Source organism: Triticum aestivum, chromosome 4D (genome assembly GCF_018294505.1).
Source record: "Triticum aestivum cultivar Chinese Spring chromosome 4D, IWGSC CS RefSeq v2.1, whole genome shotgun sequence".
NCBI lineage: Eukaryota > Viridiplantae > Streptophyta > Magnoliopsida > Poales > Poaceae > Triticum > Triticum aestivum.
This window is the reverse complement of record NC_057805.1, coordinates 369,807,717-369,862,515: the sequence shown is the minus strand read 5'-3', so window position 1 is coordinate 369,862,515 and position 54,799 is coordinate 369,807,717. Positions and strand designations below refer to the sequence as shown.

General features: G+C 45.9%; 2 protein-coding genes and 1 long non-coding RNA gene across 3 annotated transcripts; 1 reads left to right on the top strand and 2 right to left on the bottom strand.

Moving 5' to 3' along the window:
- Positions 1–5,713: 5,713 nt before the first annotated feature.
- LOC123100055 (uncharacterized) lies at positions 5,714–6,578 on the bottom strand. Its single transcript, XR_006448341.1, has 3 exons — positions 6,439–6,578; positions 6,016–6,355; positions 5,714–5,920 (listed from the first exon to the last, which is right to left on the bottom strand). It is a non-coding gene; the product is annotated as an uncharacterized lncRNA (long non-coding RNA).
- An 8,965-nt stretch (positions 6,579–15,543) lies between these two features.
- On the bottom strand, positions 15,544–17,440 carry LOC123096971 (uncharacterized). The gene is made up of 2 exons (XM_044518758.1): positions 16,509–17,440; positions 15,544–16,378 (listed from the first exon to the last, which is right to left on the bottom strand). The coding sequence occupies exons 1-2, from the start codon at positions 17,438–17,440 to the stop codon at positions 15,796–15,798; spliced, it is 1,515 nt and encodes a 504-aa protein (XP_044374693.1). The 3' UTR covers positions 15,544–15,795.
- Positions 17,441–28,534: 11,094 nt separating this feature from the next.
- Positions 28,535–30,512, top strand: LOC123100054 (uncharacterized). Its single transcript, XM_044522046.1, has 2 exons — positions 28,535–29,547; positions 29,678–30,512. Exons 1-2 carry the CDS (start codon positions 28,616–28,618, stop codon positions 30,258–30,260), a joined length of 1,515 nt encoding a protein of 504 aa, XP_044377981.1. The 5' UTR covers positions 28,535–28,615; the 3' UTR covers positions 30,261–30,512.
- The last annotated feature ends 24,287 nt before the right edge of the window (positions 30,513–54,799 follow it).

Sequence of the window (54,799 nt, the reverse complement as noted above, 5' to 3'; positions counted from 1 at the left end):
TTTTTAAAAATATTGAAATTATGAACATTTTTTGAAAATTTAAACAATTTTGAAATCCTAAATTTTTTCAAAAATTTAAAGAAATTTCGTAATTCTAAACTTTTCGAAAATTTAAACAAATTTTAAAATTCTAAACATTTTTTTGAAAATATAAACATATCTGGACGTGGTCTGGTGGGTGGGGACGAGTGTCAGGACCAGCATGGCTGCCTTCATGCACCCTGTCTGGGGTGCATGAGACGAGCATAGCCGAGGGCCCTTTTATGCATCAGATGAGCATAGCCCATGTGAGCTCATGCACCCTACCAAACAAGCAAAAGTGGGTCGGATTGGGAACTTTTACCCTCATGCACCCTACCAAACACACCCGAAGACGCTGCCGCAAGCGCCTGTTGCGTTCCGTGTCAGAGAAGGCGCGGCTTAGGAGCTCCCTAAGGCCTTGTACAATGCAAAACGCTTAGGAAAAATGCTTAGAGAAATAAAACAGTCTTTTTTTAGTATCGGCGCTTATTTATATTATATAATATAGACGCTTAATTAGGCGTCTTTTCTGTAAAAATAGATAATGATGCTTCAGAAAACTCGGTTTATTTTTCTAAACACCCCCTTAAACACCTAGTAGCATTGTACAAGTCCTAAGCACCGTTTAGGAATTGACCTGCCAGCCGGTGGCCGATTTTGATCACGGTCTGCCCCGGCCCGCTTTAGATCGGATCGGCTGGTAACCTGGCCTAGATGGCCCACCTGTAGATCTCCCCGCAGCAGTTTTTCCTTTTTTTCTCCGAACAAAACCCAACACTAGTAGGGCTAATTTTTTTAAAATAATACATTTTTTAAAAAAAATTACAGAAATAATACGCAAAAAAAAGATTTTTCAAAAATAATACACCATCGGCCTACTGCAGGCCGACAGAGCCCAGTCGGCCCACAGCAGGCCGACTGGAGGCCCATCAGTTTGCTGCTGGCCGATTGGGCTGTCGGCCAGCAGATTCAAGCCCAGTCGGCCTGCAGTTGGCCGACAGGGCCCAGTCGGCCTGCAGTACACCGATAGGCCTGTAGTGGGCCGACTATGCTCAGTTGGCCTGCTGTGGGCCGACTGGTGCATGCCTATTTTTAAAAATACACGCGAATATTTTTTAAAAGTATATATTTAACACGTTATGAATACATGGTAACATTTCTTCAAATACATTTTTAATGGAAATACCATTTTTTTAAACCACACAACATTTTTTAAAATGCTTTTCTGAAATTTTCACAAACTTTTTTTAGAAACACGCGAATATTTTCTTAAAATGTCATGATCCATCTAAACATTTGTTAACCCACGTGATATGTGAGTATATTGATTGTAATATCATCTTATATTATGGGATGAAGGGAGTACCATTTGTAGAATGTCATGGATATTTTTTGGAAACACGAGAATATTTCCAGCAAAGGTGACGTACATTCATTTAGTGGCACGAACCATTTCTTATCATATTTTCCAAAAAAATTGCATGCATTTTTTGAAAGGCGGGAACCTTTTTCCATTGTGATGAACATTTGTTTTGAAAGTTATCGACATTTCCAAACTGCGCTTTTCCCGCCACCCATTTCCCGCCACCCATTTCCCGCCATTCATTTCCCGCCACCCATTTCCCGCCACCCATTTCCCGCCAAACAATTTCCCGCCACCCGTTTCCCGCCACCCTTTCCCGCCATACCGCAGTCGTTCTTTCCCGCCATTTTCTCGTCTCTATCTATAAAACCCCCTTCAGACGGAGCTGGATAAGCATTGCAGTGTAGTGCAGTTGAGATGTCCCATTATCCTTTCGATCGTAGTTTTCACCCTGGGATGAGCAGGACTCTTCTGAGGCTAGCTACCGATTTCAGGATGGATAATAGGATAGTTCCATGGGACGAACTCACCGGTAGTGACACCATAATGAATGAGTTGGCTCACCAATTACGTAGTTCTGGGTGGCCTGAAAGGACCTATGAGGAGGTACGTAAAGAACTTCTTAGGTTGCATGACAGGTGGAAGAAGGTAGTGGTGCCGAAGAGTGAAACTTTCAGAAGGATTGCAGCAAATAATCCATGTTTATGGACTGAGGAGAGCGAGGACGAAGATGATATCTTCATGCCGCCGCTTTCGGATTCTGCATCGTCGATGGGCAAGAGTTCTTCATGATCGAAGGGCAAGGTTTCTGCATCGTCGAAGGGCAAGAGTTCTTCATCATCGAAGGGCAAGGTTTCTGCATCGTCGAAGGGCAAGCGTTCTTCATCGTCGAAGGGCAAGAGTTCTGCATCGATCGAGGATGACGATGATGACTTCATGTAGTTTTTATGCTGTATGTTGTGAGTTCAGTTACGTGCCATTTAATTTGGATGTAGTTCTATCTAGTTATTTGTAATGTCTCGTTGTATGAATATTATGTTCTATCTAAATATGATCTTGTAGAGTAGGCATATGTCTCGTACATAAGTACATAGTCATTTGTCTCATACATAGAATAGACATAAGTTCTCACACAGAAATAGATGGTAATGTCTCTACTGATAAATAGGAGCGGCAATGACGACGTCTGGCCTGCCGGGGAGGCGGATCTCGAATGACAAATGCATCACATATAACTCGGTTTCCTGTAGCAATGCAACTGAACAACCCTTTTCCATTCCCATTCGCTCAACATTTCTTGAATCTTGCCATCATCAGTTATGTCAATCAATTTTCTTTCCCCAGGGCCATCTGAATGCTTCCTGCTGACGTAGTACACAAAATCGTCTTCCTTCAACCCCTTCTTCAACATGAATTTAGTCTTCAACCAATCAAAAGTGAGGTCCACTTCACTAACTTGCACAACACTTGGAAACAAGCCTTGGACATGAACAATAGGGCTAAGCACCCACTGAGTACTCTCAGCCATCTGCAACACACAAATCGCATTGAGTACGTACCCTACCCCTTAATATCCCCACTAACAAATATTAGACATGTCTATATATTACGAAGCTATATATTACAGAATATTAACGGAGCAACTAATACAATTCACCCTCCTACAATTATATTACGAATATTTGCCGTAGCAACTACAAATATTGACAGATTAATTAGTTGACATCTAAATATATTAACAAAAACTACCGGAGCATGTACGAAAAATAAAATGTGGGCTTAAATATACCCTTGAAGCATGCGTGCGAAGGATGAAGGACGAACGGCGGCCACCAAACTGCCGGTGCTCCGGCTCGAACGAAGAACGACGAACAACAGCTTCACCTCCACCACAGTGCTCCAATTTACCACCAGCACACTGCAATGCTTATGCAGCTCCGTTTTTTAGGGGGTTTTATAGGTAGAGAGGAGAAAATGGCGGGAAAGAACGGCTGCGATATGGCGGGAAAGGGTTGGCGGGAAACGGGTGGCGGGAAACGGGTGGCGGGAAACGGGTGGAGGGAAACGGGTGGCGGGAAACGGGTGGCGGGAAACGGGTGGCGGGAAAAAGTTGGCGCGAACATATGACGATGATGACTTCATGTAGTTTTTATGCTGTATGTTGTGAGTTCAGTTACGTACCATTTAATTTAGATGTAGTTCTATCTATTTGCTTGCAATGTCTCGTTGTATGAATATTATGTTCTATCTAGATATGATCTTGTAGTTCCGATAACAGAGTACTAAAATAGAGTAGGCATATGTCTCGTACATAAGTACATAGTCATTTGTCTCATACATAGAATAGACATAAGTCTTACACAGAAATAGATGGTAATGTCTCTACTGATACAGATACATAGAAGCGTCAGTGACGACGTCTGGCCTGGCGGGGAGGTGGATCTAGAATCGGGGACCATCCCAACCTGTCGGGTGCCCTAACGTGACGAGGAGGAATCTCAGACTCTCCCTGGTCATGCTGTGTATCCTGTGTGGGGCCTGGTGGAGGAGTCGAAAACATGTTCATCCACTGGGTGTGCTGCGACATCTGAGCCTGTATGTTGTCCTCGGGATGTTGATCACTCCCCCACGTATCATGTGATGCTGACATAGACGCCTGATATCCATAGGCCCCTACGCAATGGAACGGTTCATCATGAAGAATGAGGTCGCGTCAATTAATATTGAAAACAATAAATATGAAGACACATACCTGCTGGGTGTGACGTCTGCTCTGGCTGAAACACGAAACTGGACGAGGGACCCTGCTGCTGTGGCTGTGGAGAAAACACGAAGCTCGACGAGGGACCGTGTTGCTGTGGCTGTGGAGAAAACACGAAGCTCAACGTGGGACCATAGTGCTGCGGGTGCCACGTAGAATTGCCAGGTTGGTCAGGACGGGGTGGCCTGGACCGTGTTGCTGTGGCTGTGGAGAAAACACGAAGCTCGACGTGGGACCATAGTGCTGCGGGTGCCACGTAGAACTGCCAGGTTGGTCAGGACGGGGTGGCCTGGTTGTCGGCTGCTGTGCTAGGCGTGGACGTGGTTGATGTCGTTGCATGGAGTGACGCGGCTGCTCCTGCTCGTGCTGAACAACATCGGTTCTCCGGGTGCACGTGATAGCCTCGTACACAGTCTGTATCTTATTCTGAATTCTTTCCAAGAAGGGCTGTACCACTGGACGATGTTGAAGAAGAGGTCCAGACGATAGTGATCGTCCAAAGGTGGTCACGTCGTCGTACAGTTCGCGTGTCAAGGTAGCCTGCAAATTTCCATGACGATTAATAATGTCTGTCTTTTGCACGTCAAAGTATGTGACAACATTACGTAAAGAAAAAATATCTTACCGCGTACTGCCTAGAGCCCGAAGTATCATAGCTCGGGTACATATCCGACGGAGTAGGATCCGGTAACTCCTCTGGGTGGGAGTACTCAACAATGCGTAACCGTGTTCCGGTCATGTAGCGCCGCAAATAGAGATTGAATTGATCGAGATCGAAATTGTGATTCTCGTGCCATAGATTTGTGTTTGCTGTCTCCCATTCTATAACATACGGCTCTAGTCTAACTAGCCAGTCAGCAGTTGTCCTGTTCATGCCCTTCCTTGTCGTCCTAAAATTGTGGTGTGTGTTCAACAATTACCTAAAGCTTCGAATGGAGTACTATGAAAGAAAATGCAACATTGAAAAACTGGTTAATACCTGTGGATGTGTGCTGGCACCGGGTTCTCTATAGGGGGAGGTAGCTCCAACTGCAGAAGACCAAATTGCCTCATAACCCTCTGTTGTGCCATCTCCTCGACGAAGACATCGAAGATGATCTTCGATTTTGTCATCCAGTAATCTCGGTCCCTTGTGCATAGCACAGACATACCAGCAGGGTATCTCGCTTGTATGGCTGCTTCCGTGTAGGGCTGCGAGATGACCCCGGTGTACGCATCGAACTGCTCGTTCAATGCTGTGTACGCCTTCCTGGTCTGATCACTAGCAAAGCGTCTCTGCAGAGAATAAAAGTTAGTAGCCGCTCGCATCGATCGATCTCTTGTGCAGAAAAAGTTGCATTAAACTACAACACGGTGCATACCTTGCGACGAGTCCAACACAGACCGAAAGTAGGCATGTCGATGCCCTCAACATCAAACATGGCGTCTATAGGCTCATGAACCCGTACATCTGGTCGCCCTATAGAGAACCTCTCCCACGACCACAGCTGTAGGAATAGAGGGCATCCAAGAAGGGCTGGCTTTCTCGATGTAAGCTGGCAACCGTTGCACATACCTCGGTATGTAGCCGCTAACACCGCCGAACCCCAACTCCTCCGTCTGATCTGATCCGCCGTCTGAGCGCTCGCTATCTCGAGTGCCATAGGGATGTAGAGGGCGCTAATAGTGGTGACATGGTTCTCCGTGAACATCACCTTGCCGAAAAGCCACAGTAAGTAGGCCTCGAGGCTCCGAGTGATCTGTTCCGCAGTCAAGGGCGCCCGGAAGTTCTGGATCTGCATTAAGCGAAGAGAAAGTTTTAGTAAGCCGCAATTATTTTCTATACAACTTTATGCGCGATAACTTGAAGAGAATAGGTAGGGGAAATTACCCGAAAATTTAGCAACCACTCATACTTAGGTCCGTGATGCTCCCATACCGGATCGGGAGCATCCGGAAAAACACCGTGAAAACGTTCTGTAAGAGCTCGCTCCCAACCAGCCGGTGCGTCCAACGGTCCTACGGCATGACCTGCCAACGGTAGTCCGAGCAAAAGTGACACATCCTCCAGAGTAGGAGCCATCTCTCCCCATCTGAAGTGAAACGTGTGGGTCTCTGGCCTCCAACGGTCCACTAAGCAGCTCAGCAAAGACCCATCGATGGCGATGCATTTCTCACCCGGGATAGACTCAACCAGACGCGCGAAAGGTAAAAGGCCGGCCCATTTCAACCTTCATCAGAGAACTTTTCAGTTCCTGTCTCCCATTTCAACCATTAATATGCATGTCAGTGTGCAAATTAATAAAGCACGTACCGCTGAAGCCATCCTGAGTGTATCTTCCAGTTTTCCTTAGGAGTGCGAGTGACGAGAGGCTCAAGCTTGCGCTCATACCATATCGCACCACGATGACCCTTATCAATGCCCCCATTCAGCAACCACAATCCCGACATTCCTGCACTTACAAAATTCAGAACAAAGTGCCACACTTAATAAAAATTCAGAACAAAGTGTCACACTTAATAAAAATTCATAACATAGTGCCACACTTAATAAAAATTCATAACATAGTGCCACACTTAATAAAAATTCATAACATAGTGCCACTCTTAATAAAAATTCATAACATAGTGCCACACTTAATAAAAATTCATAACATAGTGCCACACTTAATAAAAATTCATAACATAGTGCCACACTTAATAAAAATTCAGAACATAGTGCCACACTTAATACAAATTTCAGAACATAGTGCCACACTTAATACAAATTTCAGAACATAGTGCCACAACACACTTAATATAAATTCAGAACAAACTAGTGCTAGCTTAGCTTCTTCCTCTCGCCCTTACTCCTCTACTGCCTCTACCTCCTCTTCTTCCCCGGTTGCCTCGTCCACGCCCAGTGACGAAAGTGGGACAATTAGTGTCCCTATGGCCAAATTCATTGCATAGAATGCATTGCCTAGTCGGACCTCCTGCTTCAGATTCATCCATATCATTTCGGATGCGCTGACACTGCCGTCTGCCTCTACTTGTACGCATATGCTCTGGGTTTGGAATGTAACGCCTATCGGCGGGGTTGACGCTGTTGAAATTACCCATTGATCGAAAACCCATCAGCTCACCTGTCCAGGTATTGAGGACAGCCTCTTTCAGAAAATATGGAGACACAAACGATATTGCGTCCATTCCAAGCTCGGCCCCACCGAAATTTCATATCCGGAGCCACCGAGTTCAGTTGACATAGCCACTGCCAGAAACCCTAGTCTTTTTAGTCTCACCGATAGGGATCTCGGTCTCACCGAGATGGGATTGTAATCTCTCCGTTTCCCTTCGTAACGTTTCGGTCAAACCGAGATGAGCGATCGGTCCCACCGAGATTGCAATGCAAACACTCTGTTTCCTTTTCGTAACGTTTCGGTCAAACCGAGATGAGCGAATCGGTCCCACCGAGTTTGCCTGACCAACTCTCTGTTAGTCTATTACCAAAATCGGTCTCACCGAATTTGTGTAATCGGTCTCACCGAGATTACGTTATGCCCTAACCCTAAAGAAATCGGTCCCACCGAGTTGACGTGTCGGTCCCACCGAAATGCCTAACGGTCACATTATGAACCAAATCGGTCTGACCGAGTTCTTTGAATCGGTTCCACCGAGTTTGGTGATTTGTGTGTAACGGTTAGATTTTGCGTGGAGGCTATAAATACCCCTCCACCCACTCTTCACTCGTGGAGAGAGCCATCAGAACATGCCTACACTTCCAACATATATTTTCTGAGAGAGAACCACCTACACTTGTGTTGAGGTCAAGATATTCCATTCCAACCACATAAATCTTGATCTCTAGCCTTCCCCAAGTTGCTTTCCACTCAAATCTTCTTTCCACCAAATCCAAATCCTGTGAGAGAGAGTTGAGTGTTGGGGAGACTATCATTTGAAGCACAAGAGCAAGGAGTTCATCATCAACACACCATTTGTTACTTCTTGGAGAGTGGTGTCTCCTAGATTGGCTAGGTGTCACTTGGGAGCCTCCGTCAAGATTGTGGAGTTGAACCAAGGAGTTTGTAAGGGCAAGGAGATCGCCTACTTCGTGAAGATCTACCCTAGTGAGGCAAGTCCTTCGTGGGTGACGGACATGGTGGGATAGACAAGGTTGCTTCTTCGTGGACCCTTCGTGGGTGGAGCCCTCCGTGGACTCCCGCAACCGTTACCCTTCGTGGGTTGAAGTCTCCATCAACATGGATGTACGATAGCACCACCTATCGGAACCACGGATAAAAATCTCCGTGTCAACATTGCGTTTGCTCCCTCAAACTCCTCCATTTACCTTCATATGCAATTGTTTTACATTCCGCTGCTATACTCTTAGAATTGCATATGTATGTTGATTGCTTGACTTGTGCTAAGTTGCTAAAATCTGCCAAGAACTAAAATTGGGAAAAAGGCTAGATTTTTATTTGGTCAAGTAGTCTAATCACTCCAACAATCTACCTGCTCCTTCCTCGCAAGTCATTATTCAGGAGATATCTGAAGAAGAGCCAACATCGCTCATGCCGCCTGACGCTGCCTCTGATGCTCTGAATGTCTTAACTGCTGCTGATGCTCAGGTTACTGTCACGTCTGCTATGTCTGAAACTGCTGCTATTATGTCTGAATCTGCATCTGAGTATATTATGTCTGAATCTGAATCCGCCCTGCACAGTCTGCCTCCAGTTTCTGATCTGATCCCAGTTGATCCCGTTGCTGCTGATGCTGTTGATACTATGACAAGTATCATTGAACCTCAAGCTTCTACTGCCCTGCTGCCTCCTTCCAGGGCCCGCAAGGGTAAAGATCCCGCTCCCATTGACACTTCTTCGCTCAGACGTAGCACTCGTTCCACCAAGTATGACGGGTTTCGAGTCAAAGTTCATGATGAATCTCGACCCTCAAAGTCCAAGGTGAAACCCAGGGTGGTGCCAACTATGCTGCCCCGTGGAGCTGCATCTGACAGTAAGGAGCCGGAGTTCGAGCTGCCACCTCCTACACCCATTCCCACCATGCAGAACATTGGCACACAGCTGTGTGCCATCCCTGCTGAAGAACTTAATGAAGACATGCTTACTGCAGGTGAAGGTGGAGCTTCTTCGGCCTCATCTCCCTAGTTCCTTTACCTTTGGTTAGGTCATGGTTCTTTTGCATAATTGGAACGTTCTCTACTGGAACGTCCGTGGTCTAAACTCACCCGAAAAACATTTAGCGCTTCAAATGCGATCAACTCTTCTGGTTGCACCGTTATTTGTCTACAAGAGTCTAAAATGAAGCATTTCGATGCCTCTATGCTTAAAATCCTTTGTCCTAAGCGCTTTGATTATTTTGCTTTCGTTCCGGTGAGTGGCGCGTCTGGTGGTATTATCACGATTTGGTGTAGTCACGTTTTTGATGGCACGGTATTTTTGTCTGGACGTTTTGCGCTCGGGGTGGAATTTTCCTCCAAGCAATCGGCTATGCGGTGGAAACTAGTTAATATTTACGGCCCTTGCCAAGGAGATCAGCGTACTTCTTTTACTAATTGGCTCTTTGATTTGGATATCCCCTCTACTGAGGATTGGCTCTTGCTCGGAGATTTTAACTATATTCGTTCGCCGGAAAATCGAAACAAACCTGGAGGTGATGTAAATGACATGTTTGCTTTCAATGATTTCATCCGAGAGCAATGCCTTACCGAACTACCCATTAAAGGTCGTAATTTTACTTGGTCGAATATGCAACAGACCCCCCTCCTTGAACAGCTCGATTGGTTCTTCACATCACTAAATTGGACGGCCACATTCCCTAACACTCTTGTGATGCCCCTCGGACGACCTGTTTCTGACCATACTCCATGCTATGTCTCCATTCAAACCTCCATTCCGAAAAGTAGACTGTTTAGGTTTGAAACCTTTTGGATTGCACATCCAGGCTTCTTCGACGTTGTCACACAAGCTTGGAACAAGCCTATCAAGCACGGGAGAAATCTTAATGCGGCAGCTAGCTTGTGTCAAAAGCTTAAGAATCTGCGACATGCTCTCAGCCGTTGGAGTAAAGATATTTCTTGTCTGAAAATTGCCTTTGAAACTACAAACAAAGCCCTACTAGAGATCGACAATATAGCTGATAAGCGCTCATTGACAATACCTGAGGGGAATTTCCAGCGCATCCTTAAGAACCATTTACTTCGCCTACTACAATACCAAAAGAAGTACTGGAAAAAACGTTGCACCATTCGTTGGATTAAATTCGGGGATGAAAATTCCAAATTCTTTCAAGCTATCGTCACTGAAAGGTACAGGAAAAATTATATTTCAACTCTGAAGTCTGAGAATGGTATTAGTCTTGATGATCACGCGAGCAAGGAGTCCATTTTGTTTGAGGCTTTCAAAACACGTTTGGGCACAGCCAAGGTTCCGCAAATGAAATTCAATCTTTCAAACATGCTTCGCTCTCAGGTTGACTTCGATAGCCTTACTGTTCCATTCACGCATGAAGAAATTGACGCTGCGATCAATGAAATGCCGTCGGATCAGGCCCCTGGCCCAGATGGCTTCAATGGTGCATTCTTGAAAGTCTGTTGGCCTATAATCAAGCTGGACTTTTATAGGCTCTGTGAGGAGTTTCATCAGGGGACGCGAAACCTTGAAAGCCTCAACTACGGGTACATCACTTTGATCCCCAAATCGAGAGCCCCGGAATCTGTCAATGATTTTCGCCCAATAACTTTACTGAATTGCTGCCTTAAGTTAATCACCAAAATCCTAGCCAATAGACTGTAGCGTGTGATTCTGAGAATTGTTCATAAAAACCAATATGGGTTCTTAAAAGGACGTTCGATCCACGACTGTCTTGCATGGGCCTTTGAGTATATACACCAATGCCAAGCTTCGAAACGCGAAATCGTTCTCCTTAAACTGGACTTCGCTAAAGCATTTGATACGGTTGAGCATGCGGCCATCATTCAGATCATGAAAAGCATGGGGTTTAATGATCACTGGATTTCTTGGTTCCAATGCATTTCCTCTTCTGGCAAATCTTCGGTGCTGCTCAATCGTGTACCAGGGAGACAATTCTGGTGCAAGTGTGGTGTTAGGCAGGGAGACCCTCTCTCCCCTCTCATCTTTGTTCTGGCAGCGGACCTACTTCAAACTGCAATCAATGCTGCCCTTGCCGACAATCTGTTGCAATTACCAATCCCCTCAGCAGAGCCTTCTAATTATCCGGTCATTCAGTACGCAGACGACACGATAATTCTCTTGCCAGCATGTTTGCCTCAAGCGATACGTTTGAAAAAAATTCTCACAGACTATGCTGATTCGGTGGGTCTCCACATCAATTTCTCCAAATCTACTTTGATCCCTATAAATACCCCTGCTGACAAATGTGGTCATATTGCAAATATCTTTGGTTGTACCACTGCTAAGATGCCGTTCACCTACCTTGGTCTCCCCCTTGGAACTACGAAGCCCTCTATCTCAGACATGACCCCTTGGATCTGCAAAGCCGAGTGCAAAATCACGGCCGCCATGTCGCTCATGTCTTACGCTGGCAAATTGGCTCTGATGAACTCGCTTGTCACGTCCCTGGCTATCTACCCCATGGGTGTTCTCCGTCTCCCTAGGAAAATTATTGAACAATTGGACAAGATACGACGACATTGCCTATGGATCAAGAAAACGGATGATGGTGACAAGTGTAACTCTTTGGCTGCATGGGACATGGTTTCTCGTCCTAAGGAGAAAGGTGGTCTGGGTGTTCTCAACCTCAAAGTCCAAAATGATGCCTTGCTGCTCAAACTACTACACAAATTCTACAATCAACTGGACATCCCTTGGGTTAGTTTGATTTGGAAAACCTATTACGTGGACAATATACCGCATGCCTCCCCACCCTGTGGCTCTCATTGGTGGCGGGAACTGGTCAAGCTCATGCCCACGTACCGACGTGTGACCAAGATCCAAATTCGTAGTGGGAAGACAGCCCTCTTTTGGAAAGATGACTGGTGTATTCGTATCCTCGAGGAGCAATTCCCTAGGGCTTTCTCATATACCTTACGAGAAGATGCATCGGTCCGCAATATGCTTACTGTACCCGAAATCGGTGAAGCCTTTCATCTACCTCTCTTAACTCAAGCCCATGATGAACTCAGAAGGATCCAGAGTGTGGCATCCTCCACTGAACTATCGGATGAAAGAGATATTTGGACTTGCACCTGGGGCTCATCCACATTTAAAACCACGGCGTACTACAAATTTTGTTTCCGAGAGCTTCAAGTCCACGAGGCGTTTCATTGGCTTTGGAAAGCTAAATGTGTCCCCAAAATCAAAGTCTTTGGTTGGTTTATCCTAGTGGATCGTCTCAACACGCGTAATATGCTCAGCAGAAGACACTATAACATTGGGACCAACCTAGACTGTCTCCTTTGTGGCGAACACGTGGAAGAAACCCTTGAGCATCTCTTCTTTCGCTACACGTTTAGCACACGATGCTGGCTCAAGCTCAATATCACCTGGCCTGCTACTGGAGATCGGCTACATCTGTTGAAACACCTGAAGACCGGGAATCAACGTAAAATGCTCATGGACACTTTCCTAGTTGCTGCCTGGAGTCTGTGGAAGGAAAGGAACAATAACTATTTTCGACATGTGACCCCTTTGGTTGACAGCTGGCTAGCCAGGTTTAGGAACGATTTTGCCAACATTGTTCATAGACTCCCTGTAGATAAGAGACACCTCATCCCTGCTATCCTAGCTTCTATCCACTAACTATAGTAACCTACTGGTTCTCTGACTATCCTTTGTAATTGCTTGAGACACCCCCCTCCCCTTGTACATTTGTAACATACTCACCCTTCTGGGTCCTTAATATATACATGCAGTAGGACGTGGTCCTACTGTCCAACCCTCAAAAAAAGTAGTCTAATCACCCCCTCTAGACATACTTTCGATCCTACACATAGGTCTTGGTCGGTGCGCTTTGGATCGATGACGTGGCACCCGTATCTAGGCCGACGACCGCCCGTCTCCGCCGTCGGCATAGATCCGACGCCGTTAGCCACCCGTCACGAGCGTGGTCGGCGGGCCCGCAGCTATGTCGACGGCCCGTGTATGCCGACGGCGGTTGTAGGCGTAGCCTGGGCTAAGCCGACGACCATTCTTTGCCGACGGGGGCCGTCGGCGTAGCCGGGTATAGCCCGACGGCCTAGACCCAGCTATCGGCATAGCATGGAGTAGTGTATTCAAAGGCTATCGTTTTTTGACTATTCACAAATGTATATATATTTCCATGTTCTTTTGTGAAAAGTTGCTAATAAGTTCATGTGTACAACAAAGATGTGTTATAGCTAATTTGGAAATAATATTCATAAACAAAGTTGTATACAAACCGAATACTTGCAATTCGTCACCGCCTGGCTTTCATCAAAAGAACAGTGCAACTACTGAACTACCTCGGGCTGGCCACTGATGCTAAATGTCAATAGAAGATTTCAGTAGGATGCATAATGATGTTCTTACGATTTTGATAGCCTGAAGAAAACACGCAAGATGAAAGTCATGTCATCTGAAGAACTTTACCCGGTTTGTTGTTGATGCTCCATGTTCAGGCCGGCCCTTGCATTTTCAGATTGCAGAGCAAAACGATCGACGGTGAAAATGTTGAGCTAACTAGCTTACACCTTCCACCAATGAAGGAAATAGAAATGAATCGCATACCGCTATACCCAAACAGAACCAAAAGCAAACATGGGCGCAATTATATTAGGGTTACGATAACTGCCACACGTGTGGGCGTTAAGGGATCTGCCCACACGTTTTGTGTGGTGTCTAAGAGGACCAGCCCACACGCCTACGTGTGGGCAAAACAACTAGCGCTCACACGCCTCTTTTTCTCATTGTGGTCCCTCTCACATGCCTACGTATGGACAAAATGCATAACGCCCACACGACCTCTCTCAGCCACCTACCTCATGGTCCCGCACGCCCAGCGTGACAGTCACCACGTGTCCGCGCAGTTGCCATGGTCCGGACCCTCTTCAATGTTCGTTTACCTGCAGTTGCCATGTCGCTGAACTACAATTGCCATGTTGGACAACTACAGTTGCCATGGTTGCTCAACTGCAGTTGCCATCTCAGGTCAAGTTCCAGATGCCATTTTGGACAACTGCAGCTGTTGCCATGTATGGTCTGGTTTACTATAGTTGCCATGATTTGAAAACTTTAGAGGTTGCCGCCTACTAACACTAAGCAGTTGCCATGTATGGTCTGGTTTACTACAGTTGCCATGATTTGAAAACCTTAGGAGTTGCCACCTACTAACACTAGGCAGTTGTCGTGTAGCGCTACAAAGAGACATGGCAAAACAACATGTTCGGGTAAAAGAGAGAGTTGTAATCTACTTACAAGCACACTAGGGCAGTTGCCGTGTACCCTGCAAAACATATGGCAACTGACATGTTGGGTAAAAAAAGAGAGAGTTGCCATCTGCTTACAAGCACACTAGGGCAGTTGCCATGTACACTTCAAAACGCATGGTAACTGGCAGCTTGGGTGTGGGAGAGGAGACGGGCGTGTGGGCGAGATGGCAAATGCCCACACACACCAGCCCTTGTGCGTGAGTGAAAACTGACGTGTGGGCGAACTGCTAAACGCCCACACACCGGCCCCTCCGTGGGTGAAACGGACGTGTGAGCGACCGGGTGAATGCCCACACACCAGCCCAGTCCTACGTGGCACCACAAACATGCCAAGATTCATGCACCCACAAATGAACGCGGATCCACGCTTGTGGGCGAGATGCAAACACCCACACGTGTGGGCGTTAATGTTTCCGTTATATTATTCATGTGCACGAAGCAATTGTCTCAATGCACAGCATAGGTTTCTGTTATGACTGCTCCTTTTGCCCAAATTTTTGTAGAATCATTGAAGAAAAATTACGTATTTAAGCCTATTTTGACGATTCAAGGTACATAGACATTGGATAGTCCCGGTTTTGGAACTAAATCTAGAACTTAAGCTTCAGAAACTAATTTACGAAACTGACATACGCGACATGAACTGAACACACTAATCCACTAACGGGCTTCATGATTCATTAACACTGTTGCCAGGTATGCAGCGGTTAGCCCAAAGTCGGGCCTAATCAATTAATAATTAGTGTTAAGTAAAAAACAACAGCTCGGACAGATCACCATAGATTTCAGTAGGGTGCAGAATTTGACTAGGATTCAGATTTCAGTAGCACGCACATATCTACTTGTTCATGTTCAAAAGTGAACAAAGAGCGTGACCAAAAATAAACATGAAAGAACATGTCCTGGTATTTATACCGTAGATGAAAAAACAATTAACTCAATCAACTGCATAAAAAGTATGTAAAATGTCACCGCTTGCCCAAATGATGAATGTACTCATAAGATGATCAGGTGCACAAAATAACCAAGGAAGTTTACGAAATGGAAATTCTGAGTAAGTTCTGTCCAATTCGGTTATCCTATTTTCTAGCGACTTCTTTGAATTCTCACTTCTATGCTTCGAGCTCTTTCCAAAAATAAAACCCCGTAACATCAATCTGATTAAACTTCTGGCTCCTTGCGCTCTTCACCCCTGCCCCTCCACCTAAATCTCCAGATCCCAACCCAACCAGTGAAGGAATAATCTCAAGCACGTTTTGAAAGCTCCCCAATCATGCAAGGGGTGTACAGAAATGATTCATATATGCCATTTGTAAATGACTGATAATAATCCTTTGGGCGTAATCTGCCCAGGTACTGGACTTTTGAGCTATTCAGATGATAAGCCACTACTCTGAATGATGATACCTCTAAGAAAACAATCTCTTTGTAGGGGTGAAATCCGAGGATAGAAACATGGCTGTAGAAAGGCTCATAATCATCTTCAATATTCAGAACGTTATCGTCATCAGAATTCCATTCAAAATTCTCATCCCCATTGGTTCCATCTTCATTATTATCACCATATAAGAACCAAGTTTTGTCAATTCCCTTAGGCTGGTTCAAATATATCGTTGCCCATGGATTAAGATCAACGCGATGCTTCAGTGCCCAAGATATCTGACAACATGATTCATTTAAAATCCAAACCCGAAATAGATATTCATCGTGAATTGTTGCAAAGTAAACCCCTTTTTCTGATTTCCCCAGACAAGGTTGTGCACGCTTGCTTTCCTCGATATCTATTGGTGTTTTCACTAGTTGGTACTTGCCATCCTTTAAGGATAACCTGCAAATAAGAACATTATCAGTGCTAGATATGATGCAATGTTTGTGTCGACACATCCCCCTGAGAAAGCCACTACTAATGCTAGAGTTCAAAATTAAGGGAGCTTTGTAAGCCTTTTTACGATGTATACCTTGCAACAAATGCACCACGACAATGCACATAGAGTGCTCCTCGCCAGTAGACACCGTAGCGCCACCTCGGCCCCCAAAATGTTGGTTCCAATCTATCCAGCCGTATAGTAGCCACCGTGTCCAAAGCCTCACCTTCACGGACAAACAAGCTCTTTTGCCATTCTTTTGTACTAGACGAGAACACGTCTAGCATCCATGAGGATGGTGGAAATTCCACCAAGTCTTCTGGATCCTCAATTAGTGAGTCTTCTGGAACCTCAACGGGCGACGGTGCGGATATGTCCTCTTCAATGGTTTGTTCGGGTGACAATTCCGATGGCCCATCTTCGCAGTCCTCTTCCAAGTCCTTGGTGAGTACTTCTGGCGCATCTTCAAACAACGAGAAAAACTCAGCGGGGCAGAAGGGTGTTGGTGGCTTCTTGTCGGGCACTGGTTGTGGTTGGGCTGGAACAACTTTCTCGGGCACCTGCGTAATCGCGAACACTTGGTAATGCGGTGACACGGCAAGATCAAACACGAGGTACGTGTTGTAGTTCTTGGCATCAAGGCGTGGGAGACGCTCCCACCGTCTCGTGGCAGGGTTGACCACGAAGAACCCCCTCCACTCATTGCCGTAGATAAGGAGGCCGTTGCAGTGATCCACAATTGGCTCAAAATCCCTGTTGTACCCAGGCAAGAAGCCAAGATCGCCGTCTATCGCGGGCCGCTCCGTCGAGGGGCGGGCGAAGAAGCGCGGGCGGCTGTAGTCGATGTAGTTGACGAAGATGCCGCGCACCGCACGCGGGAGAAAGTGCGGAAGCAACAGCCGATGGGCGTGGACGACGGCGCACCACGCCTTGCGCACGCAGCGGGACGCGGCGAGGTCAGATGCCGGGAGGCGGCGGAGGATGTTTGCGAGCGCGTCGTCGGGCAGGGCTCCCGTCGAATCCATGGCTTTCGCAACGTTCAGCGCGGACTGGAGGCGCAGATCAAAAACATTTTTTTTGAGACAACAGATCGAAAACAAATGGCGGCGGAGCGTTTAGGCAAGTGACCTACTAGTGGCTAAATTTTTTTAAATAATAATTTTTTTTAAATTACAGAAATAATACGCAGAAAAAAGAATTTGCAAGAATAATACACCGTCGGCCCACTGCAGGCCGACTGAGCCCAGTCGGCCCACAGTAGGCCGATCGGCTATCAGGAGGCCGACTGCAGGCCGGGCAGCCACGCGGCGGCCGTTGGTTGGTCGTGCCACGTCGCGAGGGGGGAGGCAGCGGCCTGTCGGCGTGGCTAATTTTTTTTAAATAATACATTTTTTTAAAAAAATTACAGAAATAATACGCAAAAAAAAGATTTTTTAAAAATAATACACCATCGGCCTACTGCAGGCCGACAGAGCCCAGTCGGCCCACAGCAGGCCGACTGGAGGCCCATCAGTTTGCTGCTGGCCGATTGGGCTGTCGGCCAGCAAATTCAAGCCCAGTCGGCCTGCAGTTGGCCGACAGGGCCCAGTCGGCCTGCAGTACACCGATAGGCCTGTAGTGGGCCGACTATGCTCAGTTGGCCTGCTGTGGGCCGACTGGTGCATGCCTATTTTTAATAATACACGTGAATATTTTTTAAAAGTATATATTTTAACACGTTATGAATACATGGTAACATTTCTTCAAATACATTTTTAATGGAAATACCATTTTTTTAAACCACACAACATTTTTTTAAATGCTTTTCTGAAATTTTCACAAACTTTTTTTAGAAACACGCGAATATTTTCTTAAAATGTCATGATCCATCTAAACATTTGTTAACCCACGTGATATGTGAGTATATTGATTGTAATATCATCTTATATTATGGGATGAAGGGAGTACCATTTGTAGAATGTCATGGATATTTTTTGGAAACACGAGAATATTTCCAGCAAAGGTGACGTACATTCATTTAGTGGCACGAACCATTTCTTATCATATTTTCCAAAAAAAATTGCATGCATTTTTTGAAAGGCGGGAACCTTTTTCCATTGTGATGAACATTTGTTTTGAAAGTTATCGACATTTCCAAACTGCGCTTTTCTCGCCACCCATTTCCCGCCATCCATTTCCGGCCACCCATTTCCCGCCACCCATTTCCCGCCAAACAATTTCCCGCCACCCGTTTCCCGCCACCCGTTTCCCTCCTCCCATTTCCCGCCAACCTTTCCCGCCATACCGCAGTCGTTCTTTCCCGCCATTTTCTCGTCTCTATCTATAAAACCCCCTTCAGACGGAGCTGGATAAGCATTGCAGTGTAGTGTAGTTCAGATGTCCCATTATCCTTTCGATCGTAGTTTTCACCCTGGGATGAGCAGGACTCTTCTGAGGCTAGCTACCGATTTCAGGATGGATAATAAGATAGTTCCATGGGACGAACTCACCGGTAGTGACACCATAATGAATGAGTTGGCTCACCAATTACGTAGTTCTGGGTGGCCTGAAAGGACCTATGAGGAGGTACGTAAAGAACTTCTTAGGTTGCATGACAGGTGGAAGAAGGTAGTGGTGCCGAAGAGTGAAACTTTCAGAAGGATTGCAGCAAATAATCCATGTTTATGGACTGAGGAGAGCGAGGACGAAGATGATATCTTCATGCCGCCGCTTTCGGGTTCTGCATCGTCGAAGGGCAAGAGTTCTTCATCATCGAAGGGCAAGGTTTCTGCATCGTCGAAGGGCAAGAGTTCTTCATCATCGAAGGGCAAGGTTTTTGCATCGTCGAAGGGCAAGCGTTCTTCATCGTCGAAGGGCAAGAGTTCTGCATCGATCGAGGATGACGATGATGACTTCATGTAGTTTTTATGCTGTATGTTGTGAGTTCAGTTACGTGCCATTTAATTTGGATGTAGTTCTATCTAGTTGTTTGTAATGTCTCGTTGTATGAATATTATGTTCTATCTAAATATGATCTTGTAGAGTAGGCATATGTCTCGTACATAAGTACATAGTCATTTGTCTCATACATAGAATAGACATAAGTTCTCACACAGAAATAGATGGTAATGTCTCTACTGATACATAGGAGCGGCAATGACGACGTCTGGCCTGCCGGGGAGGCGGATCTCGAATGACAAATGCATCACATATAACTCGGTTTCCTGTAGCAATGCAACTGAACAACCCTTTTCCATTCCCATTCGCTCAACATTTCTTGAATCTTGCCATCATCAGTTATGTCAATCAATTTTCTTTCCCCAGGGCCATCTGAATGCTTCCTGCTGACGTAGTACACAAAATCGTCTTCCTTCAACCCTTGCTTCAACATGAATTTAGTCTTCAACCAATCAAAAGTGAGGTCCACTTCACTAACTTGCACAACACTTGGAGACAAGCCTTGGACATGAACAATAGGGCTAAGCACCCACTGAGTACTCTCAGCCATCTGCAACACACAAATCGCATTGAGTACGTACCCTACCCCTTAATATCCCCACTAACAAATATTAGACATGTCTATATATTACGAAGCTATATATTACAGAATATTAACGGAGCAACTAATACAATTCACCCTCCTACAATTATATTACGAATATTTGCCGTAGCAACTACAAATATTGACAGATTAATTAGTTGACATCTAAATATATTAACAAAAACTACCGGAACACGTACGAAAAATAAAATGTGGGCTTAAATATACCCTTGAAGCGTGCGTGCGAAGGATGAAGGACGAACGGCGGCCACCAAACTGCCGGTGCTCCGGCTCGAACGAAGAACGACGAACAACAGCTTCACCTCCACCACAGTGCTCCAATTTACCACCAGCACACTACAATGCTTATGCAGCTCCGTCTGAAGGGGGTTTTATAGGTAGAGAGGAGAAAATGGCGGGAAAGAACGGCTGCGATATGGCGGGAAAGGGTTGGCGGGAAACGGGTGGCGGGAAACGGGTGGAGGGAAACGGGTGGCGGGAAACGGGTGGCGGGAAAAAGTTGGCGCGAACATATGACGATGATGACTTCATGTAGTTTTTATGCTGTATGTTGTGAGTTCAGTTACGTACCATTTAATTTAGATGTAGTTCTATCTATTTGCTTGCAATGTCTCGTTGTATGAATATTATGTTCTATCTACATATGATCTTGTAGTTCCGATAACAGAGTACTAAAATAGAGTAGGCATATGTCTCGTACATAAGTACATAGTCATTTGTCTCATACATAGAATAGACATAAGTCTTACACAGAAATAGATGGTAATGTCTCTACTGATACAGATACATAGAAGCGTCAGTGACGACGTCTGGCCTGGCGGGGAGGCGGATCTGGAATCGGGGACCATCCCAACCTGTCGGGTGCCCTAACGTGACGAGGAGGAATCTCAGACTCTCCCTGGTCATGTTGTGTATCCTGTGTGGGGCCTGGTGGAGGAGTCGAAAACATGTTCATCCACTGGGTGTGCTGCGACATCTGAGCCTGTATGTTGTCCTCGGGATGTTGATCACTCCCCCACGTATCATGTGATGCCGACATAGACGCCTGATATCCATAGGCCCCTACGCGATGGAACGGTTCATCATGAAGAATGAGGTCGCGTCAATTAATATTGAAAACAATAAATATGAAGACACATACCTGCTGGGTGTGACGTCTGCTCTGGCTGAAACACGAAACTGGACGAGGGACCCTGCTGCTGTGGCTGTGGAGAAAACACGAAGCTCGACGAGGGACCGTGTTGCTGTGGCTGTGGAGAAAACACGAAGCTCGACGTGGGACCATAGTGCTGCGGGTGCCACGTAGAATTGCCAGGTTGGTCAGGACGGGGTGGCCTGGTTGTCGGCTGCTGTGCTAGGCGTGGATGTGGTTGATGTCATTGCATGGAGTGACGCGGCTGCACCTGCTCGTGCTGAACAACATCGGTTCTCCGGGTGCACGTGATAGCCTCGTACACAGTCCGTATCTTATTCTGAATTCTTTCCAAGAAGGGTTGTACCACTGGACGATGTTGAAGAAGAGGTCCAGACGATAGTGATCGTCCAAAGGTGGTCACGTCGTCGTACAGTTCGCGTGTCAAGGTAGCCTGCAAATTTCCATGACGATTAATAATGTCTGTCTTTTGCACGTCAAAGTATGTGACAACATTACGTAAAGAAAAAATATCTTACCGCGTACTGCCTAGAGCCCGAAGTATCATAGCTCGGGTACATATCCGACGGAGTAGGATCCGGTAACTCCTCTGGGTGGGAGTACTCAACAATGCGTAACCGTGTTCCGGTCATGTAGCGCCGCAAATAGAGATTGAATTGATCGAGATCGAAATTTTGATTCTCGTGCCATAGATTTGTGTTTGCTGTCTCCCATTCTATAACATACGGCTCTAGTCTAACTAGCCAGTCAGCAGTTGTCCTGTTCATGCCCTTCCTTGTCGTCCTAAAATTGTGGTGTGTGTTCAACAATTACCTAAAGCTTCGAATGGAGTACTATGAAAGAAAATGCAACATTGAAAAACTGGTTAATACCTGTGGATGTGTGCTGGCACCGGGTTCTCTATAGGGGGAGGTAGCTCCAACTGCAGAAGACCAAATTGCCTCATAACCCTCTGTTGTGCCATCTCCTCGACGAAGACATCGAAGATGATCTTCGATTTTGTCATCCAGTAATCTCGGTCCCTTGTGCATAGCACAGACATACCAGCAGGTTATCTCGCTTGTATGGCTGCTTCCGTGTAGGGCTGCCAGATGACCCCGGTGTACGCATCGAACTACTCGTTCAATGCTGTGTACGCCTTCCTGGTCTGATCACTAGCAAAGCGTCTCTGCAGAGAATAAAAGTTAGTAGCCGCTCGCATCGATCGATCTCTTGTGCAGAAAAAGTTGCATTAAACTACAACACGGTGCATACCTTGCGACGAGTCCAACACAGACCGAAAGTAGGCATGTCGATGCCCTCAACATCAAACATGGCGTCTATAGGCTCATGAACCCGTACATCTGGTTGCCCTATAGAGAACCTCTCCCACGACCACAGCTGTAGGAATAGAGGGCATCCAAGAAGGGCTGGCTTTCTCGATGTAAGCTGGCAACCGTTGCACATACCTCGGTATGTAGCCGCTAACACCGCCGAACCCCAACTCCTCTGTCTGATCTGATCCGCCGTCTGAGCGCTCGCTATCTCGAGTGCCATAGGGATGTAGAGGGCGCTAATAGTGGTGACATGGTTCTCCGTGAACATCACCTTGCCGAAAAGCCACAGTAAGTAGGCCTCGAGGCTCCGAGTGATCTGTTCCGTAGTCAAGGGCACCCGGAAGTTCTGGATCTGCATTAAGCAAAGAGAAAGTTTTAGTAAGCCGCAATTATTTTCTGTACAACTTTATGCGCGATAACTTGAAGAGAATAGGTAGGGGAAATTACCCGGAAATTTAGCAACCACTCATACTTAGGTCCGTGATGTTCCCATACCGGATCGGGAGCATCCGGAAAAACACCGTGAAAACGTTCTGTAAGAGCTCGCTCCCAACCAGCCGGTGCGTCCAACGGTCCTACGGCATGACCTGCCAACGGTAGTCCGAGCAAAAGTGACACATCCTCCAGAGTAGGAGCCATCTCTCCCCATCTGAAGTGAAACGTGTGGGTCTCTGGCCTCCAACGGTCCACTAAGCAGCTCAGCAAAGACCCATCGATGGCGACGCGTTTCTCACCCGGGATAGACTCAACCAGACGCGCGAAAGGTAAAAGGCCGGCCCATTTCAACCTTCATCAGAGAACTTTTCAGTTACTGTCTCCCATTTCAACCATTAATATGCATGTCAGTGTGCAAATTAATAAAGCACGTACCGCTGAAGCCATCCTGAGTGTATCTTCCAGTTTTCCTTAGGAGTGCGAGTGACGAGAGGCTCAAGCTTGCGCTCATACCATATCGCACCACGATGACCCTTATCAATGTCCCCATTCAGCAACCACAATCCCGACATTCCCGCACTTACAAAATTCAGAACAAAGTGCCACACTTAATAAAAATTCAGAACAAAGTGTCACACTTAATAAAAATTCATAACATAGTGCCACACTTAATAAAAATTCATAACATAGTGCCACACTTAATAAAAATTCATAACATAGTGCCACACTTAATAAAAATTCATAACATAGTGCCACTCTTAATAAAAATTCATAACATAGTGCCACACTTAATAAAAATTCATAACATAGTGCCACAGTTAATAAAAATTCATAACATAGTGCCACACTTAATAAAAATTCAGAACATAGTGCCACACTTAATACAAATTTCAGAACATAGTGCCACACTTAATACAAATTTCAGAACATAGTGCCACAGCACACTTAATATAAATTCAGAACAAACTAATGCTAGCTTAGCTTCTTCCTCTCGCCCTTACTCCTCTACTACCTCTACCTCCTCTTCTTCCCCGGTTGCCTCGTCCACGCCCAGTGACGAAAGTGGGACAATTAGTGTCCCTATGGCCAAATTCATTGCATAGAATGCATTGCCTAGTCGGACCTCCTGCTTTAGATTCATCCATATCATTTCGGATGCGCTTACACTGTCGTCTGCCTCTACTTGTACGCATATGCTCTGGGTTTGGAATGTAACGCCTATCGACGGGGTTGACGCTGTTGAAATTACCCATTGATCGAAAACCCATCAGCTCACCTGTCCAGGTATTGAGGACAGCCTCTTTCAGAAAATATGGAGACACAAACGATATTGCGTCGATTCCAAGCTGCCCGCAAGTAGCAAGTACATGTGAGCAAGGTAGGTGAAGCAATTTCGGTTTATTGCATGTGCACTCACACGTTGGCCAGGCTTCATTGCCAATTTTCACCTCATGCGTCCTCAACTCATTTGCACATCCGAATTTGTTGTTGGCTAAGCGGACCTCAAACCTTCTTTCTTGATTACCGATGGCGACTATAGTGTGTGACCTAGCTTTTTGCATCTTGTTGTCCATGTACTTCATGACTCTTTCACAGTACCGTGTATTTGGGTTGTTCAAGATATGCTGCTCTGCTATTTGACGTCTGTCTCTGAAATACTTGACGGTGCCATAGAAAATACCCTCAACGATGGTTGTAAGTGGCAATGCCTGGTTTCCTCTGAGGACAAAGTTGTATGTTTCCGCGAGGTTCGTTGTCATGACACCGTACCTTGCTCCATGTGTGTCATGTAGCAAAGACCACCTCTCCAGAGGCTCATGCTCTATCCACTGCTCGAAGGTTTTAATCGACCTCCCGAGCCTTCTCCTAGTACCAGGTGGGTCAAAGCCTGGCAGGTCACATAGCCCAACAGCCTCCTCCTCCACGGCCGCTGTTCCTGTTGCCAACTGTGCAGCTACTGCTTCAACATGTGCCCTCACCACTGCATCTCTTGCAGCTTTCCTGTCCCTCATGTGTCTCTACGTGCACACATTAAGTCTGTCGCGTATCAAATTGTACTTCCATAACTGGTTCTGCTTGCAGAGTTTTTTGAACAGATTCATCAGGTTCTTATTTCTAAACTGCGAGAAGAAATTAGCCCCGAGATGGCGCATGCACCAACGGCTCTGCAAGTCCTGCCATGGAACTTGTTCCTCAGGGCCTGGGTTTGTCAGTGTCCTTATCGCACTGAGTATACCTGCATGCCTGTCATGAAGGATGCACACATTCGGCTTCTCCTTGACAACTGAAATTTTCAACTGCCTGAAGAACCATGTCCAACTTTCAATGTTCTCACTCTCCACAAAAGCAAATGCCAGTGGGACGACTTGATTTTGGCCGTCTTGACCTATGGCTGTCAGTATCTGACCCTTGTACTTGCCTGTGAGAAAAGTACCGTCAACACATATCACCGGTCGGCAATGCCTGAAAGCTTCGATGCATACACCGAAAGAGAAGAAGAGACGATGCAAAACCCTCACAGTTGGGAACTCTGGCATGAACATGTCTTGGATATCGATATAGGTGCCTGGATTCCGCTGCTGCAGGGTGTGGAGGAGGTGGACAACAGAGTCATATGCATCAAAATAAGAACCAAATCTCCTCTCAAGCGTTGCATGCTTAGCCCTCCAAGCCTTGCCATAAGAAATTATGTACTTCAACCTGGCGAACACTTTTGTCTGCACTGCCTTCACTTCCATAGCTTTGCCTTGCACTATCTCATCGTAAAACAGTCGAGCAATAAGCGTGGATGAAAGGTTGGCATGATCTTGAGGGATGCAGGGAATAAGATAAGTGTGATTAACTAAGTCACTTATCACCCAACTTGTGCCATACTTAGGGAGAAAGCCGTGCACCCTTGCGGGACAATCTGCATTCTTGCATACCATTGTGAGGAATTTCTGACTGGACACCTCAGCTTTGAAAACCCTTTGCGTGGACATTGCCCAATTAATTATTGCATCCTTCAGGGCTTGCTTGTTCGGATACATAGCACCCGTCGCAATATTGTTCTGGTGATATTGCCAGGCTGAATCATGTCCATCATTCACGGACATTGCAGATGATAAGTCATGATTCCACCATGCAGGATTCGGGACCTCCTCTGCATTTTCTTCTTCATCTGACTCGTCAGAATCATCGGCATGACCCCTTTCAACATCGGTGTCTTCTTCTTCCATCTGGTTCTGCATGTGCCCATCTACCTCGTCAGCGTCCACCTCGCCATTGTAATCACCATCGGCATTTGCTCCTTCTACCTGACTACTCTGCCCTGGTTCATAACCATAAGCATTTCCTCCTTCTACCTGACTGCTCTGTCCTTGGTCTGTAACCATAAGCATTTCCTCCTTCTACATGACTGCTCTGTCCTTCGTAGCCACCCTCCCCTTCATGTGCAGTGACCTCCTTCATGACGGGAAGCACTAGAGCAACAGGATTGCATCCCCTTCGTTCACAACCTTGTAACCACCGCACCCAATCGGAGTCTCCCTCTATTGGCCTCAAATAAAAGTAAATTTTTGAACTTGACCGTGTCCACAATGCATGAACACCGACGGTGTGTGTTTCAGTATCAAGACCTAAACTTGCCGCAATCCATTCTTTCAACTGACTAACAGACCATGTTTGTGGTGCGCTGATTGCAACCTCTATGTGAGTAAATTGACTCAGATCTGCTCCCAACTCATTTGTTTGGACAGTACCAGGACCATAGTAAAATCTCAACTTCACTACATCGGACATCTCGACTCACCTATTTTTTTCAACATATAAATACAAGTATTAGACATGTCTATATATATATTACCAGGACCATAGTAAATAATATAATAAATAGGCCCATGTTTACTAATAATAAATAGGCCTCAAATAATAATAATAATATAACCGACAAATATGATAATTCAGTTTATTTGAATTATATGGCCATGTTGATGTATTTTTTATTTTAATCTATGTTAAAATAATTTAGAAAAAGGCATGCGTCTTATTTCTACGATCATGTAAAATTCTTCCTTGCTAAGAAGTTTTTTTGTTAAACTACAACGTGGGCGTTTAAAAAAAAAGTGTGGCATTGCTTGTTATGGGTTAAACTTTAGAAAATACGCATAATAAAGGTTAGCGGGTAATCCGCTTCATATTCGCATCGGGTACGGATTGAAACGTTTTTTAACATGTAGTTCCACTTTTCCTATTTTTTGCTTGCTTATTAAATTTTTATTATGTTTCCAACTCTTCAAAAAAAAACTTCTTATTCGTTTTTTAACATCGTTTTTTAACATGTAATATTATTCGTTTTGCTATGCACATGCCGACCCCAACTCTTCAAACTCTATTTTTTAACATCGTTTTTTAATTTTTTATTATGTTTCCAACTCTATTTTTTAACATCGTTTTTTAACATGTAATATTATTCGTTTTGCTATGCACATGCCGACCCCAACTCTTCAAAAAAAACTTGTCTCTTCTTTCCAACTTTTTATTCATGTTTCCAACTTCTTATCCCGCACCTGTGTACGTGTCAAGTATTAAGCAACAACTTATTATCCCACTAACAACTAATACAATTCACACACCTACAACTATATTATGAATAATCGCACACAAATTTATTTTCACATCGAACGAAGCGTGCGTGCGAACGAATAATATTTACGTATACTACCGGGGCAAATAACAATATTTCTGTATACTACCGGGCCAAAAAACAATAATCGCACACAAATATTTACGTATACTACCGCGGCAAATAACAATATTTACGTATAATCCCGGAGCACCTACGAAAAATAAAATGAGGGCTGAAATATACCCTTGAAGCGTGCGTGCGAACGAAGAACAAAGAACGAAGAACCACGAACGAAGAACGACGAACGACGAACGACGAACGACGAACGACCTCCACCACCACCACCTCCACCACCTCCAGCACCTCCACCACCTCCACCACCACCACCACCTCACCACCCCAACTGCCCCAACGACGAACACTGCCCCAACTTCACCACCACCACCTCCACCAAAATGCTCACCACGACCACCACGAGCTACCCCGTCAGTAGATCGACACCTCTTTTCGCTGCCCTAAATGAGTTGAACCCATTCACGGTGCCAAAATCGCGAAAATGTAGCTCATTTAGGTGTACAAATGTGTGCCATTTTTCTGTAGAGAGAGGAGGAGGAAGAACACAGCAGAATGAGCCACGGGAGAAGAATAATGGAGGAAGGAGAGGATATGGGCGGGCAGGGAGAAGAAAGAATGCAGGAAAGAGAGAAGGAGAGGATAAGGGCGGGCTGGCCAGCGCGCGTCAGGTCGGCCGCACCCTGTCGGCCACCAGGTGGCCGATCGGCGGGCGGGACGCCGACAGGGGCGCACCACGCCGACAGGCCGCTGCCTCCCCCCTCGCGACGTGGCACGACCAACCAACGGCCGCCGCGTGGCTGCCCGGCCTGCAGTCGGCCTCCTGATAGCCGATCGGCCTGCAGTGGGCCGACTGGGCTCAGTCGGCCTGCAGTGGGCCGACGGTGTATTATTCTTGCAAATTCTTTTTTCTGCGTATTATTTCTGCAATTTTAAAAAAATTGTATTATTTAAAAAAATTTAGCCACTAGTAGGTCACCTGCCTAAACGCTCCGCCGCCATTTGTTTTCGATCTGTTGTCTCAAAAAAAATGTTTTCGATCTGCGCCTCCAGTCCGCGCTGAAGGTTGCGGAAGCCATGGATTCGACGGAAGCCCTGCCCGACGACGCGCTCGCAAACATCCTCCGCCGCCTCCCGGCATCTGACCTCGCCGCGTCCCGCTGTGTGCGCAAGGCGTGGTGCGCCGTCGTCCACGCCCATCGGCTGTTGCTTCCGCACTTTCTCCCGCGTGCGGTGCGCGGCATCTTCGTCAACTACATCGACTACAGCCGCCCGCGCTTCTTCGCCCGCCCCTCGACGGAGCGGCCCGTGATCAACGGCGATCTTGGCTTCTTGCCTGGGTACAACAGGGATTTTGAGCCAATTGTGGATCACTGCAACGGCCTCCTTATCTACGGCAATGAGAGGAGGGGGTTCTTCGTGGTCAACCCTGCCACGAGACGGTGGGAGCGTCTCCCACGCCTTGATGCCAAGAACTACAACACGTACCTCGTGTTTGATCCTGCCGTGTCACCGCATTACCAAGTGTTCGCGATTCCGCAGGTGCCCGAGAAAGTTGTTCCAGCCCAACCACAACCAGTGCCCGACAAGAAGCCACCAACACCCTTCTGCCCCGCTGAGTTTTTCTCGTTGTTTGAAGATGCACCAGAAGTACTCACCAAGGACTTGGAAGAGGACTGCGAAGATGGGCCATCGGAATTGTCACCCGAACAAACCATTGAAGAGGACATATCCGCACCGTCGCCCGTTGAGGTTCCAGAAGACTCACTAATTGAGGATCCAGAAGACTTGGTGGAATTTCCACCATCCTCATGGATGCTAGACGTGTTCTCGTCTAGTACAAAAGAATGGCAAAAGAGGTTGTTTGTCCGTGAAGGTGAGGCTTTGGACACGATGGCTACTATACGGCTGGATAGATTGGAACCAACATTTTGGGGGCCGAGGTGGCGCTACGGTGTCTACTGGCGAGGAGCACTCTATGTGCATTGTCGTGGTGCATTTGTTGCAAGGTATACATCGTAAAAAGGCTTACAAAGCTCCCTTAATTTTGAACTCTAGCATTAGTAGTGGCTTTCTCAGGGGGATGTGTCGACACAAACATTGCATCATATCTAGCACTGATAATGTTCTTATTTGCAGGTTATCCTTAAAGGATGGCAAGTACCAACTAGTGAAAACACCAATAGATATCGAGGAAAGCAAGCGTGCACAACCTTGTCTGGGGAAATCAGAAAAAGGGGTTTACTTTGCAACAATTCACGATGAGTATCTATTTCGGGTTTGGATTTTAAATGAATCATGTTGTCAGATATCTTGGGCACTGAAGCATCACGTTGATCTTAATCCATGGGCAACGATATATTTGAACCAGCCTAAGGGAATTGACAAAACTTGGTTCTTATATGGTGATAATAATGAAGATGGAACCAATGGGGATGAGAATTTTGAATGGAATTCTGATGACGATAACGTTCTGAATATTGAAGATGATTATGAGCCTTTCTACAGCCATGTTTCTATCCTCGGATTTCACCCCTACAAAGAGATTGTTTTCTTAGAGGTATCATCATTCAGAGTAGTGGCTTATCATCTGAATAGCTCAAAAGTCCAGTACCTGGGCAGATTACGCCCAAAGGATTATTATCAGTCATTTACAAATGGCATATATGAATCATTTCTGTACACCCCTTGCATGATTGGGGAGCTTTCAAAACGTGCTTGAGATTATTCCTTCACTGGTTGGGTTGGGATCTGGAGATTTAGGTGGAGGGGCAGGGGTGAAGAGCGCAAGGAGCCAGAAGTTTAATCAGATTGATGTTACGGGGTTTTATTTTTGGAAAGAGCTCGAAGCATAGAAGTGAGAATTCAAAGAAGTCGCTAGAAAATAGGATAACCGAATTGGACAGAACTTACTCAGAATTTCCATTTCGTAAACTTCCTTGGTTATTTTGTGCACCTGATCATCTTATGAGTACATTCATCATTTGGGCAAGCGGTGACATTTTACATACTTTTTATGCAGTTGATTGAGTTAATTGTTTTTTCATCTACGGTATAAATACCAGGACATGTTCTTTCATGTTTATTTTTGGTCACGCTCTTTGTTCACTTTTGAACAGGCACAAGTAGATATGTGCGTGCTACTGAAATCTGAATCCTAGTCAAATTCTGCACCCTACTGAAATCTATGGTGATGTGTCCGAGCTGTTGTTTTTTACTTAACGCTAATTATTAATTGATTAGGCCCGACTTTGGGCTAACCGCTGCATACCTGGCAACAGTGTTAATGAATCATGAAGCCCGTTAGTGGATTAGTGTGTTCAGTTCATGTCGCGTATGTCAGTTTCATAAATTAGTTTCTGAAGCTTAAGTTCTAGATTTAGTTCCAAAACCGGGACTATCCAATGTCTATGTACCTTGAATCGTCAAAATAGGCTTAAATACGTAATTTTTCTTCAATGATTCTACAAAAATTTGGGCAAAAGGAGCAGTCATAACAGAAACCTATGCTGTGCATTGAGACAATTGCTTCGTGCACATGAATAATATAACGGAAACATTAACGCCCACACGTGTGGGTGTTTGCATCTCGCCCACAAGCGTGGATCCGCGTTCATTTGTGGGTGCACGAATCTTGGCATGTTTGTGGTGCCACGTAGGACTGGGCTGGTGCGTGGGCATTCACCCGGTCGCTCACACGTCCGTTTCACCCACGGAGGGGCCGGTGTGTGGGCGTTTAGCAGTTCGCCCACACGTCAGTTTTCACTCACGCACAAGGGCTGGTGTGTGTGGGCATTTGCCATCTCGCCCACATGCCCGTCTCCTCTCCCACACCCAAGCTGCCAGTTACCATGCGTTTTGCAGTGTACATGGCAACTGCCCTAGTGTGCTTGTAAGCAGATGGCAACTCTCTCTTTTTTTACCCAACATGTCAGTTGCCATATGTTTTGCAGGGTACACGACAACTGCCCTAGTGTGCTTGTAAGTAGATTACAACTCTCTCTTTTACCCGAACATGTTGTTTTGCCATGTCTCTTTGTAGCGCTACACGACAACTGCCTAGTGTTAGTAGGTGGCAACTCCTAAGGTTTTCAAATCATGGCAACTGTAGTAAACCAGACCATACATGGCAACTGCTTAGTGTTAGTAGGCGGCAACCTCTAAAGTTTTCAAATCATGGCAACTATAGTAAACCAGACCATACATGGCAACAACTGCAGTTGTCCAAAATGGCATCTGGCACTTGACCTGAGATGGCAACTGCAGTTGAGCAACCATGGCAACTGTAGTTGTCCAACATGGCAATTGTAGTTCAGCGACATGGCAACTGCAGGTAAACGAACATTGAAGAGGGTCCGGACCATGGCAACTGCGGGGACACGTGGTGACTGTCACGTTGGGCGTGCGGGACCATGAGGTAGGTGGCTGAGAGAGGTCGTGTGGGCGTTATGCATTTTGTCCATATGTAGGCATGTGAGAGGGACCGCAATGAGAAAAAGAGGCATGTGAGCGCTAGTTGTTTTGCCCACACGTAGGCGTGTGGGCTGGTCCTCTTAGACACCACACAAAACGTGTGGGCAGATCCCTTAACGCCCACACGTGTGGCAGTTATCGTAACCCTAATATAATTGCGCCCATGTTTGCTTTTGGTTCTGTTTGGGTATAGCGGTATGCGATTCATTTCTATTTCCTTCATTGGTGGAAGGTGTAAGCTAGTTAGCTCAACATTTTCACCGTCGATCGTTTTGCTCTGCAATCTGAAAATGCAAGGGCCGGCCTGAACATGGAGCATCAACAACAAACCGGGTAAAGTTCTTCAGATGACATGACTTTCATCTTGCGTGTTTTCTTCAGGCTATCAAAATCGTAAGAACATCATTATGCATCCTACTGAAATCTTCTATTGACATTTAGCATCAGTGGCCAGCCCGAGGTAGTTCAGTAGTTGCACTGTTCTTTTGATGAAAGCCAGGCGGTGACGAATTGCAAGTATTCGGTTTGTATACAACTTTGTTTATGAATATTATTTCCAAATTAGCTATAACACATCTTTGTTGTACACATGAACTTATTAGCAACTTTTCACAAAAGAACATGGAAATATATATACATTTGTGAATAGTCAAAGAACGATAGCCTTTGAATACACTACTCCATGCTATGCCGACAGCTGGGTCTAGGCCGTCGGCATACAATGGCCGTCGGGCTATACCCGGCTACGCCGACGGCCCCCGTCGGCAAAGAATGGTCGTCGGCTTAGCCCAGGCTACGCCTACAACCGCCGTCGGCATACACGGGCCGTCGACATAGCTGCGGGCCCGCCGACCACGCTCTTGACGGGTGGCTAACGGCGTCGGATCTATGCCGACGGCGGAGACGGGCGGTCGTCGGCCTAGATACGGGTGCCACGTCATCGATCCAAAGCGCACCGACCAAGACCTATGTGTAGGATCGAAAGTATGTCTAGAGGGGGGTGATTAGACTACTTTTTTTGAGGGTTGGACAGTAGGACCACGTCCTACTGCATGTATATATTAAGGACCCAGAAGGGTGAGTATGTTACAAATGTACAAGGGGAGGGGGGTGTCTCAAGCAATTACAAAGGATAGTCAGAGAACCAGTAGGTTACTATAGTTAGTGGATAGAAGCTAGGATAGCAGGGATGAGGTGTCTCTTATCTACAGGGAGTCTATGAACAATGTTGGCAAAATCGTTCCTAAACCTGGCTAGCCAGCTGTCAACCAAAGGGGTCACATGTCGAAAATAGTTATTGTTCCTTTCCTTCCACAGACTCCAGGCAACAACTAGGAAAGTGTCCATGAGCATTTTACGTTGATTCCCGGTCTTCAGGTGTTTCAACAGATGTAGCCGATCTCCAGTAGCAGGCCAGGTGATATTGAGCTTGAGCCAGCATCGTGTGCTAAACGTGTAGCGAAAGAAGAGATGCTCAAGGGTTTCTTCCACGTGTTCGCCACAAAGGAGACAGTCTAGGTTGGTCCCAATGTTATAGTGTCTTCTGCTGAGCATATTACGCGTGTTGAGACGATCCACTAGGATAAACCAACCAAAGACTTTGATTTTGGGGACACATTTAGCTTTCCAAAGCCAATGAAACGCCTCGTGGACTTGAAGCTCTCGGAAACAAAATTTGTAGTACGCCGTGGTTTTAAATGTGGATGAGCCCCAGGTGCAAGTCCAAATATCTCTTTCATCCGATAGTTCAGTGGAGGATGCCACACTCTGGATCCTTCTGAGTTCATCATGGGCTTGAGTTAAGAGAGGTAGATGAAAGGCTTCACCGATTTCGGGTACAGTAAGCATATTGCGGACCGATGCATCTTCTCGTAAGGTATATGAGAAAGCCCTAGGGAATTGCTCCTCGAGGATACGAATACACCAGTCATCTTTCCAAAAGAGGGCTGTCTTCCCACTACGAATTTGGATCTTGGTCACACGTCGGTACGTGGGCATGAGCTTGACCAGTTCCCGCCACCAATGAGAGCCACAGGGTGGGGAGGCATGCGGTATATTGTCCACGTAATAGGTTTTCCAAATCAAACTAACCCAAGGGATGTCCAGTTGATTGTAGAATTTGTGTAGTAGTTTGAGCAGCAAGGCATCATTTTGGACTTTGAGGTTGAGAACACCCAGACCACCTTTCTCCTTAGGACGAGAAACCATGTCCCATGCAGCCAAAGAGTTACACTTGTCACCATCATCCGTTTTCTTGATCCATAGGCAATGTCGCCGTATCTTGTCCAATTGTTCAATAATTTTCCTAGGGAGACGGAGAACACCCATGGGGTAGATAGCCAGGGACGTGACAAGCGAGTTCATCAGAGCCAATTTGCCAGCGTAAGACATGAGCGACATGGCGGCCGTGATTTTGCACTCGGCTTTGCAGATCCAGGGGGTCATGTCTGAGATAGAGGGCTTCGTAGTTCCAAGGGGGAGACCAAGGTAGGTGAACGGCATCTTAGCAGTGGTACAACCAAAGATATTTGCAATATGACCACATTTGTCAGCAGGGGTATTTATAGGGATCAAAGTAGATTTGGAGAAATTGATGTGGAGACCCACCGAATCAGCATAGTCTGTGAGAATTTTTTTCAAACGTATCGCTTGAGGCAAACATGCTGGCAAGAGAATTATCGTGTCGTCTGCGTACTGAATGACCGGATAATTAGAAGGCTCTGCTGAGGGGATTGGTAATTGCAACAGATTGTCGGCGAGGGCAGCATTGATTGCAGTTTGAAGTAGGTCCGCTGCCAGAACAAAGATGAGAGGGGAGAGAGGGTCTCCCTGCCTAACACCACACTTGCACCAGAATTGTCTCCCTGGTACACGATTGAGCAGCACCGAAGATTTGCCAGAAGAGGAAATGCATTGGAACCAAGAAATCCAGCGATCATTAAACCCCATGCTTTTCATGATCTGAATGATGGCCGCATGCTCAACCGTATCAAATGCTTTAGCGAAGTCCAGTTTAAGGAGAACGATTTCGCGTTTCGAAGCTTGGCATTGGTGTATATACTCAAAGGCCCATGCAAGACAGTCGTGGATCGAACGTCCTTTTAAGAACCCATATTGGTTTTTATGAACAATTCTCAGAATCACACGCTACAGTCTATTGGCTAGGATTTTGGTGATTAACTTAAGGCAGCAATTCAGTAAAGTTATTGGGCGAAAATCATTGACAGATTCCGGGGCTCTGGATTTGGGGATCAAAGTGATGTACCCGTAGTTGAGGCTTTCAAGGTTTCGCGTCCCCTGATGAAACTCCTCACAGAGCCTATAAAAGTCCAGCTTGATTATAGGCCAACAGACTTTCAAGAATGCACCATTGAAGCCATCTGGGCCAGGGGCCTGATCCGACGGCATTTCATTGATCGCAGCATCAATTTCTTCATGCGTGAATGGAACAGTAAGGCTATCGAAGTCAACCTGAGAGCGAAGCATGTTTGAAAGATTGAATTTCATTTGCGGAACCTTGGCTGTGCCCAAACGTGTTTTGAAAGCCTCAAACAAAATGGACTCCTTGCTCGCGTGATCATCAAGACTAATACCATTCTCAGACTTCAGAGTTGAAATATAATTTTTCCTGTACCTTTCAGTGACGATAGCTTGAAAGAATTTGGAATTTTCATCCCCGAATTTAATCCAACGAATGGTGCAACGTTTTTTCCAGTACTTCTTTTGGTATTGTAGTAGGCGAAGTAAATGGTTCTTAAGGATGCGCTGGAAATTCCCCTCAAGTATTGTCAATGAGCGCTTATCAGCTATATTGTCGATCTCTAGTAGGGCTTTGTTTGTAGTTTCAAAGGCAATTTTCAGACGAGAAATATCTTTACTCCAACGGCTGAGAGCATGTCGCAGATTCTTAAGCTTTTGACACAAGCTAGCTGCCGCATTAAGATTTCTCCCGTGCTTGATAGGCTTGTTCCAAGCTTGTGTGACAACGTCGAAGAAGCCTGGATGTGCAATCCAAAAGGTTTCAAACCTAAACAGTCTACTTTTCGGAATGGAGGTTTGAATGGAGACATAGCATGGAGTATGGTCAGAAACAGGTCGTCCGAGGGGCATCACAAGAGTGTTAGGGAATGTGGCCGTCCAATTTAGTGATGTGAAGAACCAATCGAGCTGTTCAAGGAGGGGGGTCTGTTGCATATTCGACCAAGTAAAATTACGACCTTTAATGGGTAGTTCGGTAAGGCATTGCTCTCGGATGAAATCATTGAAAGCAAACATGTCATTTACATCACCTCCAGGTTTGTTTCGATTTTCCGGCGAACGAATATAGTTAAAATCTCCGAGCAAGACCCAATCCTCAGTAGAGGGGATATCCAAATCGAAGAGCCAATTAGTAAAAGAAGTACGCTGATCTCCTTGGCAAGGGCCGTAAATATTAACTAGTTTCCACCGCATAGCCGATTGCTTGGAGGAAAATTCCACCCCGAGCGCAAAACGTCCAGACAAAAATACCGTGCCATCGAAAACGTGACTACACCAAATCGTGATAATACCACCAGACGCGCCACTCGCCGGAACGAAAGCAAAATAATCAAAGCGCTTAGGACAAAGGATTTTAAGCATAGAGGCATCGAAATGCTGCATTTTAGACTCTTGTAGACAAATAACGGTGCAACCAAAAGAGTTGATCACATTTGAAAGCGCTAAATGTTTTTCGGGTGAGTTTAGACCACGGACGTTCTAGTAGAGAACGTTCCAATTATGCAAAAGAACCATGACCTAACCAAAGGTAAAGGAACTAGGGAGATGAGGCCGAAGAAGCTCCACCTTCACCTGCAGTAAGCATGTCTTCATTAAGTTCTTCAGCAGGGATGGCACACAGCTGTGTGCCAATGTTCTGCATGGTGGGAATGGGTGTAGGAGGTGGCAGCTCGAACTCCGGCTCCTTACTGTCAGATGCAGCTCCACGGGGCAACATAGTTGGCACCACCCTGGGTTTCACCTTGGACTTTGAGGGTCGAGATTCATCATGAACTTTGACTCGAAACCCGTCATACTTGGTGGAACGAGTGCTACGTCTGAGCGAAGAAGTGTCAATGGGAGCGGGATCTTTACCCTTGCGGGCCCTGGAAGGAGGCAGCAGGGCAGTAGAAGCTTGAGGTTCAATGATACTTGTCATAGTATCAACAGCATCAGCAGCAACGGGATCAACTGGGATCAGATCAGAAACTGGAGGCAGACAGTGCAGGGCGGATTCAGATTCAGACATAATATACTCAGATGCAGATTCAGACATAATATCAGCAGTTTTAGACATAGCAGACGTGACAGTAACCTGAGCATCAGCAGCAGTTAAGACATTCAGAGCATCAGAGGCAGCGTCAGGCGGCATGAGCGATGTTGGCTCTTCTTCAGATATCTCCTGAATAATGACTTGCGAGGAAGGAGCAGGTAGATTGTTGGAGTGATTAGACTACTTGACCAAATAAAAATCTAGCCTTTTTCCCAATTTTAGTTCTTGGCAGATTTTAGCAACTTAGCACAAGTCAAGCAATCAACATACATATGCAATTCTAAGAGTATAGCAGCGGAATGTAAAACAATTGCATATGAAGGTAAATGGAGGAGTTTGAGGGAGCAAACGCAATGTTGACACGGAGATTTTTATCCGTGGTTCCGATAGGTGGTGCTATCGTACATCCATGTTGATGGAGACTTCAACCCACGAAGGGTAATGGTTGCGGGAGTCCACGGAGGGCTCCACCCACGAAGGGTCCACGAAGAAGCAACCTTGTCTATCCCACCATGGCCGTCACCCACGAAGGACTTGCCTCACTAGGGTAGATCTTCACGAAGTAGGCGATCTCCTTGCCCTTACAAACTCCTTGGTTCAACTCCACAATCTTGACGGAGGCTCCCAAGTGACACCTAGCCAATCTAGGAGACACCACTCTCCAAGAAGTAACAAATGGTGTGTTGATGATGAACTCCTTGCTCTTGTGCTTCAAATGATAGTCTCCCCAACACTCAACTCTCTCTCACAGGATTTGGATTTGGTGGAAAGAAGATTTGAGTGGAAAGCAACTTGCGGAAGGATAGAGATCAAGATTTATGTGGTTGGAATGGAATATCTTGACCTCAACACAAGTGTAGGTGGTTCTCTCTCAGAAAATATATGTTGGAAGTGTAGGCATGTTCTGATGGCTCTCTCCACGAGTGAAGAGTGGGTGGAGGGGTATTTATAGCCTCCACAGAAAATCTAACCGTTACACACAAATCACCAAACTCGGTGGAACCGATTCAAAGAACTCGGTCAGACCGATTTGGTTCATAATGTGACCGTTAGGCATTTCGGTGGGACCGACGCGTCAACTCGGTGGGACCGATTTCTTTAGGGTTAGGGCATAACGTAATCTCGGTGAGACCGATTACACAAATTCGGTGAGACCGATTTTGGTAATAGACTAACAGAGAGTTGGTCAGGCAAACTCGGTGGGACCGATTCGCTCATCTCGGTTTGACCGAAACGTTACGAAAAGGAAACAGAGTGTTTGCATTGCAATCTCGGTGGGACCGATCGCTCATCTCGGTTTGACCGGAACGTTACGAAGGGAAACGGAGAGATTACAATCCCATCTCGGTGAGACCGAGATCCCTATCGGTGAGACCGAAAAGACTAGGGTTTCTGGCAGTGGCTATGTCAACTGAACTCGGTGGCTCCGGATATGAAATTTCGGTGGGGCCGAGCTTGGAATGGACGCAATATCGTTTGTGTCTCCATATTTTCTGAAAGAGGCTGTCCTCAATACCTGGACAGGTGAGCTGATGGGTTTTCGATCAATGGGTAATTTCAACAGCGTCAACCCCGCCGATAGGCGTTACATTCCAAACCCAGAGCATATGCGTACAAGTAGAGGCAGACGGCAGTGTCAGCGCATCCGAAATGATATGGATGAATCTGAAGCAGGAGGTCCGACTAGGCAATGCATTCTATGCAATGAATTTGGCCATAGGGACACTAATTGTCCCACTTTCGTCACTGGGTGTGGACGAGGCAACCGGGGAAGAAGAGGAGGTAGAGGTAGTAGAGGAGTAAGGGTGAGAGGAAGAAGCTAAGCTAGCACTAGTTTGTTCTGAATTTATATTAAGTGTGCTGTGGCACTATGTTCTGAAATTTGTATTAAGTGTGGCACTATGTTCTGAAATTTGTATTAAGTGTGGCACTATGTTCTGAATTTTTATTAAGTGTGGCACTATGTTATGAATTTTTATTAAGTGTGGCACTATGTTATGAATTTTTATTAAGTGTGGCACTATGTTATGAATTTTTATTAAGAGTGGCACTATGTTATGAATTTTTATTAAGTGTGGCACTATGTTATGAATTTTTATTAAGTGTGGCACTATGTTATGAATTTTTATTAAGTGTGACACTTTGTTCTGAATTTTTATTAAGTGTGGCACTTTGTTCTGAATTTTGTAAGTGCAGGAATGTCGGGATTGTGGTTGCTGAATGGGGGCATTGATAAGGGTCATCGTGGTGCGATATGGTATGAGCGCAAGCTTGAGCCTCTCGTCACTCGCACTCCTAAGGAAAACTGGAAGATACACTCAGGATGGCTTCAGCGGTACGTGCTTTATTAATTTGCACACTGACATGCATATTAATGGTTGAAATGGGAGATAGTAACTGAAAAGTTCTCTGATGAAGGTTGAAATGGGCCGGCCTTTTACCTTTCGCGCGTCTGGTTGAGTCTATCCCGGGTGAGAAACGCGTCGCCATCGATGGGTCTTTGCTGAGCTGCTTAGTGGACCGTTGGAGGCCAGAGACCCACACGTTTCACTTTAGATGGGGAGAGATGGCTCCTACTCTGGAGGATGTGTCACTTTTGCTCGGACTACCGTTGGCAGGTCATGCCGTAGGACCGTTGGACGCACCGGCTGGTTGGGAGCAAGCTCTTACAGAACGTTTTCACGGTGTTTTTTCGGATGCTCCCGATCCGGTATGGGAGCATCACGGACCTAAGTATGAGTGGTTGCTAAAATTCCGGGTAATTTCCCCTACCTATTCTCTTCAAGTTATCGCGCATAAAGTTGTACAGAAAATAATTGCAGCTTACTAAAACTTTCTCTTCGCTTAATGCAGATCCAGAACTTCCGGGCGCCCTTGACTGCGGAACAGATCACTCGGAGCCTCGAGGCCTACTTACTGTGGCTTTTCGGCAAGGTGATGTTCACGGAGAACCATGTCACCACTATTAGCGCCCTCTACATCCCTATGGCACTCGAGATAGCGAGCGCTCAGACGGCGGATCAGATCAGACAGAGGAGTTGGGGTTCGGCGGTGTTAGCGGCTACATACCGAGGTATGTGCAACGGTTGCCAGCTTACATCGAGAAAGCCAGCCCTTCTTGGATGCCCTCTATTCCTACAGCTGTGGTCGTGGGAGAGGTTCTCTATAGGGCGACCAGATGTACGGGTTCATGAGCCTATAGACGCCATGTTTGATGTTGAGGGCATCGACATGCCTACTTTCGGTCTGTGTTGGACTCGTCGCAAGGTATGCACCGTGTTGTAGTTTAATGCAACTTTTTCTGCACAAGAGATCGATCGATGCGAGCGGCTACTAACTTTTATTCTCTGCAGAGACGCTTTGCTAGTGATCAGACCAGGAAGGCATACACATCATTGAACGAGCAGTTCGATGCGTACACCGGGGTCATCTGGCAGCCCTACACGGAAGCAGCCATACAAGCGAGATACCCTGCTGGTATGTCTGTGCTATGCACAAGGGACCGAGATTACTGGATGACAAAATCGAAGATCATCTTCGATGTCTTCGTCGAGGAGATGGCACAACAGAGGGTTATGAGGCAATTTGGTCTTCTGCAGTTGGAGCTACCTCCCCCTATAGAGAACCCGGTGCCAGCACACATCCACAGGTATTAACCAGTTTTTCAATGTTGCATTTTCTTTCATAGTACTCCATTCGAAGCTTTAGGTAATTGTTGAACACACACCACAATTTTAGGACGACAAGGAAGGGCATGAACAGGACAACTGCTGACTGGCTAGTTAGACTAGAGCCGTATGTTATAGAATGGGAGACAGCAAACACAAATCTATGGCACGAGAATCACAATTTCGATCTCGATCAATTCAATCTCTATTTGCGGCGCTACATGACCGGAACACGGTTACGCATTGTTGAGTACTCCCACCCAGAGGAGTTACCGGATCCTACTCCGTCGGATATGTACCCGAGCTATGATACTTTGGGCTCTAGGCAGTACGCGGTAAGATATTTTTTCTTTACGTAATGTTGTCACATACTTTGACGTGCAAAAGACAGACATTATTAATCGTCATGGAAATTTGCAGGCTACCTTGACACGCGAACTGTACGACGACGTGACCACCTTTGGACGATCACTATCGTCTGGACCTCTTCTTCAACATCGTCCAGTGGTACAGCCCTTATTGGAAAGAATTCAGAATAAGATACGGACTGTGTACGAGGCTATCACGTGCACCCGGAGAACCGATGTTGTTCAGCACGAGCAGGAGCAGCCGCGTCACTCCATGCAACGACATCAACCACGTCCACGCCTAGCACAGCAGCCGACAACCAGGCCACCCCATCCTGACCAACCTGGCAGTTCTACGTGGCACCCGCAGCACTATGGTCCCACGTCGAGCTTCGTGTTTTCTCCACAGCACACAATAAAAAGTTTCAACCAAAATAGCAAGAGAGATAAAAAAACACACTCTCTCGAAGCCTATGATCTATACATTTTCTCCCCCTTTGGCAACAAGTTACCAAAAAGTTCAAAAATGCATAGTGCTAAATGACTCTCAGGCTTGATCTTCGGTAGGAGGTGTTGAGAGAACTCCAAGGACGAAGGCTTCAGATGAAGTAGCTGGAGCTGGTGGAGTAGCTGCTGGAGGTGGAACGGGAGCTGTTGCTACTGGTGCTGATGCTATAGCTCTAGTGTCTATCACGGGCAGTGCAGCAGATCTCTGTCCTCTGGGCACTCTAGCAAAAGCATCTGTGGTAGACTTTCCCTTTTTCTCCCCTGCTTCCTCAATACAACAGTGTCATCTTCTTCTTCTTCAGCAGCTTCAGGCACTTGGGCCTTGTTCTTTTCTTCAGCAGGGATATTCCTAGTGCTTCTCTTGGGTTTAGCCTTTGGAGCTGGAGCAGCAGCCTTGGGAGCAGATTTGGGCTTAGATGGAGCAGCCCCTGATCTGATTGCATCCCCCATAAGCTTTTGAGCTTTGGGTGCTGGTGCAACATCCTCTTCCTCTTCCTCTTCAGAATCTTTCCTCATTGAGGGCTTGCCAAGAACTCTGGCTGTAGTAGTTCTGGCCCTCTTCTTCTTCTTATCCTCACCAGCTGCTTCTTCTTCAGATTCAATGGTAAACTTCATAGTTTCACCCGTGGCAACTTTTCTTGGCTTAGACATGGGCTGTCTTCTTGCTGGCATCTTTGTTTTCAGTCCAGGCTTTGTTGCAGCAGCTGTGCCATACTCTTTCTTCAACACCTTTTTCTTTGAAGTGGCTTCATCTTCAACAACCACATAGTCTTCATCTTCTGAATCAGAAGTCCTCTTCTTCCTTGTCCTGGTGGCAGCCTTTGGCAAGTTGCTGGGAGTGCTCCTGCTGCCTTCATCATAACTGCTAGAGGGATCTGAACCCTCACTCATCTGCACCTGTTGCTCAGACCTGTTCTGACTGTCACTTTGATCAGACATCTCTGCAAACACTCTGATAGCAGACCCTGTGAATAGGTTATAGATGAGGTAGAGTAGATGAGCATCACAAAGTACATGAGTTTTGCAAAACAGATGACTTAAAAACTTAGTTTTAGTTCTTCACAGAAAGCATTTCGGATCTACCAATTTGTAAACTCGGTAATACCGAAGCAGCTTTTGGAACCTAAACTAGTGAACTCGGTCAGACCGAGTCACAGTTTGGTGGTACCGAGACTGCTAGGGTTTCACAGAGAATTGAACTCGGTCACACCGATTTGCAATTTTCGGTCAGACCAAAAACGTGTGTGCTCTGGCCTAAGCCAAATCGGTGAGACCGATTTCTACAACTCGGTCGGTCCGAGATGAATTCGGCGGAGACCTAACCCTAAATTTTCAAATCAAAACTAATCTACGGGATGTTTTCGCTGGACAGGATGATTTCAATCGTGGCAAGAATCATGGCAAAGCAATGTGCTAAGAATCAGAGTTAAGGATTAGCACAAAGATTAAGTTCGTACCCTAGTTCGGCGACGAACTTGCTACGGCGGCAACGGTGGGACAGATTGCCGTTGACGGCAGTGGAGACCAGCGGCGGGAGGTCACTGGCGACGAGAGGACGATCCGGAGACCCGAGGAGGCAGAGCAGGTTACGCGCGGGCGAGGAGGTTCGGAAAATTTCCAAAATTTGGCCCGTAGGTATATATAACCTGACCCTGGCGGTGTGACCGAGTGGAACGACTCGGTGGCACCGAGATACAAAACTGCAAGCAGTTACTGCAACGCGGTGTGATCGAAAGGTTCTAATCGGTTGCACCGAGATTGAAAACCCTAGATCAACTTAGTGATCTCGGTAGGACCGAAAAGGATGAATCGGTCAGACCGAGATGCACAAAGAGGTTTTGGAGGTTTAAGTCTATGACGAATCGGGAACTCCGAGTGCTCCTCACACAGAGTGGTTCGAATCTGACTTGATCAAACTTTGTGATGTAGCATGAATAGAGTTTGAGACGAGAAAAGCATAGATAGCTAGAGGGAGTTCTTAGGCATTCTTGTCCATCCATTTGGCAAAAAGAAAGAGCCAAACAATCAAAGCAACAAATGGATGTCCTCGAATGAGAAAAGTATGCAACCAACATGCTCACACAATAAAATGGCAAATGAAATATGTGACAAAGCATGCACAATCACTCTAGCATCTATCAAGCAATTTGGCGATGACTAGGTCATCTATATATGAGTATATTGACTTAGGAGTCAAATGAGAACATTTGATCATAGGTCATACTCATCGTTTAAGCACAAGTGGGGTTACCACTTTTACATAAAGCATTTCACACCATTAGAGTTGCTTTAGCTCAATTGATTAGAGTAAAACTCCCCCTAGATGTGATATCCCCCCTAAGAGGGATGAACTAACCTTGGGTTTTGTCGATGATGACTTCATGTAGGTGTTGAAGATGTAGATGCTCAATGTTGATGTAGATCATTCGGAGCAATCCTTTGGAGTGAGTTGCACTTTCAATACCTACACGGGTTAGTCCCACAAGGAACAAACAAGGATATCCATAGACATAGAGTGATGCATACACAAGATGATGTCCATGAAAGCATTAGGTTACCTTGTCCCTTGTCTTACCAACAAGAGGCTTTGTGACTCCTTGAACTAGTGCAAGATATGGAAGTTTCTTGCACTTGTCCTCGCCAAAATGATAAGAGTGAGGTATGTGTTGGAAATATGCTCTAGAGGCAATAATAAATAGGTTATTATTATATTTCCTTGTTCATGATAATCGTTTATTATCCATGCTAGAATTGTATTGATAGGAAACTCAGATACATGTGTGGATACATAGACAACACCATGTCCCTAGTAAGCCTCTAGTTGACTAGCTCGTTGATCAATAAATGGTTACGGTTTCCTAACCATGGACATTGGATGTCGTTGATAACGGGATCACATCATTAGGAGAATGATGTGATGGACGAGACCCAAACCTAAGCCTAGCACAAGATCGTGTAGTTCGTTTGCTCAGAGCTTTTCTAATGTCAAGTATCATTTCCTTAGACCATGAGATTGTGCAACTCCCGGATACCGTAGGAATGCTTTGGGTGTACCAAACGTCACAACGTAACTGGGTGGCTATAAAGGTGCACTACAGGTATCTCCGAAAGTGTCTGTTGGGTTGGCACGAATCGAGACTGGGATTTGTCACTCCGTGTAAACGGAGAGGTATCTCTGGGCCCACTCGGTAGGACATCATCATAATGTGCACAATGTGACCAAGGAGTTGATCACGGGATGATGTGAGTTACGGAACGAGTAAAGAGACTTGCCGGTAACGAGATTGAACAAGGTATAGGGATACCGACTTTCGAATCTCGGGCAAGTAACATATCGATAGACAAAGGGAATTGCATACGGGATTGATTGAATCCCCGACATCGTGGTTCATCCGATGAGATCATTGTGGAACATGTGGGAGCCAACATGGGTATCCAGATCCCGCTGTTGGTTATTGACCGGAGAACGTCTCGGTCATGTCTGCATGGTTCCCGAACCCGTAGGGTCTACACACTTAAGGTTCGATGACGCTAGGGTTATAGGTAATAGATATACGTGGTTACCAAATATTATTCGGAGTCCCGGATGAGATCCCGGACGTCACGAGGAGTTCAAGAATTGTCCGGAGGTAAAGATTTATATATGGGAAGTCCTGTTTTGGTCACCGAAAAAGTTTCGGGTGATATCGGTAATGTACCGGGACCACCGGGAGCGTCCCGGGGGTCCACCAAGTGGGGCCACCAGCCCCAGAAGGCTGCGTGGGCCAAGTGTGGGAGGGGACCAGCCCCAGGTGGGCTTGTGCGCCCCCCCACCAAGGCCCAAGGCACATGGGAGAGTGGGAGGGGGCAAACCCTAGGTCCAGATGGGCCTTAAGGCCCACCCTAGTGGCGCCCCCCCTCTCCTCCCCTTGGCCGCCCCCCTAGATGGGATCTAGGGCTGGCCGCCAGCCCTTGGGGTGTAAACCCTAGAGGGGGCGCAGCCCCCTCCCCCCCTATATATAGTTGAGGTTTGGGGCTGCCCAAGACATGAGAACGTCTCTCTTTCGGCGCAGCCCTACCCCTCTCCCTCCTCCTCCTCTCCCGCGGTGCTTGGCGAAGCCCTGCGGGATTACCACGCTCCTCCACCACCACCACGCCGTCGTGCTGCTGCTGGACGGAGTCTTCCTCAACCTCTCCCTCTCTCCTTGCTGGATCAAGGCGTGGGAGACGTCACCGGGCTGCACGTGTGTTGAACGCGGAGGCACCGTTCTTCGGTGCTTAGATCAGAATCAACCGCGACCTGAATCGCTACGAGTACGACTCCTTCATCCGCGTTCTTGCAACGCTTCCGCATCGCGATCTACAAGGGTATGTAGATGCACTCCCCTTCCCCTCGTTGCTAGATTACTCCATAGATTGATCTTGGTGATGCGTAGAAAATTTTGAATTTCTGCTACATAACCCAATAGTGGTATCAGAGCCAGGTTTATGCGTAGTTTCTATGCACGAGTAGAACACAAAGTAGTTGTGGGCGTCGATGTTGCCAATTCTTCTTGCCGCTACTAGTCTTATCTTGTTTCGGCGGCATTGTGGGATGAAGCGGCCCAGACCGACCTTACACGTACGCTTACGTGAGACAGGTTCCACCAACTGACATGCACTAGTTGCATAAGGTGGCTAGCGGGTGCCTGTCTCTCCCACTTTAGTCGGAACGGATTCGATGAAAAGGGTCCTTATGAAGGGTAAATAGAAATTGGCATATCACGTTGTGGTTTTACGTAGGTAAGAAACGTTCTTGCTAGAAACCTATACAAGCCACGTAAAACTTGCAACGACAATTAGAGGACGTCTAACTTGTTTTTGCAGCATGTGCTATGTGATGTGATATGGCCAGAAGATGTGATGAATGATATATGTGATGTATGAGATTGATCATATTCTTGTAATAGGAATCACGACTTGCATGTCGATGAGTATGACAACTGGCAGGAGCCATAGGAGTTGTCTTTATTTTTTGTATGACCTGCGTGTCATTGAATAACGCCATGTAAATTACTTTACTTTATTGCTAAGCGCATTAGCCATAGAAGTAGAAGTAATCGTTGGCGTGACAACTTCATGAAGACACAATGATGGAGATCATGATGATGGAGATCATGGTGTCATGCCGGTGACAAAGATGATCATGGTGCCCCGAAGATGGAGATCAAAGGAGCAAAATGATATTGGCCATATCATGTCACTATTTGATTGCATGTGATGTTTATCATGTTATGCATCTTATTTGCTTAGAACGACGGTAGTAAGTAAGATGATCCCTTATAATAATTTCAAGAAAGTGTTCCCCCTAACTGTGCACCGTTGCGAAGGTTCGTTGTTTCGAAGCACCACGTAATGATCGGGTGTGATAGATTCTAACGTTCGAATACAATGGGTGTTAACGAGCCTAGCATGTACAGACATGGCCTCGGAACACATGCAAAACACTTAGGTTGACTTGACGAGCCTAGCATGTACAGACATGGCCTCGGAACACAAGAGATCGAAAGATCGAACATGAGTCGTATAGTAGATACGATCAACATGGAGATGTTCACCGATGATGACTAGTCCGTCTCACGTGATGATCGGACACAGCCTAGTTTGACTCGGATCATGTATCACTTAGATGACTAGAGGGATGTCTATCTGAGTGGGAGTTCATAATCAGATGAACTTCATTATCATGAACATAGTCAAAAAGTCTTTGCAAATTATGTCATAGCTTGCGCTTTCGTTCTACTGTTTAAGATATGTTCCTAGAGAAAATTTAGTTGAAAGTTGGTAGTAGCAATTATGCGGACTGGGTCTGTGAACTGAGGATTGTCCTCTTTGTTGCACAGAAGGCTTATGTCCTTAATGCACCGCTCGGTGTGCTGAACCTCAGCGTCGTCTGTAGATGTTGCGAAACATCTGACATACACGTTTTGATGACTACGTGATAGTTCAGTGCGTAATGCTAACGGTTTGGAATTGTGGCACCAAAGACGTTTTGAAACGTCACAGAACATATGAGATGTTCCGAAGACTGAAATCGGGATTTCAGACTAGTGCCCACGTCAAGAGGTATGAGACCTCTGACAAGTTTCTTAAGCCTGCACACTAAGGGAGAAAAGCTCAATCGTTGAGCATGTGCTCAGATTGTCTGAGTACCACAATCGCTTGAATCGAGTGGGAGTTAACCTCCTAGATGAGATAGTGATGGTTCTCCATAGTCACTGCCACCAAGCTAGTAGAGCTTCGTGATGAACTATAACATATCAGGGATAGTTATGATGATCCTTGAGCTATTCGCGATGTTTGACACCGCGAGAGTAGAAATCAAGAAGGAGCATCAATTGTTGATGGTTAGTAAAACCACTAGTTTAAGAAGGGCAAGGGCAAAAGGGATACTTCATGAAACAGCAAGTCGTTTGCTGATCTAGTGAAGAATCCCAAGGTTGAACCCAAACCCGAGACTAAGTGCTTCTGTAATGAGGGGAACGGTCACTGAATCGGAACTACCCTAGATACTTGGTAGATGAGAAGGCAGGCAAGGTCGACAGAAGTATATTGGATATACATTATATGAATGTGTACTTTACTAGTACTCCTAGCAGCACCAGGGTATTAGATACCGGTTCGGTTGCTAAGTGTTAGTAACTCGAAATAAAAGCTGCGGAATAAACGGAGACTAGCTAAAGGTGAGATGACGATATGTGTTGGAAGTGTTTCCAAGGTTGATGCGATCAAGCATCGCATGCTCCCTCTACTATCGAGATTTGGTATTTGCGTTGAGCATGATTGGATTATGTTTATCGCAATACGGTTATTCATTTAAGGAGAATAATGGTTACTCTGTTTATTTGAATAATACCTTCAATGGTCTTGCACCTAAAATGAATCTCGATCGCAGTGATACACATGTTCGTGCCAAAAGATATAAAATAGTAATGATAGTACCACATACTTGTGGCACTGCCATTTGAGTCATATTGGTATAGAACGCATGAAGAAGCTCCATGTAGATGGATCTTTGGACTCACTCGTTTTTGAAAGGATTGAGACATGCGAACCATGTCTATTGGTATATATGCATGAAGAAACTCCATGCAGATGGATCGTTTAGACTCACTTGATTTTGAATCACTTGAGACATGCAAATCATACCACATGGGCAAGATGACTGAAAGGCGTCGTTTTCAGTAAGATGGAACAAGAGAGCAACTTATTGGAAGTAATACATTTTGATGTATGCAGTCCAATGAGTGCTGAGGCATGCAGTGGATATCGTTATGTTCTTACTTCACAAATGATTTGAGTAGATGCTGAGTGTATTTACTTGATGAAACACAAGTCTAAATTATTGAAAGGTTCAAGTAATTTCAGAGTGAAGTTGAAGATCGTCGTGACAAGAGGATAAAATGTCTGTGATATGATCATAGAGATGAATATCTGAGTTACGAGTTTGGCACACAATTAAGACATTGTGGAAAGTGTTTCACAATTAATACCGCCTGGAACACCATAGTGTGATGGTGTGTCCGAACATCATAACTGCACCCTATTGGATATGGTGCATATCATGATGTTTCTTATCAAATTACCACTATCGTTTATGGGTTAGGCATTAGAGATAACCGCATTCACTTTAAAAGGGGCACCACGCACTTCCGTTGAGACGACACCGTTTAGAGAAACCTAAGTTGTCGTTTCTTAAAAGTTTGGGGCTGCGAAGCTTATGTGAAAAAGTTTCAGGCTGATAAGCTCGAACCCAAAGCGGATAAATACATCTTCATAAGAATACCCAAAACAGTTGGGTATACCTCCTATTTCAGATCTGGAAGCAAAAGTAATTGCTTCTAGAAACGAGTCCTTTCTCGAGGAAAAGTTTCTCTCGAAAGAATTGAGTGGGAAGATGGTGGAGACTTGATAAGGTTATTGAACCGTCACTTCAACTAGTGTGTAGCAGGGCACAGGAAGTTGTTCCTGTGGCACCTATACCAATTGAAGTGAAAGCTTATGATAGTGATCATGAAACTTCGGATCAAGTCACCACCAAACCTCGTAGGACGACGAGGATGCGTGCTACTTCAGAGTGGTATGTGATCCTGTCTGAGATATCATGTTGTTGGACAATACTGAACCTACGAGCTATGGAGAAGCGATGGTGGGCCCATATTCCGACAAATGGTTAGAAGCCATGAAATCCGAGATAAATGGATCTTTGAGAAGAAGACGGACGTGGACGGTAATGTTACCGTCTATGAAGCTCGACTTGTGGCAAAGAGTGTTTCCACGAGTTCAAGGAGTTGACTATGATGAGATTTTCTCATCCGTAGCGATGCTTAAGTCCGTCGGAATCATGTTAGCATTAGCTGCATTTATGAAATCTGGCAGATGGATGTCAAAACAAGTTTCCTTACCAGTTTTCGTAAGGAAAGGTTGTATGTGATACAATCAGAAAGGTTTTGTCGATCCTAAGGATGCTAAAAGGTATGCTAGCTCCAGCGATCCTTCCATGGACTAGAGCAAGCATCTCGGAGTCAGAATATACGCTTTGATGGAGTGATCAAAGTTTTTGGGTTTATACAAAGTTTGTTAGAAACTTATATTTAAAATAAAGTGAGTGGGAGCGCTACAACATTACTGATAAGTATATGTGAATGACATATTGTTGATCCGAAATGATGTAAAATTTCTGGAAAGCATAAAGGGTTGTTTGAAAGGAGTTTTTCAAAGGAAGACCTGGATAAAAGCTGCTTACATATTGGGCATCAAGATCTATAGAGATAGATCAAGACGCCTGATGATACTTTCAAAGAACGCACACCTTGACATGTTTTTGAAAGAGTTCAAAATAGATCAACAAAGAAGGAGTTCTTGGCTGTGTTACAAGGTGTGAGTATTGAGTAAGACTCAAGACCTGACCACAGCAGAAGAGAGAGAAAGGACGAAGGTCGTCCCCTATGCTTTAGACGTAGGCTCTATAGTATGCTATGCTGTGTACCGCACATGTAGTGTGCCTTGCCATGAGTTGGTCAAGGGGTACAATAGTGATCCGGGAATGGATCACATGACAGCGGTCGAACTTATCCTTAGTATCTAGTGGACTAAGGAATTTTCTCCATTATGGAGGTGAAAAGGAGTTCGTCGTAAAGGGTTACGTCGATGCAAACTTTGACACTAATCCGGATGGCTCTGAGTAGTAAACCGGATTCGTATAGTGGAGCAGTTATTTGAAATGGCTCCAAGTAGCGCGTGGTAGCATCCACAAGATGACATAGATATTCGTAAATCACACACGGATCTGAAAGGTTCAGACCCGTTGACTAAATAACCTCTCTCACAAGCATAACATGATCAAACCAGAACTCATTGAGTGTTAATCACATAGAGATGTGAACTAGATTGTTGACTCTAGTAAACTCTTCGGATGTTGGTCACATGGTGATGTGACCTGTGAGTGTTAATCACATGGTGATGTGGACTAGATTATTGACTCTAGTGCAAGTGGGAGACTGTTGGAAATATGCCCTAGAGGCAATAATAAATAGGTTATTATTATATTTCCTTGTTCATGATAATCGTTTATTATCCATGCTAGAATTGTATTGATAGGAAACTCAGATACATGTGTGGATACATAGACAACACCATGTCCCTAGTAAGCCTCTAGTTGACTAGCTCTTTGATCAATAGATGGTTACGGTTTCTTGACCATGGACATTGGATGTCGTTGATAACGGGATCACATCATTAGGAGAATGATGTGATGGACGAGACCCAAACCTAAGCCTAGCACAAGATCGTGTAGTTCGTTTGCTCAGAGCTTTTCTAATGTCAAGTATCATTTCCTTAGACCATGAGATTGTGCAACTCCCGGATACCGTAGGAATGCTTTGGGTGTACCAAACGTCACAACGTAACTGGGTGGCTATAAAGGTGCACTACAGGTATCTCCGAAAGTGTCTGTTGGGTTGGCACGAATCGAGACTGGGATTTGTCACTCCGTGTAAACGGAGAGGTATCTCTGGGCCCACTCGGTAGGACATCATCATAATGTGCACAATGTGACCAAGGAGTTGATCACGGGATGATGTGAGTTACGGAACGAGTAAAGAGACTTGCCGGTAACGAGATTGAACAAGGTATAGGGATACCGACGATCGAATCTCGGGCAAGTAACATATCGATAGACAAAGGGAATTGCATACGGGATAGATTGAATCCCCGACATCGTGGTTCATCCGATGAGATCATCGTGAAACATGTGGGAGCCAACATGGGTATCCAGATCCCGCTGTTGGTTATTGACCGGAGAACGTCTCGGTCATGTCTGCATGGTTTCCGAACCCGTAGGGTCTACACACTTAAGGTTCGATGACGCTAGGGTTATAGGGAATAGATATACGTGGTTACCTAATGTTGTTCGGAGTCCTGGATGAGATCCCGGACGTCACGAGGAGTTCCGGAATGGTCCGGATGTAAAGATTTATATATGGGAAGTCCTGTTTTGGTCACCGGAAAAGTTTCGGGTGATATCGGTAATGTACCGGGACCACCGGGAGCGTCCCGGGGGTCCACCAAGTGGGGCCACCAGCCCTAGAAGGCTGCGTGGGCCAAGTGTGGGAGGGGACCAGCCCCAGGTGGGCTGGTGCGCCCCCCACCAAGGCCCAAGGCGCATGGGAGAGTGGGAGGGGGCAAACCCTAGGTCCAGATGGGCCTTAAGGCCCACCCTAGTGGCGCCCCCCTCTCCTCCCCTTGGCCGCCCCCCTAGATGGGATCTAGGGTTGGCCGCCAGCCCTTGGGGTGGAAACCCTAGAGGGGGCGCAGCCCCCTCCCCCCTATATATAGTTGAGGTTTGGGGCTGCCCAAGACATGAGAACGTCTCTCTTTCGGCGCAGCCCTACCCCTCTCCCTCCTCCTCCTCTCCCGCGGTGCTTGGCGAAGCCCTGCGGGATTACCACGCTCCTCCACCACCACCACGCCGTCATGCTGCTGCTGGACAGAGTCTTCCTCAACCTCTCCCTCTCTCCTTGCTGGATCAAGGCGTGGGAGACGTCACCGGGTTGCACGTGTGTTGAACGCGGAGGCACCGTTCTTCGGTGCTTAGATCGGAATCAACCGCGATCTGAATCGCTACGAGTACGACTCCTTCATCCGCGTTCTTGCAACGCTTCTGCATCGCGATCTACAAGGGTATGTAGACGCACTCCCCTTCCCCTCGTTGCTAGATTACTCCATAGATTGATCTTGGTGATGCGTAGAAAATTTTGAATTTCTGCTACATAACCCAACAGTATGTTGGCGGAGTCACCCTCAAGAACTCTCTAGTTCTTCTTCTTCTTCTGGACCCACACCATCTTGATGGGAATCCTTGGAGTTGTAGTTGTACTTGATGTAGTCTTGGGAACCCACTTGACCAAGGCCTTAGGTGCTTCTTCAAATGCATCAATTTCCTCTTGAAGCTTGTCCTTGCCTTTTAGCTTGTGGTCTTGTGGTGGAAGATCATCTTGAGCTTGTGTCCCTTTGAAAGAAGTAGGATCATACTTCTCTTGTTGAGGAACAAACTTCATCTTGGGGTATTGATCTTCTTCCCACTCAACTCCATTGGCATTGAACTTTCGTTCAAAACCAACACCTTGATTCTCCCGGTGTCTTCCTTGCTTGCGTACAATTTCCTCAAATTGCTTACTTCCGGCAAGGCTTTTGTAAACACCTTTCTCTATAATTCCCTTCAATAAGCTATTTTCTTGCTCAAGTGTAACTTGGCTAAGAGAATCATTAGTGGAATCAAGAGAACTACTAGATGCAACAACATTGGATTTGGCATGATTTTTGTTACTACTAGATGAAGAATCTTTCTTGCTCTTGTTGTTAGGTTTAACTTGTGGCATGTAAGTAGACAAGAGTAAACACTTGGCAATGTAAGAAGAACTTTTCTTGCGAAGATCATCATTGATTGCCTTTAAAAACTCATGTTCTTGCTCAAGGTTGAGCTTTTCAAAGCATAGCTTATCATGAGTCTTTAAAAGTTCTCGATGATCTTCCAAGGTAGTTTCATGAGCTAACTGAAGAGTGTTTAGTTCTTTAGTTAGACGCTCAATCTCCTTCTTATCATCGTCATTCGTTTTATCTTGATTAGCATGATTAATTGACGTTTCATCATAGTTTTCATCACTAGTGTTGTCAACAAGTAAATCATCATCACCTAGCAAATCATCTTCATCACTATTGAAATCAACATACTCGGGATGTGTTACCTTTGGACCCTTGGCCATGAAGCATCTTCCAATTCCTTCATTTGGTGAATCAAATATGTCGTAGGAGTTGGTTGACACAAGTGCTAGACCGGCAACACCTTCATCTTGAGTATATTCGGAGTCGGAGTGATAACTTCTTTCGAAGTGATGGTCGGAGTCGGAGCCGGATACCCATTCACCAACATGAGCTTGATGTCTTCTTTTTGTGTAGCTCCTTGCACTACAAAAAAAAGACACATCCGTGACATTTTGGGCCGAACGATTTTTTTTGTCATACATATGACACTTCTATGACGATAATTGTGACAAAACCCGGTATCATCATAGATGTGGTGGGCTCCTACTTCTATGACAAAAAATCATGACCGAAAATGGGCTTTTCGTCCTGGGCGGGCTGGAGACGCAGCTGCATGACATTCTTTGGGCCGTCCATGACGGAAAAAACCATGGTAGAAGCAAGGGCGAGGAAAATTTCGGGGAGTTCCCGGTTATGGTGGGAGGTCGGGGGCCGAGCGATGCGCGTTTCTCTCATACACGTACGCGCGTGTGTGCGAGGCGTTGGCTCTAACTGAACCCGAGCGAGGCGTTGGGCTCTAACTGAACCCGAGCGATTGCACTGCAGGCTACGCGTTACTGAACCCGAGCGATCGATCGATGGCTGTTAACTGAACCCGATCGAGCGATTCCTTCGCTACTGCTGCTAACTGAAGCCG

Bases quoted from the DNA above. Each gene is read 5' to 3' on its own strand.
- LOC123100054 (XM_044522046.1), top strand. From the start codon at position 28,616: ATGGATTCGACGGAAGCCCTGCCCGACGACGCGCTCGCAAACATCCTC. The intron at 29,548-29,677 runs GTATACATCGTA...TCTTATTTGCAG, and splicing joins CGTGGTGCATTTGTTGCAAG to GTTATCCTTAAAGGATGGCA.
- LOC123096971 (XM_044518758.1), bottom strand. From the start codon at position 17,440: ATGGATTCGACGGGAGCCCTGCCCGACGACGCGCTCGCAAACATCCTC. The intron at 16,379-16,508 runs GTATACATCGTA...TCTTATTTGCAG, and splicing joins CGTGGTGCATTTGTTGCAAG to GTTATCCTTAAAGGATGGCA.